Below are 72,089 nucleotides of genomic sequence, written 5' to 3'. Positions count from 1 at the left end.
TGCTCTTTTCTTAATTTCACAACTCCTTCCATCTGACCTTCCAGGTGAGTAAAATCTGTTTGCCAGCCCTGCAGGCAGATACAAATGGGCAGACTAGGTAAACTTAATGGTCCTTTTCTGCCATCAGATGCATGTTTTTGCAAGGGGACCATAAATTTGTCCCTTACTTGTGAATGGTGTGTCTTCACGGACTCATGGCATGTCAGAAAGGAAGTGGTATGGTTTTTCCACTCATTGAAAACCATCTTAAGGTTTAGGAGAGTCAGTATAGTAAAGGAGCCCAGTAGGTTCCTTGCTCTCTTCTTTCTGGCTGTCTTCTAGGAAGGAATCCAGGAATGAACCATTTGGGAAACAGAGGGAGAGAGTGGAGCTTGGAGCAGCTGTAAAGAGCTCTGAACAGGAATCTGCTAAGGATTGCTAGTGACAGGGATAAGTCCCAGGGCTGGTGCTGGGATATTTGGTGTCCTAGGTGAACCTTATAGCCTTGCACAATGCCCTCCCCCCCTCCACCCCATTCCACACACACATTTAAGAGTTATGCATTTATATTTTACGTGAAAAATATCAAAGTACAGTATTCTGAGGTAAATATTTACATGCACTGCTGTGAAGCCAACCACAAATCCCTGCAAAAAAGAACAATGACAACATTACACTTATTGTGAAGAATTGAAATCAAGAGTAGCTGCACACAATCTGGAATTGTCACACAGCTGTGGCGAGTTCCTCTGATGTTTTAGTTGTGTTTAAATAAAGCAAACTGCAACTGTGAGAGAAGCGGGAGTTCAGACTGCAAATGTGCTAAGAAACAATGTCTGTCCCAGGAGTTTGTGGATAAAGGATACAGAAGGAGCAGCCAGCTTGCTGAGAGCCTGTTTCAATTAAAAATGTCTCCAAGCAATACATTGTCCCAGGCTGCTTTTGGCGAAAGGGGCCAATTAAAAGAGGAGAACACTCTGGGAAAAGGCAGAACAGGCAATGTCCAATCAGGATGTTCAAAACAATCAAACAGCAGAAAATCTAAGCAAAATAATATTACATAAGGATATCAAATACAGTATGAAGGCAGAACTGCATGCACTGCTTCCTCACGTTAGCCAGATCTTCAGCAGTACAGCACAGCAACACAGCCCTCCTGCACCAGCAACACAATACACACAGCCTTTGCCACACCCGCAGCTCACCTTGCAGAATAGCACAATGTACTTGCTCAGTCTTTGAATATGTCCAAAACTGAATTTTTGGTCATTAACTGATCTTATTCTCTTAAGACTTATCCTTCTGTTTCTTTGGGAAATTAGTTTTTTTGAACCATCTCACTCAATTAAAAGTTTAGGTCTCTTAATTGATTCTCACCTTTCTTTCAAGCCCCAAATCAAAGCTGTAATTCGATGAGCTTTGAGTTATTGCAGGTTTAAAAAAGTTATTAACTCCTGATGATTTTCGAATGGTTATGCAAGCTATCATTTTCCCCGTGACTGACTACCGTAATAGCCTATATCTAGGATTACCTGCTTGTACACTGCAACCTTTGCAGCTACTTCTCAGTTCTGCAGCTCGTCTCCTTAGCGATATTAAATGTATTCGGCACATCACTCCAGTTTTAATGGATCTTGATTGGTTGCCCATTAAACAACGCATAGCCTACAAGGTCAATATGCTTACTGCCAAACTGTTGAACTCAAATACCTGCTCATGGGCGAATGCTCTGTTAAAAGTGTATAAACCATCCAGAGTGCTTCATTCGTCTCCGCAGGGCTTGTTAGACATCCCCTCAGTTAAACTTTCTCATCTTTCTTCCACTAGAGACTATAGCAGCACCAACCCTATGGAACTTCCCTACCAACTGAATTCAGACCGAACCATTGCAATAAGATATTTAAGACTATGCGCAAGAGTTTTTTTTTCTGCAACAGGACTTTTAGAAGATTTTTGACAGCTCTCCCAAAGGCATTTGATATAGATGATTTAACCAATATTAAGTCCCCATTGTAATAGGCCTTTTAAATTATTTGACCATTTTATATATATATATTTATTGTAGCTGTTTGAACTATTATTATTTATGGGTTGTTTTTTTTATTATTTTTGTGTATGTAAATAATTATTTTATGTATATTTTATTTTGTTCATTGCCTCGGCCTTTTAGTGTGAGGCAATTAATAAATGTATTCCTTCATTAATAAATTCATTCATTCAGTCAGTCATTTCCTCCTTTAATCCCTCCTTCCTCTATTTAGTCTCCCAGCTCTCCATTTTCTGTTCCTTCTCACCCTTCATCCCAATATGTCACCTTTTCAATCTTTCGCCTGTCTTTCTCCCCCCTCTCTTCCTCTTCCACCCTTCCATTTATCCCTCTCACCATTTTATCTCCCATTATCCACATTTCACCTTTCTATCTCCCCATCTTTATATCCAGTCACTTCATTTCACAGTCTGTCTTCCTTGATCGCTCAGCCCCTCCATCCTTTCATTTCTCTCTCAACATTGAATTGCTTCCTTTCTCAGCTTTAATTTTCCATCTCTCCAAGTTCCACTTTCTTGCCACTCATCTCTCGCCCCTCTCCATGCCTTTCTCTATCTCCTCCTCCTCCTACCATTCTCTAAACCAGCAGCAGAGGGCAGTATGGTGCTAGTGAGAGAGTATTCACTGGTTCCACCGTCATCCTTCTCATTGTCCTCTCTGAGGGACAGATATATTAAACATTTTCCCCAGAGGTGATTTTTCTGCCGGGGTGTAGATCTGGAACCTTTTTAAATTGGCTTCCTTTCCCCCATTTTAGTTGGTGTGGAAACCAGAGGCTGCCGCTTAGCGCTGACCTGGCACCTTTGAGAAAATTACCACTGATGATTTTTTTTCCATAGGCATGAGTATGGGAAAAGCTCTTTAGTACCTATGGCCCTAAGTGGCCTTCCAGTTTAGAAATGAAGAAGAGACAGGAGTAACAGCTGGGGCCAGCTGCTATATCCCTTGCCTGTCAGAGCTGTGGAGGGAGAAATGGGGTCCAACAGTTGCACCAGCTGCATCAGCTACTGCCACGATTCTACCCTGCTCTCTTTTAAATGGAGACTGTCATTTCTGCAAAATCATGTCAGATGGCATATTGTTTGGAATGCAGATAAATGCCCACTAAATTTACATTTCTTCTCCAGAGCAATACAAAAAAATATATGTGCATACTCTGGAAACATGGGAGCAGTCAAAGAAAGGGATTGGAGTAGCACAAGTTTCAAACTTGTGAGTAGCACCAATCGGCAAGGCTTCAACCCTGGTTACTATACATCTGTGGATTTTTCTTTCATATACATTGATAATTCAGTCATCTTAAAAAAAACAAAATTAAACTATCTAGACTATCTCTCACATTTACTTACCTTAAGCTTGGATCAGAAATGACCAGTCGTTCAGGTTGCAAGATGTTTTCTTTGTAAATTTGAATATCAGGTTTGTGGGCGCATGCAATTGTCAGGGGAGGGGAGGGGAGTGGAGTGGGAGCGAAGCAATTTTTTAAAAATAAAGTGGCTGGGATGCAGTCCCGGGGACGGAAAATAAAATCACAACATACATGGTCACTGAGCCTGTCATAGTCTTCAGCCTCCTACTATGTTTAATTCTATTCAGGCTCTCTCCCTTTTCCTCCTCTCCCTGGACATCACCTTCACCTACAGCCTACTAACATTTAAAACTTCCCAAGGGAGAGTTTACAAGCTGAATGCTGGTCCAAGCATGAGGTAAGTAAGTGTGAGATACACACTCCACTTTAGATAGATTTTTAATTTAAGGTAAATGAATGATACACGAATGATAGTAGCCAGCAGTTAGTGTAACTGGGTTTAAAAAAGGTTTGGATAAGTTCCTAGAAGATAAATCCATAAACTGCTATGATGGTAATTAATAAGCAATAGTAGCTTGAGATCTATCCAATGTTTGGGTACTTGCCAGGTAATTGTGACTTGGATTGGCCACTGTTGGAAGCAGGATACTGGGCTGACCCAGTATGGCATAATCTTATGTTCTTATGTTATGTTGTTCAGGGTTGAAGCCTAGGCGATTGGCACTGTAGCTCACAAGTTTCAAAACTTGTGATCATTCAACTATTTTTTGGGCTGAATTTTCAAAGCCATGTACCTGTAGAAAACTGGATTTTTTGTGTCTAGGTCCTGCATAAAAGTACACATCACCAGTTAGGCTGGCACGAGCTTGGTATACTGACTGGAGAGAGGTGTTCCACTGTACTTTTAAGAAGTACATACAAAAATTAACCTGCATGAGTTACGCCCTTCTGCAGAGATGTAATTTCCTATCAGTAACAATTTGTGCGTTTTCGAAGCAAACCTCTGTGCTTCAGTTTGCTTTGTTAATTTGGGATCAAGTCCACACATAAAAAAGTAATCGTAGACTTTACTTGAAATGTGCACAGATATAAAATTACCCTCCCTGTGTCTTTCTCTAGAGGAGAATGGCTAATGCATTATTTGGGGGGGGAGGGGGGGTGGAATTTTCAAAAGGATTTCTGCACATAAACCCTGGTTTATTCACAACTCACCTTTGGAAAATCAACCAGGAGGACGTGCATCCTGCACAGCTCCAGTACTTCAATTCAGAAAATGGATTTCTTTTAGAAGATTTTTTTTTTTTTTTTTTAGCTTTTATCTAGTCTGTCTAGCCTTTGAAAAGGAAAATATATTTTATGTCAAAGCTGACAAGTACTATGGAAGTGTTACATAAAAGCCATAGAGAATTTTAATCATATTGCAAGTGACAGATTGAGGTCCCCCGGTTGCAGAAAGTTATATTTATGAAATGGAGGAGGCGTTCCTGTGCTGCAGTAAAATTAATGATCCCTGTAACCCCTTACTGAAGTCATGCAAGATATTTTCTATTATGGAAAATGGCTGCATTGTAACACCTCGGTGATTTCATTCCTGAGAACTGGCATTCTATCCATGTGCCTAGTCAATCACACAGACCCACAAAACACTAATTATTACGGTATCAATTCTGTGAGATTTTAGACATTTGCATGAGTGGGAGAGTATCAGGAGATGTTCAGGACTTAAAGTTTTTTAACTTACAGTTTTTTCCCTCATAAAATGTCAAGTGTTGCACAAATATATTTTGGCCTTCAGACACATTTCATATATGCTGTCTGCTCTACCCTCAGATTGGGAAATTCAGGCCTTTTTTTTTTTTTTTGCCAAATTCTTGGCAGGCACTTGAGCGCCATGCAGCTTCTTTTCAGCCATACATAGCAAAATATAAAGGTCCCTGTTTAAAAGATTTGTTTAGCTAACTTTCCAGGTCATTTATCAAAATGCATTAAGGAGTCATCGCGTGTGTTAGGGCCCTAAGCCCGCGATAATGCTGTAACGCATGCGATAAATACCGCATCGCGAAATGCATATGCAAATTTGAAAATTTTATTTAAGTGGGAGGAGTTTGGGCAGAGTAAATGGAAATCAGGATCGGTTGGTGTGTCATGCGATAGAATAATGCACAGCATGCAGATTTTAATGCCAGAAATAACTACATCTTTTTTCTGTGCATTGTGCCTGCGTTTGGTGTGTGTTATCGGAAGAACATATTTTTATCGCAATTTTTGGTTCGAGAAGGGAGAGGGGTGGAGTAGAGGAGAGAGAGAGAGCCTCTGTGGAGGCCCACTAATATTTGAACATTTTATACCGTTGTTAAGTGGGGGCAATAGGAACTCGGGGTGAGGTTTCTTGGTGAGTTGGATTTTGGGGGGCAGTTTAACATGCACAGTCATACATACGAACGCACAGTTACCATCAGTGAAAAATTAATGTGATTTCAAGTGATGAAAGGTGAAAGAAGAGTGGATTTGTACCATGTTCTCTCTACCTAGCTTGATTGCAGCTAGATAGAGAGTGCATCAAGCTAGGTAGAGAGAACTTGGTACAAATCTATTCTTCTTTCACCTTTCATCACTCCAAAAAGTTCCCCTGCAAACTACTGTATAATGGAATAGTTCCATTTTTACTCCATTGTGCATGGAAGCCCTGAGCAGAAAAAAGAACTGTCCCCGTCTCACTCACTGGGGACAGTTGGACGTCCTGGAGTATAACTCAACAAAATCAGACTTGGCTAGTGTAGATTCAAGATCCAGCATGAGGACGAGGCTGAAGTTCCCACCATTGGCCCTTTAAAGGGAGAACAGATGGCACGCGTGCCTAGGGAGGCCCAGAGTTGGAACGCTGGTCAGCAGTGTCCCAGCCACCACGTGGAGCACAGGGAGCCAGGAGGAATGCGGCAGCAGTGGCTGTCCACAGCCACGAGTGTACCGGGAGTGGAGAACCAAGCATGACATGATGTGAGTTGAGCCAGCTGCGGGCGGCCGCGGCCAGCGGTCCATGCCACCCATCCTTTGAAACCAAAATCTCCCGGGGATTTTGGTTTCAAAGGATGGGTGGCATGGAATTGCTTGATAAGATTCTTATTTTGAATATTGGTGGCTGGTTCCCAACTATTCTCCTCCGATCCGAAACCTTCCCATGAAAGGAGGTACTCCCATTTCTTCCCACGTTTCCATACATCAAGAACATTTTGTACTTGGTATACCACATCTGCTTCTGATGACAGTGTTTGAGGCTCCAGCAGCTTCTTGGAGAAACCGGATAATACCAAGGGTTTATCCAGACATGGAAGGCGTTGTGGATCTTAAGTGAAGGTGGAAGCCGGAGCTTGTAGGTAACTGAATCCAAATGGCAGAGTACCTGAAAGGGACAAATGTATCTGGGTGCGAAGCGTGAAGATGGTAGTTTGAGACGGATAAATCGGGTGCTGAGCCACACCTTGTTGCCCGGTTTGAACTGAGGACCTACACAGTGATGAGCGTCGAAGAACTTCTTAGCCCTTTGGGCTGCTTTATGTAGTAACTGCTTCGAATTGTTCCAGAGCTGATGCAACTCCTGGGCGGTTGATTGAGCCACTGGTGAAGGAACAGACAAGGGAAGCAGTAGCGGAGGAAGAGGCTGACGTCCGTAGACTACTGGTGAAGGAACAGACAAGGGAAGCAGTAGCGGAGGAAGAGGCTGACGTTCGTAGACTACCTGAAAAGGTGAGGAGCTGGTGGATGAAGATGGGTGTGAGTTTAATGCGAACTCCGTCCAAGGAAGGAGATATGCCCAGTCATTTTGCTGGAGGTTAACATAGGCCTGAAGGAATTGCTTGAGTGTCCTGTTGGTTCTCTCTGCTTGCCCATTGGCTTGGGGGTGATTTGCGCAGGTGAAATCCAGGAAACATTGAACTTCTTACAGAGGGACCTCCAGAATCGGGCTGTGAACTGAACTATGCAATCAGAAAGAATGTGCTTAGGGAGTCCATGAAGCCGGAACACATGACGGATAAACAGCTGAGCGAGTTGTGGAGCTGATGGAAGACCAGGCAGAGCAACAAAGTGGACCATTTTTGAAAAGCGGTCCACAATGACCCAGATGGTGTTGTTGCCACCAGAGGGTGGAAGGTCCATAATAAAATAGGTCACAATGTAGGTCCACGGCTCACATGCAGAGGTTGTAAAAGACCCCACGGGTGTCCCACCAGAGGCTTGTGGCTAGCGTAAGTAGGGCAAGACTCCACATAGGTTTGAGCATCCTTCCTCATGCAATAAAACCGGAGGAGAGCAGTTAAGGTTTTGGACTCCCCGGGGTGCCCTGCGATGAGGGAATCGTGGGCCCAGCAGAGAACCCTCCGGCGCAGATGGTGCGGAACCACCATTTTCCCAGGTGGGACCGGGTATGTGGCAGCCAATATGACCTTAGCAAAGTTGATAATATGCCTTGGAGGGTCCGGAGCATCCTCCGGGACAAATTACCTTGAGAGGGCATCTGCCCGACAGTTCTTGTTGGCTGGTATGTAGCACAGCAGGAAATTAAATCGGGTGAAAAAGAGGGCCCAGCGGCCTGACAGTGATTCAAGCATTGGGCCTGGTGCAGGTACTCGAGGTTCTTGTGGTCGGTGTACACTGTGATCTGATGCTGAGCTCCCTTGAGCCAGGGGCGCCACTCCTCAAAGGCTAATTTAATAGCCAGGAGCTCCTTATCTCCTACAGCATAGTTTCGCTCAGCTGGAAAAAAGCGCTTGGAAAAAAAGGAGCATGGATGTAATGTGTGATTAGTAGAGTACTGACTTAAAACCGTCCCCACTCCCTCGGCGGAGGCATCGTCCTTGACAATAAATGGGCATCTGGGATCAGGATGACAGAGACAAGGCTCATGGAGAAAGGTGGTTTTGAGGTCCTGGAAGGCAGTCATGGCCTCGAGACCAGTGGGATGGATTAGCCTACTTGCGGGTCATGCCGTAAGGGGCACGGTCAGAGTAGAGTAGTGATGGATGAAGGACCGATAATAATTGGCAAAGACAAGAAATCTTTGTAGAGACCGAAGGTCCGTGGGCTGAGGCCAGTCTCATATGCTTTTCAGCTTCTGAGGGTCCATTCTGAAGCCTTGACTCAAGATAATGTATCCGAGAAAAGGCACAATCTCCTACTCAAATGAACATTTTTCTAATTTGGCGTATAGCTGGTTATCTCGTAGGTGCTGGAGGACACAGGAGACATCTTGGCGATGACTTTGCATATCTTTGGAAAAAACTAAAATGTATTTGAGATACACCATGACACATTGGTATAACAGATCCCTGAAGTCCTCGTTCATTAGGATCTGGAAGACAGCATTGCAGAGGCCAAACGCATCACGAGATATTCATAGTGGCCGTCCCTGGTATTAAAAGCTGTCTTCCACTCATCACCCTCACGGATACGAACCAGGTTATAGGCTCCCCTGAGATCCAGTTTGGAAAACGTTTTGGCCCCTTGGAGCCTGTGAAAAAGTTCAGCAATGAGGGGCAGAGGATAACGGTCTTTCTGGGTGATTTCGTTCAAACCCTGGTAGTCAATGCAGGGTTGGCACAAACCATCTTTTTTCCCCACAAAAAAAAAAACCTGATTCAGCGGGAGATGGAGGGTTGGATGAACCCTTTATCCAAGTTCTCACAGATGTACTCTGACATGGCCTGAGTTTCGGTGAGCGACAGTGGGTAAATTCTGCCCCGAGGGGGCTCGGTGTTGGGCAGCAGATTGCCGGGCCAGAGTGTCCGCGGCCTTTTTGGAGAACACATCTGGAAGGTAGAATATTGAGGAGGAAGGCCAGGAGGAAGGAGCGAGTTACTAAGACAAGGCTGGGGCGAGACAGGCTCCAAACAGTTGGAATGGCAGGAGGGACCCCAGCGGGAGAGTCGAACTGGAGGGTATGCTGTTGTAGCCACAGCAAGCCCAAGATCACAGGGTGTATGGCCTTGTCCAGAACATGAAAAGAGATGGACTCCACATGCAGGGACCCGGTACGGAGAAGAGGTGGAGCCATGGTATGGGTGACCCGTCCAGGCAAGGATTCACTATGGATAGAAGAAAGGAGCAGAGGTACCGGGGTGCGGATGGTGGGAATCTGAAGATATTCTGTCAGTTGTTTCAAAATAAAGTTACCACCAGCACCTGAGTCCACCAGGGCCAGAGTATGGAACTCTTGATTGTCCACCTTGATCGAAACTGGAAGTGTTAATGGAGGAGATGGAGAAGTCAGGCCTAGGAGTAGTCATCCTGCTGAACCTAGGCCTGGGAGTTTCCCAGACGCATGGGGCAGACGGCCAAAGCGTGCCCATATTTACCACAATATAGGCAGAGACCAGATTGCTGGTGTCGGCGTTGTTCTTCGGGCGAAAGCTTACCCCAACCCATTTGCATGGGCTCCTCTCCAGTCTTGTTTTGAGGAGCTGAGTCCACCCTAGGGGAAGGAGAGCGTCGGATGCGGCACAAGCTCACCGTGGATTTCTTTGAAGCTTGGAATTCCTGCGAAGGCTCCTGGAGACGCCGATCAATCTGCCCAGCGAGATCAATTAGATAGTCCAGGGATGCAGGCAATTCGCAGGCTGCCAACTCATCTTTGATTCAAGAACATAAGAAATTGCCATGCTGGGTCAGACCAAGGGTCCATCAAGCCCAGCATCCTGTTTCCAACAGAGGCCAAAACCAGGCCACAAGAACCTGTCAATTACCCAAACACTAAGAAGATCCCATGCTACTGATGCAATTAATAGCAGTGGCTATTCTCTAAGTAAAATTGATTAATAGCCATTAATGGACTTCTCCAAGAACTTATCCAAACCTTTTTTGAACCCAGCTACACTAACTGCACTAACCACATCCTCTGGCAACAAATTCCAGAGCTTTATTGTGCGTTGAGTGAAAAAGAATTTTCTCCAATTAGTCTTAAATGTGCTACTTGCTAACTTTATGGAATGCCCCCTAGTCTTTCTATTATTCGAAAGTGAAAATAACCGAGCCACATCTACTCGTTCAAGACCTCTCATGATCTTAAAGACCTCTATCATATCCCCCCTCAGCCGTCTCTTCTCCAAGCTGAACAGCCCTAACCTCTTCAGCTCAATCCCTCAAAACCTCTTCAGCTCAATCCCTCGAGAAAGATGGATCGAAGACAAGCAAGGTCCCAGTGTAATTCCGAAGCCAGGATCCGGAACTCTAAGACGTAATTGGCCAGGGACCGGGTGCCCTGCCGGAGTGAAGGAGCGTGGATCCGGACGTGGATTGTCTGCCTGGGTCATCAAAGACAGAGCGGAACAGGGCAAGAAACCCAGGCAGGCCTTGGAGGACCGGGTCAGCATGCTCCCAGAGGGGTGAGGCCCAGGCCAAGGCCTAGCCATCCAGGAGAGAAAGGATATAGGTCGTTTTGTTAATTACGTCTGGGAAATAAGCTGGTTGCAGGCAGAAGTACATGTTACATTGGTTCAGAAAACCTCTGCACAACAGGGGGGTTCCCAGAGTAACATGGAGGTGCTGGCAATGGAACGGTCGGTCGTGAGACCGGCATGGAGGCCGAGGTGTTGGATCTGGGAGATGACGTGGTTACCGCTACGGCGGCGTCCAATTGGGTGCTCAAATTCTTTACTGCAGCTGCTAAAGTTTCCAGGATCTTTTGTTGCTTGATGATCTTCTGTGCCAAGCCAGGAATGGCCTGTATGGCTGAGGCCTCCGCCGGGTCCATGGACTTGGCAATCTGTTAGGATTTGTGGACCCTTGTTATGGTTTTGAGGTGATGGAGTGGATTCTTGGGTACTACGGTGATGGCTACTCCCACGGGAAGGAGCCCCGTGAGGAACCACAGTACTAGGCTAGACCCGAGACACGCAAACACAGAAGATTTGTCTTTTATTATACAGCTGGATGATACCACCAGAGGTGGCAGTAGTGAGGTGATCCAGTAGGAGCAGTCCAGGGGTCCTCGGCAGAAGAGACCCGTCTCACAATGGTAGATGTTAGCAGCACATGGTAGTATAGGGAGTTCCAGATGAGGGTTCCCAGTGCTGAGCTGTAGATGAGACAGACTGACAAAGGTTAGATTACTCATTAAGTTGGTAGCTGTAATGTTGAAGATCCCAGCAGGTAGAAGTAGTTGGATTGCAGGCAACAAGGCAGGGAAAGCAAGTCCTCGAGGAGCGAGTACCTGGTATCCCAGATAGGCACCTGAAATAAAGCAAAGGGCCCCCCAAGGAGCAGGTACCCAGGTTAGATGAAATACCCCGAAGGGCAGAGAGAGCTTCCAGCAGCAGCACAGAAGCGGCAGAGTAGCTTAGACCAGAGGCGTATCCAATCCTTGCTAACTCGATTTGTTAACAAACGAAGGGCAGGCTAAATACCCGGATGGCATGACCTCACTCGAGGGGGATGCCCCCAGGTTCCCACCATGACGTGGATAAAGACATGGGTGGCATGTGGGCGCGCACCCTAGGAGGCCCCAGGAGAAACATGGCGGATAGCCTTGCCATTGCCGTTCCGGGGACGCCGGAGAAAGCGGCATGAAGATGTGGCGGCAGCCATCTTCCCAAGGCTAGCAGAGAGAGCAGGAAGAAAGGTGAGGCACAGAGGTCGAAGCCGTCTGAGACCGACGGACGCAACAACCCTTGGCCCGAGATGAGTTAGCGCTGAGCCAGGCCCCGAGGAGCGGGCAGCGCAGAGACAGGATACTGTTGTGAAGCACAGGGATCCATAGAACAGGAACAGCAGGTCCAAGTACTGGAGCAATCACCAGAAAGGAACCAGGGAAGTCATTGCCAAGTCGGTTAGTAGTGGCTGGAGGTGGTCCTTAAATATCCTGGGCCTGTGATGTTATCAGCCGGAGACGAGTCTGAAGTTCCCGCCATTGCCCTTTAAAGGGAGGACAGATGGCACGTGTGCCCCTAGGGAGGCCCAGGGTTGGAACGCTGGTCAGCAGCATCCCAGCCGCCACGTGGAGCACAGGGAGCCAGGAGGAATGCGGCGGCAGTGGCTGGCCACAGCCGCGAGTATACCGGGAGTGGAGAGCCAAGCATGACATGACGTGAGTTGAGCCAGCTGCGGGCGGCCGCGGCCAGCGGTCATAACAGCTAGAATAACTCCTGATGCAATAATGGGATTAGCATGTCCAAACAGTACATAGCTAATAGTGCTCATCACATATAAATGGCATGTAAATGAGGCTATTAGCTATTACCTCCCAATGCAAAAAATTACTGTGCGGCTGACGTGCACATTTTAACATGCAAAAATGAATATCAGCTCTGGAGCTGGTGTTGATGCACCCCATTTCTCAACAAAAAAAGCAAAAAATACTGCTTTTCTGTGGGTCCTCCTACTTAATATCATGGCGATACTAAATAGGAGGAACCAGAGAAATCAGCATCATGAAAAAAATATGTCTTGACGGCAGTCAGGTTAGGAAAATGGATTCTCAATTTATGAGCGTCTGTTTTTCTAACCAGTGCACAACCATGTCTCTTTGGCGCCCGATGCCATGGACACTCTAGGGGTGCACAGTTTATCCCTAGCGTGTGTCTTTTAATACAACAGCTCCTGAAAATATGCCATCGTGCGACCAGGATACGTGGTTGTGCGTGTGTTAAAAAAAAAAAATGGGCGCTCAACACGAGCGCCCGTTCTACCACGTGGCTTATTGTATCAACCCCAAAGTCTGGAAGACTGAAATCCCCTAGCAATAGCACTTCCCCTTTCACAATAATTTTGTGAATATCCTCCATTAAATCTCTATTTTCTCTGTCTGCAGTGGAAGTCTGTATATTACACCATTATAAATAGATGTTCCATTCCCTCTCTCCAGATTAACTCACAGTGCCTCCTCCCTACGTCATTAGCCTTGCAATTCCATTGCTTTAATATTTTTATATATAGTGCCAGGCCTGATCTCTTCCTTTCTCCCCGGTCCTTCCTGAATATATTGAAGCCCAGAATAACTACACCTCAACCATGGTTCTCCATGTACCACATCTCTGTGACAGCCGCTGTATCCAGCACAGCTTCTTCCATGACTGCCTCTAGATCTGGGGGTTTTCCCATACTATGAACAGCAGTGTACAGAGCTTTCCAGATATTGCCCTTTTTTCTCATTTCTATACAAGCATTTGTTTTGCTTACCTTAGTTTTTTGTTCAGCTGTCTCCGATGATTCTAGCTTAAAGCCCTCCTCAGCAGGTTTGCCAGTTTGTGCTGGAAGACGCTGCGCCCCCTTCTTCAACAGGTGAAACCCATTTCTGCTCAGCAGTCCTTCAGACATCATCCTGGATCCTCAATAATGAAAGAGCAGGAGTGATGATGCCCACTCGCTCCCACCTGGGTCCCAGTCTTTTAAAAATGGTGCTGTTCGCCTGCAGGATGGCGCCACATTGACTTCACTCTGGCATCTCCCTCCAGTGCAGCTGGCACCATTGTGATGTGTGACCATATATCAAAATGGCACCAACTGCATGAGAGGATGGCGCCAAAGTTATGTCACTTTGGCGCCATCCTCCAGGCGGATGGCACCATTTCTTAAAGACCGGGACCCAGGTGGGAGCGAGTGGCCATCACTCCTGTCCTTTTACATTGAGGATCTAGGAAGGGGGGAGGTGGGAGGTCCCTGGCCCAAGCAGGTTTAAACAGAGTGTGGGGGAGGGACCCGGGCTGGCCCGTGTTAGTTTTATGGGTCAGGAGTGGGGGGGTCAGAGGGGCCTGGGGAGGATCAGCCAGGCATGCCCAGGCTCCTGATTTTTGTTTTCCTGAGTGGCAGTGGGTTTCCAGAGCCACCGGAGGCCTTTTTTTTTTTTTTTTTAAATGCCACAAAATTTGGGGGTATTTTCGGAGCAAGCTACTTTCAATTTGTTACATTTGGAACAAACCGAAAATGTCCTCGTTTTTTTGCATTCATTTGAACAGAATGCACATCCCTAACACTCAGCCCTTCTTAGTTTTTGTTTTGCTGGCACAATACAAAATGTCACTACCTACAAAGATTCTCATTTTCTGCAGCACCAATAGGGCTACTCGATGTCTGCACTACATAGATGATCGGAATCATTTTTTTTTTTTACATTTTTTTTTCTTTAAACTGTCATCCCTGCTTTCTTTCATTTGCTAGGGTATGGCAGGCTGGTCAGGATGCTGGTGACCCTGCAGGGGAGATATTAGCAGGTGACATGTTCAAGATGTGAGGCATACTTTACCATGAAGCCGTAGAACAAGCTGCTGATCAGAATAGAGCATCAGCCGCTCTAAGCAGGCTGGCAAGCCTTCCAGTCCAGGCCTTTACTTCAGGGCCGCGCTTCTGGCTTAGGGCCAAGGTTCATCACGGAAAGCCCTGTTCTGTCTTTTGGTTCCACTCTCAGGCCGTATTCCCTGGCCCGCAGCAAAGCAGTAGAAGCCAATCGGCCTTTCCTTCCTCGTGGCTCAGTTGTTGCAGGCTGCTGCAGTTGGCATTCAGCAATATTATAAAACAATTATTAACGTGCCGCGGTATATAAAAAACAAACAAATAAATAAATAAATAAATAAATAAAATAGTCAACTATATACACTTGTGCTGCAGAGAAAGCCAGCAGCATGTTTCCAGGCCACTCTGCTACTCCTTTCTGGTTGCTGGCTAATATATTTGGGAGATCTCACCCACTCTTCTCCCTCAGTGCTATGAAATGGAGACAGCTGAATCTCCCTGTAGCAAGCACTTTATTGCAGCCCGGGCATGCCCATTCCTCCCTGTTCTCTTTCCCTAAACCGTATTCCACTATTAAGCCTTCACCCTCCACCAGCCCCATTCTGCCCTTTCATTAATTGGATACTACTAAGTATTAAGTGAACAAACACGGGCTATAGCTTTATTTACATTTTTCATAAACAAAATTGCATAACTGTAAAAGATTAGATATACCAAACTCCATGCAGCTATCACACTTGAAAATAGAACTCAGAAGAATTTTGGCATAAGGGAACAAGGCTTGTTTACTGTTGGGTTTCTTTGATGGACAGGATTGGGCCTTAGATCAGCATGCTGGGCCCTGTCATAAACAAAAATTGCCATACTGGGCCTGGTTGCCTTTAACTAATGTTCCTCTTGCTCTCATGCCACTGCTACTCAGAGACTCACTGAGCCCACAGTGTCATTCTGAGCCAAATATAGACACATATAGAAATGACCACAGAAGAAGACCAAATGGCCCATCCAGTCTGCCCAGCAAGCTTTCGCACTTTTTTTTCTCTTAGTAACCTTTTTTATTCTATTTCCCTTCCACCCCCACCATTAATGTAGAGAGCAGTGTTGAAACTGCATCTAAGTGAAATAGCTTAATTAGCTAGGAGTATTAACCACCGCAATAAGCAAGCTACACCCATGCTTATCTGTTTATCCAGACTATGTAGTTCAGTCCTTGTTGATTGTTGCCTGAATATAGATCCACTTTTCTTCATTCCCCCCGCCGTTGAAGCAGAGAGCCATGCTGGCTATGCATTGAAAGCAGTGGCGTAGCCAGAATTGATTTTTTGGGTGGGCACAAGGTTAACATGGGTGGGCTGTAGGCATGCAGGTCTACTAGTTGTTTTTTTACTGATAAATAATGCCAAATTATGCAGCATAGCATTCACATCTACGCCTAAGTATGAGGTTTACTTAATGATACAAACATAATTCACGGTGATTTGTGGTACTTTAGCCTTCTTATTATTACGATTTTATACACGGCTCCTACCTGTCCATAAATTTTGAGAGAGCGGTTGTGTTGCTTATATTTAAATTGCTAACATCTCAAAATATAGATATATATTTTTACCTTTGTTGTCTGATCTTTGTATTTTTCTAATCAGTTGGTCCTGGTCTCTTTTTCCCATTTTTTCCCTTATAGCTCATTTCCTAATTCCTTTTCAGTGTCTTTCTTCTATTACTGTCTTCTTCCCTTCCATACACACACACACATACACGCTTTCTCTCACAGACTCCCTCTCACACACTCAAGCTGTCACTCTCACTTGCTCCCCCCCCCCCCCCCACAAGCTCACATTCTCTGCAGACACACATACAAGTTCTCACTTTCTCACCCCTCCCCAGGCTTATATTCTTATGCACACACAGACGCACATCCAGGCACCCATTCTCACCCACACACATAAACCCAGACTCCCATTCTCACCCACAAACCCATGCTCCCAGTCTCACCCACACATATTCAAGCTCCCATTCTCATTCATACATATACACATTTAAGGTCCTATTCTCACCCACACATACACACATTCAAGCACCCATTCTTATCCACATATTCAAGCTTCCATTCTCACCCACCCACACAAACCCAGGCTCTCATTCTCACCCATATATACACACATTCAAGCTCCCATTCTCACCCACCCACAAACCCAGGCTCCCATTCTCAACCACACATACACACATTCGAGCTCCCATTCACCCACATATTCAAGCTTCCATTCTCACCCACATACACACCCAGGCTCCAGTTTTCACCCACACACACACTCCCATTCTCATCCACACATACACATTCAAGCACGTGCACAGCTTCCGCTTTCTCCCCCAGAGCAGGAAGATCAGCTGCCTCTCCTGCTGTCACCGGACTCCTGCTATCTTCGGGCGTCGGGCCGACTGCTCACCGAACTTCCTGTCGGGGGGGGGGTTCTCTTGTTCGCTGTTGCGGGGATGGGATCCCGCGACAGCCTTGCAGTTCCGGTGCCAGTTGGGTGGGCCTGGGTCTAAGTTGGGTGGGCACCTGCCCACCCAGGCCCACCCGTGGCTACGCCACTGATTGAAAGTGAAGTATCAGTCTTGCTCCCCTGCCGTTGAAGCAGAGAGCTATGCTGGATATGCGTGAAGTGTCAAACTTTCTCCCCTGCCGTTGAAGCAGAGAGCTATGCTGGCTTTGCATTGAAAGTGAAGTATCAGTCTTGCTCCCCTGCTGTTGAAGCAGAGGGCTATGCTGGATATGCGTGAAGTGTCAGACTTTCTCCCCTTCCATTGAAGCAGAGAGCTATGCTGGATATGCATTGAAAGTGAAGTATCAGGCTTATTTGGTTTGAGGTAGTAACCGCCATAACAAGCAAGCTACTCCCCACTTTTTTGTGAATGCAAATCCTTTTTTCCACATTTCCTCATTGCTGCTGAAGCATAGAGCAATGTTGGAGTCACATTAACCATGTGTATGTTTATTGAATAAGGGTATTATCACCAGGTAGTAGCCATCGTTCCCGTGAGCCACCCACTCTTCATTCATTTCCTCTAGACTTTATGGATCCACAGAGTTTATCCCACACCCCTTTGAAGTCCTTTACAGTTTTGGTCTTCACGACTTCCTCCGGAAGGACATTCCAGGCATCCACCACCCTCTCTGTGAAGAAATACTTCCTGACATTGGTTCTAAGTCTTCCTCCCTGGAGTTTTCAATCGTGACATCTGGTTCTGCTGATTTTTTTCCAATGGAAAAGGTTTGTCATTATCTTTGGATCATTAAAACCTTTCAAGTATCTGAAAGTCTATATCATATCACCTCTGCTCCTCCTTTCCTCCAGGGTGTACATATTTAGATTCTTCAATCTCTCCTCATAAGTCATTCGATGAAGACCATGCACCTTTTTGGTCACCTTTCTCTGGACCGCCGCCATCCTGTCTCTGTCTCTTCTGAGATACAGTCTCCAGAACTGAGCGCGGTACTCCAGGTGAGGCCTCACCAAGGACCTGTACAAGGGGATCATCACTTCCCTTTTCTTACTCGATATTCCTCTCTCTATGCAGCCCAGCATTCTTCTGGCTTTAGCTATTGCCTTGTCACATTGTTTTGCCGACTTCAGATCTTTAGATGCTATCACCCCAAGGTCTCTTTCCTGCTCCGTTCACATCAGCCCTTCACCCCACATCGAATACAGTTCTTCCGGATTTCCACACCCCATATGCATGACTCTTCACTTCTTGGCATTGAATCTCAGCTGCCATATCTTCAACCACTCTTCCAGCTTCTTTAAATCCTGTCTCATTCTCTCCACTCCTTCCGGCGTTTCCACTCTGTTGCAGATCTTAGTGTCATCCGCAAACAGACAAACATTACCTTCTATCCTGTCCACCATGTCGCTCATATAGATATTGAACAGGACCGGTCCCAACACCGATCCTTGCGGCTCTCCGCTTAACACTGCTCTCTCTTCAGAGTAAGTTCCATTTATCATCACACATTGTCTTCTGTCTGTCAACCAGTTTGCAATCCAGGCCACCACCTCGGTACTCACTCCTAAGCTTCTCATTTTATGCACCAGCCTCCTGTGCAGGAACGTATCAAAAGCCTTGCTGAAATCCAAGTAGATGATGTTGAGTGCTCTTCTTTGATCCAACTCCCTAGTCACCCAGTCGAAAAAGTCAATCAGATTGATCTGACAGGATCTTCCCCTGGTGAATCCATGCTGCCTCTGGTCCAGCAATTCTCCCAACTGTAGATAGTTCACTATTCTCTCTTTCAGCAGCGTCTCCATCACATTTCCCAACACCGAGGTGAGGCTAACCGGCCTATAGTTTCCAGCCTCCTTTCTGTTCCCAGTCTTGTGAAGCGGGACCACCACTGCTTTTCTACAATAACTCTTCTCCAATCACTAATGTGTAAGGTATTCCTCTTGACATTCATCTGTGATTGTATGTACATGTGACAAGAGGTCTAAGCACAGGGGCGGTTCTATAATGAGGCAGGGTGAGGTGGCAGCTTCAGGCGGCAAACTTTGGAAGCGGCAAAAACTGCCCCCCCCCCCCAAACTTCTCACCCTGCTGCCAAAACAACAAAGGACCCACACAGAATTCTCCTTTCCCACAGAGCCTTCATCTTTGCCATTTTCTGTGCAGAATTCTATGCAGAAAATGGCAAAGATGGATGAGATCCCAACTTGCCGCAAGCAGAGCACGTCCCGCTCGCGGCGAAGATGAAGACCACTTGCATGCCGAGAGCAGAGCTCTTCCCATTCATCCCATTCACAGTGAAGATGAAGGCCCCAGTGAGAGTTAGTGTATGTAGAGGGGGATGTAAGTGTGCATGTCTGTGCTTGAGAGATTGCAAGCCTGGGGGGGGGGGGGGTGTGAGAGAGCATGTGTGAGGGTGCTTAGGGGTGAGAGATAGCATGTACAAGGGTATTTAGGAGGGGAGAGAGAGCATGAGTGAATATGCTTGAGTGTGGGTGCCAGAGAGGGAGCCTATAGGGGGTGCAGAGGGGGCTGCCATCTCATCCCTCACCTCAGGCAGCAGATTGCCTAGAGCTGTCCCTGTCTAAGCATTTTGACTTGCAAAATTCTACCCCAGCGATTCTCAACCGGTGTGTTGCCAAGCACTGGCAGTTGTGTCGCAGCTCCCAGTGTCCCACTGCCCTACTTGTGCTTCCCTTCTCATCAGGGGCGGGGCCGAAGAGCGGAGAGACCCTGTGCGCCGCTGCCACCAGAGGCCAGGCCAGCGGTGACTGATAAGCGGAGGCCAAGCTTATTGGGCCAAACAACGAGAAGAGGCTCCATGTGAGCTTGTGTGTGTATGAGTGGCAGCTTTGTGAGCCTGTGGTAGAATGGATGCATGAGTAGCAGCTTTGTGTGTGCCTGTGGTAGAATGGGTGCCTGGGTGCATGAGTGGCAGCTTTGAATGCGTGTGTGGTAGAATTGGTGCCTGGGTGCATGAGTGGCAGCTTTGAGTGTGTGTATGGTAGAATGGGTGCCTGGGTGCATGAGTGGCAGCTTTGTGTGTGTGTGTGGTAGAGTGGGTGCCTGGGTGCATGAGTGGTAGCTTTGAGAGTTGTGCTAGAATGGGAGCAAGAGCATTTGTGTGTGATTAAGAGCTTGTATGTAAGTGAGAGAACATGTGTGTGATTGAGAGAGAGACTGGTCAGAGGTGATGTGTTTCTGTGAGAGAGAGAGACAGACTGGTCAGGAAGATGACTGGTGTGGGTGAGAGAGACAGAGACTTGTCAGGGAGGTGACTGGTGTGTGTGTGTGTGTGTGTGTGTGTGAGTGTATGAGAGACAGAGGCTGGTCAGGGAGATGACTGGTATGTGTGTGTGTAAGAGACACAGACTGGTCAGGGAGGTGACTGGTGTGTGTGTGTGTGTGAGTGTGAGAGAGACAGAGACTGGTCAGGGAGGTGACTGGTGTGTGTGTGTGTGTGTGTGAGTGTATGAGAGACAGAGGCTGGTCAGGGAGGTGGCTGGTATGTGTGTGGGAGAGACAGAGACTGGTCAGAGAGGTGATTGGTGTGTATGTGCGAGAAAGAGACAGAGACAGAGACTGGTTAGGGAGGTTACTGGTCTGTGTGTGACAAAGACTGTGTGTGAGTGACTGGTTGTGGGCCCTAAGGAAAAGGACTGTGAGGACAGAGCTTCAACAGCCACTGCTGCTTCTGGTGAGTTCTATTGGGCTGCAAGGGGAAAGGAGTAGGAGAGTTGCTAGAGAGGGTAAGTAAAGGTGGCATTTTAAGTTTATTTTTCTTGATTGACTGCCATTTTAATTATTGGATATTATGTGATGTGACTGCTGTTTTGAAATATTTTATTGATATTTGGACAATTTTTAATACTTTTTATGAGTTTTTAATTGTATGTTGTTCTATTCAGCAGCTGTTTTGTAACATTTATTAGTATAGTTTTACAATTATTTCTGTGTGGGGATCTATAGCAGCTTGGCTTGTTCTGTTTTCCTAATAGGAGGTGTATTAGTGTTTAGGGCCTGGTTAAATATTTGTAGTGTTGCCATTTCATAGATAGGGTTGTTACTGTTTGAGTGTGTTCCATAATACAGGTTTAACTTTGTGCGGGTTAGTTTGTGTGCATTATTATGTTAGGTGCTATATTTCTCTTTCCATTTCTCTAGGTTTGCACTGCATGCAGAGTGGCTGTTTTGGTTTTCCATTCAAGTTTGTCTCCATATTTATAATTTGTGGTCTTTCTGTACTTGGTGAAGGTCAGTTCTGGGTGTGTGACCGAGATGAGGTATTTTACTAGCATGTAGGCATTTGTATCAATCTTATTTGTTGTGTTTTCTCAATAGGACATGCATTAGTGGTTAATTACTGTCTTTTCATAAGGAGGGGTATTGTGCCTGCCAGTAAAGAGAGTTTGTTTTGCTTTTACTGAGATGTCATCAGAACCAGAATATCTTTTTTTGTATGGTGACTTGTACAGGTAATGCCCTAGTTCTGCTCTGCACCCCTTGTTGGGGGTCAAGGGGGTTCTTGAGGATGCAGAATGTATATTTACATTTAGCCCCGTGATGGTCACATGTTCAGTGTGTCACGAATGTGAGAACCATCTGTCAGGTGTGTCCCGGCCAAAAAAAGGTTGAAAACCACTGTTCTACTCTATTAGCTTTGCCCTTAATTCAAAATGTGGGGATAGGGGAGGGAATGTAATGGAATTATTTAGCTTGAGACTGACTACTCTGAATAAGGATGTATTTAGAAGGTAAGCTTTTTTTGGTCTCAGTGTTCTCACACTGACCCCCCACGTCACTCACGTACCATGACTAGCTCGTCGCTGTGCCCCTTTCCCCAGGGTGGAGATCCTTTTGGCTGGAGGAAAGGTTTTCTTTCAGGGCCCAGGGCAGGGGTGACTAACTTCCCCTGGAGAGGAGCAGTTTCTCTTTACAAATGTGTGCTGTGGACCCAAATAAACACGCTGGAGCCACTGGGTTAGTGTCCAGAATGAAAGTCTTTACTGTAAACACTGATTAAGTAATGGCACAATAAACATGAACAAAAATAAACAAAATGGAAGGGCTCCCTGATATACAATCAAAAGGTCCAGCTTTGAGATCTGGCGCCAAAGCTGTAGTTGGTGCATGACACGTCGAGGAGTAAAATGATTTATATTACTGTTTCAATGAAGTGAGATGACGCCCCGATGCCTAAACTTTGCTTCGAAACATGGACCGTGTCGGGGTAGGGAATGTCAAGACTACACTTGGAAACTTCAAACTAAGATAAATTTTACTCGCAATTGAAACATTTTTTAAAAAAGTACTGGGTCTAATGAGTCTGCCATATGAATAATTATAAGGCAAAGAACATTTAAAACTGACCAGTAGTGCCTATTTTAATGGCAATATAATTCCTTTTGATTGTATATGAGGGAGCATGTCCATTTTGTTGATTGATAGTTCCTTTTCGTTCACGCCAGTGACTATTTTACAATAAATATGAACCCAGCATGCTTTGTTACAATGCTTTTCCTCTATTTGTTTAAAAAAAATGTGTGTATCATTTATCAACATTTCTAAGCGATTTACAATAAAACATTCACAATTCTATCTGTGCAGGAGTCTTTTAAGCAGGCAAAGGCTCCCGCCACCCTCCTGGATGAGGAAAGGTGGTGGTCCCTGTGGACCAATGATGGAAAAATTCCTTTCTCTGCACAGAGAGCAAATCTCTCTCTCTCTCCAGGGAGCGAAGACTCCGGATGGGTGTCCTCCAAACCGTATGTAGGTTCTTACTCACGGTATTTCTTTTAAGTCGATAGGGATTCCTGTTGGGAGGGATCCTAAATGGAACTGCAACTTCACAGGTCCGTGGAAGAGCAGGAAGCGGGGCAGAAAAACACTTCCTCCTAGATCTTCAAAACTATTTCTTCTGGTCCCCAAAAAGGAAGTAACACCAGAGTTACTCCTTGCAGTGGATCACCACCTCAAGGGCAGGGCTACCCCTATCCCTGGGTGTCCCAAACACAGGGCTCTTCATTCCCTGAATCCAGGAAAGGCCCAGGTGTCTCCTGCCACATCAGAGTCCAAAATACTCCCTCAGGAACCACGCTACACCTTGGAAGAAGAGTACAGAAATGGAGTCCTTGACTTGTCCTGAAGGATCCCAAGCAGTGTGGAGCCCAGGTATCCAGGTAGGTCAAAAATATAACTAATGCAAAAATCTCCAACCTTCCTCCTGAGCTGCAAACGTAGACTGCTCCCAGAGCCCTTGGCAGAGCGCTGCTATAAAACCGCTGAAGTGGGACGTCCATTCCAGCACCCTCAAGGGGAGGGGCTGCACATGAATGGATCCTTCCCTAATTATCCCTCTCTCTCTCTAACTGCACTAGTACTCTTTCCCAGGGCTTATTCTTAGCCTGACAGGAGGGTCAGGTTATAAAGGAATAAAACTGCTTCGCCCTGAAGATGATGAAGGCAAGAATGGGAACAGAATTTAAAAAAAAAGCTTGGAGCAAGCAAAGAGGAGTCTTGGTAATGGTGAAGTGAGGATAAAGCTATAGATTAAATAGTGGCCATCGTATTGCAGAAGAGAAAGGAAAAAAGAGAGCCAAGATCAGCTTCGCAGTCTTTTATCTACCATCATATTCTGCATGCCGGCATTTCTATGGTGAGGGATGGTGTTTTCTGCAGATACATCACTTGAATAAAGCAGGGTGTTTTGGTTTTCAGGTCATTGCGGAGCAGCGCCAACAGTTTGGGTACTAATTCTCCAAACTATTTTGTTCAGAGAGAGAGGAGAGGACAATTAGCGACTGCAGGCTTTATCTCTGCAGCTGCTGCAGTAAATGGGCCCTTAAGAGAGCTAGGACCTAAAGAAGACTTCCCACGCTGCTTTGGCCACGGTTTCTAAGGTTTAAAGAGATTCAGCCAAAGAAGGGACCAAAATCCGTCAAAACAGCCATCCTGAGCAGCATGATTTATAAAAGCAGCCCACCTCTTTGCTTAATAAAAATGCTGAGGGTATTATGAATCTTTACCATTTTGCACATTAAAAGTTCTCTCTTTCTGCAAAGAGCGGCCATTGTGCAGAAAACGCACGCATGCTGATGAGAATCATCCTCGAAGCTGCAAAAATAAAAATCCCTCCTCTATTTATAGCTCTCTATTTCTTCATAAAATGCTTTCTGTGAAAGGAGAAAGAAATCAGACTGGCTGTGGATTGTACCAAAAGTGCCCCAGGATTACAATGCAAATTCCAGGCTTGCCTATTAAACCACCCTTGAAAGTGCTGTATTACAGCAGGGTAGGTGGAGATTGTTCTTTGCGTTGAACTAAAATATTGGGAAACAGTCAGAGATGACAACTGAACAGACATCTCAGCATTTATTTTCACAAAATTAAGTACCTGAAGATCAACAAAATTCAGAATCGATTTATATTAGGGACCATCAAACTACCCCCACGGACACTGAGGCCAAATTTTTATAGGCTTTCAGTTTTCTCACCACTCGGGGTGCACTTTAATCATAGGTCCAAAAATATAACATTTAAAGTTTTTTAGATTTTTTTTTTTATAAAAAGAAATACTTCCCCCATTTGGCATTACCTGACGTGATATCACGTTTCGCATACGCTGCCTCAGGGGCTGCTGATATTTCTTCAATCTGTGGGAAGAAAACTGCATCTCAAAAAGATTATTGCTCTGAAATAGCAAATGTTGCTTACCTGATGTAACAGGTGTTCTCACAGGACAGCAGGATGTTAGTCCTCACAAATGGGTGACATCGAGGATGGAGCCCACCACGGAAAACTTCTGTCAAAGTTTAAACAGAACTTTGACTGGCCCCTACTGGGCATGCCCAGCAAGGCACTGACCCTGCAGCCAGCAGGGGTCTCCCTTCAGTCTGATTTTCAAAGCTACAGGCAGTGCCTAGAAAGTAAAAATAAAACGAACCCAACACCGCGGGGAGGCGGGCGGGTTTCGTGAGGACTAACATCCTGCTGTCCTGTGAGAACACCTGTTACATCAGGTAAGCAACATTTGCTTTCTCACAGGACAAGCAGGATGGTTGTCCTCACAAATGGGTGAGTACCGAGCTGAGGATGTCCCGACCTGCACCAAATGTACCCAACGGTGTGCAGCAGGCACAACAACTGAGGAGAAATTTGGGAAAGGGCATCCGCACCCTACCGGGTAGGTGGAAGGGTGTTGGTACATCAGGTTGGAAAAAGGTTACGCAAGACAGACTGGCCGAAGATGGAGTCCTGTCTTCCAGCCTTGTCCAAACAATAATGGGCTGCAAAAGTATGGAGAGAACTCCAGGTTGCAGCTTTGCAGATGTCAGGAAGCGGCACCGATCGAAGGTGTGCCACTGACATCGCCATGGCCCTCACAGAGTGTGCTTTAACACGGTCTTGAAAAGGAATGCCAGCTTGCTCATAGCAAAAAGAAATGCAGTCCGCCAACCAGGAAGAAAGAGCCTGCTTACCCACAGGTTGTCCCAACTTATTAGGATGGAAAGAGACGAATAATTGAGTGCTCTTCCTGTGGGAAACTGTACGGTCTAGGTAAAAAGCTAGAGCCCGTTTACAGTCTAGGGTATGCAGGGTCTGCTCTCCAGAGTTTGAGTGGGGCCTGGGAAAAAAGATAGGTAGTACGATAGATTGATTGATATGAAACTCCGAAACTACCTTAGGTAAAAATTTAGGGTGAGTGCGGAGTACCGCCCGGTCCTGCAGGAGCTTAGTGTAAGGCGGATAGGTAACTAGGGCCTGTAATTCACTAACCCTGCGAGCTGAAGTAACAGCCAAAAGGAATAACACTTTCCAAGTGAGATGTTTCAAGTCACAGGAGTGCAGAGGTTCGAAAGGAGGTTTCATTAGACGACCAAGAACCAGGTTAAGGTCCCAGGATGGGGCCGGAGGACGCAAGGGTGGCTTTAGATGGAGTAAGCCCTTAAGAAAGCGTGTTACTAGGGGTTGCACTGAAATAGGATTACCCCCAATACCCTTATGGAAGGCGGCTACCGCACTGACATGCATTCTGATAGAAGAGGTTTTAAGACCTGATTCAGAGAGATGCCATAAATAGTCCAAGAATTTGGAGATTGGACAGGAAAGGGGATCAAGGGACTGAGAAGTGCACCATGATGTGTACCTTTTCCATTTGTATGAGTAAGACTTTCTTGTGGAAGGCTTTCGTGAAGCTATCAGGACTCGAGAAACGGAATCTGAAAGGTTAAATAGTTGAAGGACTAACCTTTCAACATCCATGCCGTCAGGGACAAGGCTTGGAGGTTGGGATGGAGGAGGCATCCGTCGTTTTGAGTGAGCAGATGCGGGTCCTTTCCCAGAGGAATGTGCCTGCGGATGGAGAGATCCTGGAGTATTGGAAACCATACTTGGCGTGGCCAGTAAGGTGCTATCAGGATCATGGTTCCTCCGTCCTGGCGTAGCTTCACGAGAGTCTTTGACACAAGAGGGAGTGGAGGGAATGCATAGAGCAGACCGGTTGTCCACTTGAGGGAGAATGCATCCCTCGGCCGAGAGTGCTGGCTCCGAATGAGAGAGCAGTAAGCGTCCACTTTGTGGTTCTGAGGGGACGCAAAGAGGTCTATGCGGGGAGAACCCCACTTGTGAAACAGAGAGGTCGCTACCAGAGGATCGAGTGACCACTCGTGTGGGTGGAAGACACGGCTCAGCTGGTCTGCCAATACATTGTCTACTCCCGGCAGGTAAGTGGCCCTGAGGTACATGGAGTGGGAGAGGGCTTCCGCCCAGATCTGCGCAGCTTCCTGACAGAGAAGGAAGGAGCCTGTGCCTCCCTGCTTGTTTATGTACCACATGGCCACTTGGTTGTCCGTCTGGATTAAGATTATCTGATGAAAGAGATGATCTTTGAAAGTGCGGAGCGCATAGCGGATTGCTCGAAGTTCCAGGAAATTGATCTGGTGTTCGGCTTCCTCTTTGGACCATAACCCTTGGGTTTGAAAGTCGTCCACATGGGCTCCCCAACCGATGTGAGAAGCGTCGGTGGTTAGGATTACTTGCGGATCCGGTGGAAGAAAAGGTAAGCCCTGAAGGAGGTTGACCTGAGTCGTCCACCAGGTTAAGGATAGGCACAGCGCTTGTGTGACTGTGACTATGGAGGACAGAGGCTGAAAAGCTTGAATCCATTGGTGTCGTAGAGTCCATTGTGTTACTCTCATGGCTAGTCGGGTCATGGGAGTGACTTGAACCGAGGATGCCATGTGTCCTAGGAGAATGAGGAACTGGCGAGCCGTGGCAGTGTTCTGAGACTGGAGCTGGTGAGCCAGGGACATTAGGGTGTGGACCCTCTGAAGAGGAAGGTAAGCCTTTGCCTGTAAGGTGTCCAAGTCTGCTCCAATGAAGAATAAGGTTTGAGACGGGACTAAGCAAGATTTCTCGTAATTGACAAGAAACCCTAAGGAAAGGAGTGTTTGAATTGTCAATTTTAGGGAGGATTGAGCTATCTGTTGGGTGGAGGCCCTGATTAGCCAATCGTCCAGGTAGGGGTAGACGTGGACACCTTCCTTTCTTAAGAATGCTGCTACCACTACGAGACATTTGGTAAAGACTCGTGGGGCAGAAGCCAGACCGAAAGGTAGGACACGGTATTGATAATGGTCGTGGCCTACGAGAAACCGCAGATATTTGCGATGGGATTGTGTGATCGCAATGTGGGTATAAGCGTCCTTGAGGTCGAGAGAGCACAGCCAATCCCCTCTTTGTAGCAGAGGGAGCAGCGCGCCTAGGGTTACCATTTTGAACTTCTCTTTTTGAAGGTATTTGTTGAGGGCTCGAAGGTCCAAAATGGGACGTAGTCCCCCTGATTTCTTTGGTATTAGGAAGTATCTGGAATAGAATCCCTTGCCTCGTTGAGAGGGAGGAACGGGTTCTATAGCATTTGATTGCAGAAGAAGAGACACTTCCTGTTGTAATTGAGCCAAATGGGTGGATAGACTCCACGCTTGAAGAGGCGGGGAGTCTGCCGGAAGAGTTATGAAGTTGAGGTGGTAACCCTGTGCGATAATTGTTAGCACCCACTGATCTGAGGTGATCTGCAACCAAGGTTGTAGAAAATGGTACAGTCGACCTCCTACAGGAATGTCTGGAAGAGGGGTTTGGCATGTGTTCTCTACAGGGGAGTCAAAGGCCAACCGCAGGCCCAGGAGGAGGGGCTACAGTAGGCCTTTGTTTCCTAGGCTGACGCGGCTGAGGCCTAGTAGAGGATCGAGCTGGACGAGGCCTGGCCGATGGAGGATAGTAACGGCGTGGCCGAAAGAACGACTTCTTAGAGTCCTTCTTAAGTGGTTGTTTGGAGGAAACCTCAGACGGAACAGAAGAAAGTTGTTTCAACGTCTCGTGGTGATCTTTCAATTCAGCTACTATTTGCTGAATTTGTTCTCCAAACAAATTGTCCCCTAAGCAGGGTAAATCCGCTAAACGATCCTGGACCTCTGGGCGAAGGTTGGATGACTTTAACCAAGCCCAACGTCTGGCCGAGATGGCAGTAGCTGAAACCTTTGTGGAGGCATCGAAGATGTCATAAGCCGTTCTGATCTCGTGCTTCCCCGCTTCAAACCCTTTGTTAAGAAGGGCCTGAAGCTGTGGCTGGTATTGGTCAGGTAATGTGTCAGCAAAATCTTGCATCTGTTTAAGGATGGCTCTGTTATATTGCGTCATGTAGAGTTGATATGAGGCTATGCGAGAAATCAGCATAGCTCCATGGTACACTTTCCGTCCCACACTGTCTAGGAATTTATTGTCCTTGACCGGCGGAGTGGAGGAGTGTGGCTTGAGACGCTTGGCTTTTCTTTGTGCGGACTCCACCACAACAGAGCGATGATCCAGTTGAGGCTTTTGAAAGCCTGGTGCTGACTGGACGAGGTATGTGGAGTCAGCCTTCTTGTTAACTGGTGATACAGATGAAGGAGATTCCCAGTTTTTCTTTAAGAGATCGAGAAACACCTGGTGAATGGGGATGGAAGCGATGATTTTTGGAGCGTCCAAAAATTGAAGCAGTTCCATCATCTGGTGTCTGTCATCGGTCTCAGATTGCAGCTGAAAAGGTACAATTTCGGACATCTCCTTAACAAAATTAATAAAGGAGAGATCCTCTGGAGGAGATCTTTTTCTACTCTCTGTAGGAGAAGGCGGTGATGGTAAATCTGTGTCAGAAGATGTATCATCACCCCAGGTATCATAGGGTTCACTTGGGGGTTGAAGCCCCGATGGACCTGGTTGAGGATCCGAAGGCATCGAAGGAAACCTTGGAGGAACCGGTGGTACAATCGGTACTGGGAACGGCATCGAGGGTTTCGGTGCTGCCGATGGAGTCGGTGCTGGTCTTGGAACCGATGGAGCCAAAGGATAAATCGGTGGAGATATACGAGAAGGCACCGATGGGACCACCCCGGAAGGGGGAATCAGGAACGGTGTTTCTCCCGCTGATGAAAATCCAGTCGGAGACGATGGCGCTGTCGGTGCTACTGGAATTATCGATGGGAGGGCATGTACAAGTGCCTCCATACGTTGTAGTAGCGGTGCCAGCGCTTCCACCAAAGGTTCGGTGGTCGGTTCCTTCCTCGGTGGCGGAGTCGGTGCCGGGGTCGATGCCGGTGGCGGTGCCGGAATCGGTGCCAGAGACGGTGCCAATGGAGGTTGGAATCTTTGCATCGCTTTCTCGATGGCCTCCTGGACCAGCCGGTCCAGTTCTGCCCGGAGACCAGGGGTAACAATACCCGACTCGACGGGAGAGGGAGGCTGAGGCAGAGCCGGAGGGACCACCGTAACCGGTGGGATCACGGCTCCCACACCCCGAGAGGGTGAGTGTTTCCTCGATGCCTGCGAACGAGACGTGGACGGTGCCAAGTCTGAACGAGGCCTCTTAGTCGGTGGCTCGGCTTGTTCAGAGGTCGATGACTGTGGATCCTCGACAGGCCGAGACTTGTGCCGTCGATGGCGATGCTTGTCCTTCCGGTCTCCTCGCCCATCCGGGGAGGGGACAGGAGTCGACGGCCGAGAAGTCATCGATGGTGGACGGTCACCGGAGGGTTGACGATGGTGGTGCAACTTCGACGGTGCCGGTTCCGATGACGTCGATGCTATCGATGGCGTTGGGGTGGGTGCATGGAAGAGGAGCCCCATCTTCTCCATCCTGGCTTTGCGACCCTTAGGTGTCATTAGGGCACATTTGGTGCAAGTCAGGACATCATGCTCACTACCCAAACACAAAACACAAACCCTATGGGGGTCTGTGATTGACATAGTCCGGGTACAATCCGGGCATCGACGGAACCCCGTCGCCATGGCTTAAGGCCAAATTTAGTCGCGGGCTCGGTAATTGCCAACAGGCCTCGAGGGCCAAATTCGACGGTAGTCGAAGAAAAAAGGCAAAAAACTTACCGGTTTCCGCGGAGGTGACAAAAATTTGTCGAAGGGAGACCCCTGAGGGGCAAATTTTCTTCGGAAAGAAAAATACCGAATTCCTGTCAGGAACGTGGTAAGAGAGCTCCTTTCACCGCGTGGCAACTGCTGCGCGGAAAAAAGAAGACTGAAGGGAGACCCCTGCTGGCTGCAGGGTCAGTGGCTTGCTGGGCATGCCCAGTAGGGGCCAGTCAAAGTTCTGTTTAAACTTTGACAGAAGTTTTCCGTGGTGGGCTCCATCCTCGATGTCACCCATTTGTGAGGACAACCATCCTGCTTGTCCTGTGAGAAAAGAACAATTTTAATAGAAAAACAATAGACACTATCAGAATACATACATTTATATGCACTTCACAAAGTATATGCAGCACAGTAAGTACTCACTACATGGAGCGTCTTAGGTACATTTTGACACGCTGAAACAACTGAGGAAACGCTTGTCAGGCAACCATTCAGCGAAACACTGAACATGTGCAGTAATTTAAAAGGCAAGCTCACATTGCGTCATTGCGTATGCGAAACATGATATCATGTCAGGTAATGCCAAATGGAGGAAGTATCTCTTTTTATAAAAAAAAAATCTAAAAAACTTTAAATGATATATTTTTGGACCTATGATTAAAGTGCACCCCGAGTGGTGAGAAAACTGAAAGCCTATAAAAATTTGGCCTCAGTATCCATGGGGTAGCATGATGGTCAATAATATAAGTCGATTCTGAATTTTGTTGCTCTTCAAGTACTTCATTTTGTGAAAATAAGTGCTGAGACGTCTGTTCAGTTGTCATTCAGTGGCATTTCGTCTGCATATGTTTATGACTTGTTTTGTGTGAAACAAGTCAGAGATGACATTCTTTTATTAATTTAATGTTGATGCACTGGGTGCTGTAATATACTGCTGATGTAATTGTATGTTGTGTTATTAACTCTTTGTAACTTGTCCCGAATGCACCCAGGGAAGGATGGGGAAAAAATTAAATAAATCAGCTGAAATTGTGAGATGAAAGTTAGGTTATCACAGGTTCTCGCTCCCATTAGGCTCAAGTCACCCCTGTTAAGAAGGCAGTGAAAATCTCTTCTAGAGCAGTGGCTCCCAACCTTTTTTGTTTTGTGGCATACCTGGCACAGGGGTCACTTCACTGTGGCCACCACCCACTTCCCCATCATTACGTTCTCTTCTCTTCCTTCTCTCCCCATCCCATTGGCATCATCATCACCACCACCTTGCCTCTCCCCTTAACCCTTGGTACCATCACATTTCTCTTCCCTTCTTTCTTCCTCCAGCCCCCGGCATCATCACCGTCTCCCTTCCCTCTTCTTCCAGCATCATAATCATGCCTCTCCCTTGGCACATTATCTTTTTCCCTTCCCCCACACTCTGCCATCATCATCATCATTTCCCTAGCCCTCCATCTCTCCCCTTCCATCCCTGGTATTGTCATCTTCACCTTCCCTCTCCAACCATCTTTTTTCCCCTCCCTTGCATTATCATCACCTTCCCTCTCCCTCACTCCATAGCATCAACATCACCTTCTCTCTCTCTCCACCTCCTCACCCCTGGCATCATCATCACTACCTTCCCTTTCCATCTACTCTTCTCCCCTATCATCATCACCTTGCCTCTCCCTCCATCATCATCACCACCACCACCACCTTCCCTATCCCACCACCTCTTCCCTTACCCCTTGCATCATCATCACTTTCCTTCTTCTTCTTCTTCCATCACTCTCCTGCACCCCTTGGCATCATCACCTGCTCTCTCCACCTCCTCACCCCTGGCATCATTATCATCATCATCATCTTCTTCTCTTTCCCTCCTCCTTGCCACTGGCCTCATCATTATCACCTTCCCTCTCCATTCTTCTTACCTAACCCCTGGCATCATCATTCCCTTCCCCAGGCATCATCACCATCTCTTCCTCGCATCATCATCACCTTCCATCTCCCTTCACCCCTCATCATCACACCTTTCCTCTTGCCCTGGCATCATCTCCTTCCCTCTGCCTCTACTCCCTCACTCCCTGGCATCAACACCTTCCCTCTTCTTCTACCCCACTCCCTCAACTCCTGACATCATCAATTTCCCTCTTTTTCCATCCCCTGACATCATCACTTTCTTCTCCCTCCACTCTCCATGCCAAACACCTTCTCTTTCCTTTCCCTTCAAACCCTAGCATCACTTGCCCTCTTCCTAACATCCTGGCATCATAATCTTCCCTATCCTTCACACCCCCCCCCCCCTCCAGCATCATCAGCTTCCTTCTCTATCCACTCATCTCTGCCACTGACATCATCATCATCAATCTTCCATCTCCCCCACCTCCTGGCATCACCTTTTCTTCCCATTCCCTTCAGTCCCTGGCATCATCATCATCATCTTCCCGCTCCCCCCACCTTTCCTCCCCACCCATATGAAGCATCATCATGTTCCCTCTCCCCCAACCCCCCTGGCATTACCATTTCCCTATCCCCCATCTCCTAGCATCATCACCTTCCCTTCTCTCTCCCCCAAGCCATGTGGCACATTCAGCTATCCCTTTCCCCACCCCAACCCAATCCTTGAAGAGCAGAAGTCTGGGAGCAGGTTTACTGAGTGCTGCTTCTTCCTCCTTTGCCACCTTCCCTTTGCAATCCAATCTGCACAAGCCAGCAGGTCTGGAGCCCCGTGCAGTTTTTTGTTGCAGGGAGATCCAGCTGAGGGGAAGCGGGAGCAGCTGTCAGTAAGTGCTGCTCTCTGACACCCCCTGCTGGTGGGAGGACATCCTGCAGGCCAGAGGGAAAGAGAAAAGGCGACTGCAGCCATGGCTAGGCTCTGTGTGTTTTCCAAAGCTGACAAATGTTAAACAGAGTTTGCTGAGAGCGAATAGAGTTTGGGGAAGCAGGGATGATCTTAAACTGTTTGGAGCCTAGAACAAATCAGTCAGTGGGGCCCTGGCATGCTGATGGATGTGGCTCTATCTCCACGACCCCCCCCCCAAGCTAACAGGAATTTACAGGGCAGAGCCCCCCCCCCATCACAAGGGAGTCCAAGATGGTCGCGCCTATTTGCCCTACCCCCCAGGACAGCCCTGAGTGAAGTTAAGCAGGATTTATTGAAAGACTGTAATGTGCGAAAGAGGATATCTGTAATGTCAATACTGTAATGGCAGAAAGAGTATATCATCTGATTGAAGTCAAATTTGGTTTATTCAAACAGTGTGAGATCCAACAGAAGTCATAATCCATGAAAAGGAAAGCAGCTATATGAACCACAGAAATGTCACAGATTTTATCGCTTAGGAGATTAGCAGATTCCTTGTTACCAGATGTGCATCCTGAAATACACCAACCAGCCTTCCACTGTTTCTATTCTGGGTTATTTTTGCAAATATAAAAATTAATTTGTTCTACATATGTTTACTTTCTGCTCACATGCCTTTTAGAGACAAACATGAAAGGAACATAACACAGCCTGTCACTTTGTTAGGTAGTTACAAACACTGAGGGTGAAATGTACTAAAGACTCACTAAGGCAGTAGTCTTCTTCACTAATGTTAAGTGGGGAACAAATTTGGATCCAAAGGGACTGGAGAAAGGCCAACACATTTTTCCTTGTAGGGCCACAGGCCAACAACACTACCAACCAGTGCATGCCAATGACATTATGTCCCCATCACACTCTTGTTTTCTCCCTCCAACCTCTACCTTGTGCAACCACACTCTCTTTCTCTCTCTCACCTCCATCTCCAGTTTCTCTTAAACTCTTCAGCTTATTCCCAGCAGTATCCCTTTCTCTCAATTCCTCCAGAAGTCTTCCTCCCTCTCCCCACCCCTCCATACACAAAGTCACAGCCTCTCCCTCAACCTCTCCACAGTAATAGCTGACCCTCTTTCCATACAGCAGCAGCCTTTGAAACCCCCTGCCCATACAGCAATAGCAGTGATTGGAAAACCGCACCCCTCCCCCCGCCGCATAACAGCAGCATCTCTCTCAACCCCCCCCCACCCTTTCCCATCCCGCAGCAGCCTCTACCACAGGGAGAGCGCAGGAAGCCAGCCATGGCATAGGATCACTGGTGCCTTCTCCTGTCCTGGCATTGTCACTGCTGCTGCCTCTTCCCTCATTGCTTTCTCCTCTTCTGTGCCTCCCTGTTTGCTGTTCTTCAGTTGGCATGGGCTCCTTGAGATGCCTCCTTTGTGTCACTGGCCTGCTCTTTTATTCTCCTATTTGCCCCACAATGATAAGGGACAAAATGCAAACCATGAGTTGCACCCTCACCAGGGACTGCATTAGGGGTCTGCGGCAGCTGCCATTGGCTTGTGGGCCTTACCTTGCGGAGCACTGCACTAAGGCTTTTTCCCATGCTGCGTCTTATGGGAAAGAATGATGACTCATGTCCTTTATGTTTTGGGGTAGGAAAAGAGGCTTTGTATATCTGGCTAGTTGCACAATATCAAGACATAATGTAATGCAATTACAAGGGTGGTTAATGACTCATTTTATTATTCTTATTGTAACTTCCTCACTTCAGGTCCAGTACTTTAAACAGTATGGATACAAATTTCTTCCACAGATAAATCTTTCTGATGTAATGAAAGCCATTGTGTAGACGTGGAACACACTATTCATTGGATTCTGGAAAAAAAATGAGAAGGAACACATGGGGTATTAAACATCAATATCAGGGCAACTGCATGATAAATGTACATTTGTTTAAACATTGAAAGGGCTGCACTTTGTAGAAAGCATTTCAACTTGATGCAACATTAACCTACCCAGGTCTTCAAAACTGGATCGGAATTTTCTAACAAGATTGAATGTTGAAAAATACCACTTTGAGGCAAGCTCAGTGTCTGTAATAGTACTCAGTACCTCAAGGAGCTAATTTTGCCAGATTGTACACTGCCTGCGCTAAATTGGCTTGCAGAAGTTGAGTAGGCTGGTTTGTCAAATGGGTGCCCAAAGCCAGGTTAGTGTTGGCTACCGCCCTAGGGAATTCAATTTATCATTCCATTGGATACTTTTTTTTTGCACTTCTGAAATTCTTCCTTGAGGTAGCACATAAATATCATTTTGAGATTATATGTTCTTTCAGTCTAAGTCACATGGTGGATGGATATTTCTAAGAACAGGGGGAAATATGTCCAAGAAACCTTATAGGGGGTCAATAAAAAACCCCAAAAAACACAGTGCTTCACTAGTGTACAGAAACAATACTGCTCTCGCTACATGATACAGTATTGAGAGGTTTTGGTACCGGGCAGAAATACTTACTGTTGCTATTAGATCTCTCAGCAGCTTTCGACACTGTAAATCATAATATTCTCATCCGCAGACTTATGGAAATAGGGTTAAGTGACATGACAATACAATGGTTCACTTCTTTTCTAAGAAATAGATCTTACCAAGTACATATCAATGTTTCATCATCTGATATTATTAAGCTAGAAACAGGAGTCCCACAAGGTTCAGCCTGCAATACTCTTCAATATATATATATGATCCCCTTTGCCATCTTTTATCAGGTTTAGGTCTAACGTATTATCTTTACGCCGATGACATTCAGATCATCATTCTGGTTACAGCACATTGGACCAAACATTCCAAATTACAGCCATGTATCTTAATGTAATAAAATAATTACTATAAAACAAAACCAGACCATTACAACTTGAGGTACTGCAAAATAGCAGATGTGTCTTACAATTATTTTTAATTATTTATAAATAAAAAGACTTACCCGAGAGAGTGGTATCAGAAAGATGTCAGTGTGTTCGCAGTCTCATGAGCTCTTGCCCTTACAGGGCTACAGCCCCTCTCTTGACTTCACCACTTATTAATTACGTCATTTACCTACTCTCTTCAGGTTTGTCAATTGATATTATGTTTTTATAAAGTGCAAATGTGAAGTCAAGAGAGGGGCTGTAGCCCTGTAAGGGCAAGAGCTCATGAGACTGCGAACACACTGACATCTTTCTGATACCACTCTCTCGGGTAAGTCTTTTTATTTATAAATAATTAAAAATAATTGTAAGACACATCTGCTATTTTGCAGTACCTCAAGTTGTAATGGTCTGGTTTTGTTTTATAGTAATATAATTGAGGTCTTTGAGCCAGCATATATCTTTAATTTATAAAATAATTACTAACACAAATGAAATTAAGCCTAAATATTGAAAAAACAGAAATCATTTTGCTTGAAACAAAATCATCATCGACTGACAATCAATATCACTTCCAATATGAGAATCATCAAATTAAACTTGGAACTAAAATAAGAGACCTAGGCTTTTATTTAGACTCTGAACTTAATTTTAAAAACCACATTGCCTTCTGCGTGGCATGGAGCCGCTGCCCACTTCATCCCTAGTAGGCCTGGAGGCCTGTCCTCCGCGGCTGGGCGCCACCTTGCTCCTCCCTTCTGAGCGGCAGGACACCACCGCTTCAGCATCGGGGCCTGCATGGCTCAGCTCCGGCTCCTCCTTCCTCAGCAGGGCCGCTGTCCAGGGTCCTGCTGCTACTCCTGCTTCCTCTCCTTAGGAGCCGGGCCATGCCTTTTTCCTGGATTTCAAGGGCCAGTGAGTGAGTGGCCCTCCTGGCTCCACCTGCTGATGTCATCTGGAAGTCATCCCTTCTGCCCTACAATAGGGCTTCACCATCATTCCAGCTTTGCCTTTGCAAGGAGTAAGCCCTCCTTAGGACTCCACGTCTTCCAGCTCTTCCTAGGCACTCTGTTCCATGTGGGATCCCGAGCTTTCATCATCGTTCCAGATGTTCTTCATTCATCTTCATTCCAGATGTTCCTGTCTCCAAGTTGTTCCAGATGTTCTCCTGATGTTCCATTCCAGTCTAGAGGTTCCTGAGGTTCCGTCTTCCCATCCCTCATGGTCCGCGACCAGCCCGGATGGGCTGATAGGGCGCGTAGTGGCCCAGTGGTCCATGACTACCCTGGCTGGGGAGTGTAGGGTGCTGGTGGGATTCCTCCATCTCATGAACTGAAGATCCTCATCATCGTCCAGTGTGGATCTCCTTCTCTGCGGCAGTTCAAGCAGCTGAGGACCCCGGCTCTTTCTCTCTGCACTGGGATTTGTCTCAGTGTTCCTACACTGGGTTTCATCTCGGTGTTCCTGGCTCCGTGTTTCGCCTCCGAATTTCATCCTGGCTCCGAGTTCGGTCTCTGAGCTTCATCTTTCTTCTCATATCCTGCCTGGGTCTTTGGAGTACTTGTACCTGCTTCTACCTCAACCCATCTGATTTTCGTCTCAGATCTTCATCCTCAACCCATCTGAGTTTCGTCTCGGATCTTCTACCTCAACCCATCTGAGTTTCATCTCGGATATTCATCCTCAACCCAACTGAGTTTCGTCTCGGATCTTCATCCTCAACCCATCTGAATTTCGTCTCGGATCTTCATCCTCAATCCATCTGAGTTTCATCTCGGATCTTCACCCTCACATCTTGAACTCTAATGTAACTGAGTCGATGCCAGCCTTGCTGCTTCACCTCCAACATGGTCTATGACCATCCTGGCTGGGGTGTGTAGGGCACGTGGCATCGCAGCACTCCTTCCAAGTCTTCCTTCAAGCCTAAGTCTTTGTCTTCCTCAAAGCCTAAGTCTTCATCTTCCATCAAGTTTGAGTCTTCCTCTACCTCAGCGTCTGAGTCTTCGTCTTCCTATGTCTGAGTCTTGTCCTGTGTCATGTCTCTGACACCTTGTCCTCGGTCCGACCTGCTACTTCCCGCCGCTCCCCAGCAGCAGTCCAAAAGGGCTTGAAACAGTTGGAGGACCATTCAGAGACCACCATTGGGTTGGTGGTCTCAAGGAAGTGTGCAGGTTTGGTTGAGGGTCAGGGACATCTCACTGCAGGGGCACACATCTCTTGTCCCGTGCTGGGCAGCATCCCCTGGCGCTCCCTTCCATTCGCAGTGCAACATAAGCTCTAATTTTTACTGCGACTGATTACTGTAATGCCTTACTTCTTGGTTTACCTCAATCCACAATACAACCACTACAAATCTTACAAAACTCTGCAGCGAGGATTCTAACCGGTGCACATAAGCAATCCATATTACTCTAATCTTAATGGATCTACATTGGTTACCCATTGAAAAACAATACAAGACTTTATGTATCTTACATAAAGCGATCCATAGAGACCATGTTGAATGGCTAAATGCAGCTATATGACTTCATACACCACAATGAAACTTAAGATCAGCAAATAAAGGGTTATTAGCCATTCCATCACTATCTTCAGCCAGATTAAATTCCATAAGAGCACCAATCATTCTGACCCCTGCTGTGCTTCTCACTCAAAAGACTGGACAAATCCAGACCAGCACCACCTGGCGACTTCTACACCAAGGATCTCTACAAAAGACAATGGAATCAGACACAAAGTCTGACCAACACCTTCTGGAGCTGCTGGAAGGGCAAGCACCTCATAGCTCTGCAGAGGCATTACAAATGGCAATCCATAAAACCAAACACCTAGAAAGGTGATCTTATTCTACTCAAAGATGGGCAAGCTCAATGAAATCAATGGCCAGTGGGACTTGTGAAAACCTTTCCCAGCAGCAAGATCAAGACAGAAAAACAAGGAACAATAAAGGCATTCATCAAACCTGTCATAGGACAGTGCTCCCTCATGTCTCATGAAAATCCTTGAACATTATGGACCATTGCATGTCTTAGATATTTCTTTGATTTTGTATCATGTTTGATAATAGTGGTATCTATGATACCAAGCGGGGAGTGTTCTGTCTCCACAGTGACTTATGTGTTTATTATACTGCCACTCTGTGTCATCTTGTAACATTGCTTAGCTTAGATTTTCTGTAGGATATAAGTCCTTTACCCTGATTGTTAACTGCAGTTTGAATGTTTTAAACTTCCTAATTGGATCTGTTCCTGCTCTGCTTTATCTCATCCTTTGAATTCTTTTTCCCTTTCTCTTAGCCCAAAGCAGCATGGGACAATTTTGCCTGGAGGGATTTTCAGTTTGAAAAAGGCTTTTGGCAAGCTAACAGCTCATTCTGAATCCTTTAACCACAAGCCATTCAGAAAGGCATCATTTTTTACCACATTCATCCACAGCTTCTATCACAGCTGCAGTTTGCTTCTGGGGCTTCCAGAAAAAAACTCATCTGTCTGTTACCCTTGATTCCTTCTCATTCACAGTTGAATGTTGTATTGCACATCATTCCAAAAAAAATGTTTTGGTAATCAAGAACTGAGTTGATCTGGTATCTGAAGCTGGGAAAAAAGAGTTAAATAGCTGTCTAGAAGCACAAGCAAGAGATTGTGTTTTGGAGGATAGCACAGGTATCTGCTCATTTAGGAAGGGAAAAAACATCCATAGCGCAGGCAGAAATATGCAAAGAAAACACTTATGCACAAAGCACTGTAAAACTTTTGCCCAAAGGGCTAACATTTTTAATTTAAAGTTCAAAGGTTTCAAGTGCTTTCTACACCTGTGTTGACTGGGCATTTTTGCAGTGTTTTCCTCTCTGGCAGTTTTTAATTTGCAGAAACTTCTCTGACATCCTGTGCATTCACTGAGTCTCATATGAATAAGATTAGGAGGCGTATGTTCACAATGTGCAAGATTACTTACCAAATCTAGGTTGTTTAATCCAAAAATGGAGTTTTGTCTTGCATGAAACATCAAATAGATGGCTAAAACCAGATTTGTTTTTTGGGATACCCACAATGTACTAATTAAATACATTCTTATTTAAAACCTCACATTTGATGAATATTCATTGTTGAAGTCCTAGAAAAAATTAACTTGCTAAAGCCCTCACGGAACAGACTTGTCCATTCTTGTTTAAAGATTGCATAAAGAAAGAATGGAGCATTTTACAGTGATATTTCCTAGCACTGTTAAAACCTGCAATGAAAAAACTTTGTCAAAATAAACTTACTTTTTCATGTGCATTATTGGTCATCATCTTCGACTTTTCGTCCATTCCTAGGCTGAAAAGTTTGATATACTTAAATAATTATGCAAATTAATGTGCTAATACTCTTTATCATTTTCGGTGACTAAATGATAAAGGGGATGGAATAGCTCTCCTCTGAAGAAAGGCTGAAGAGATTAGGGCTGTTCAGCTTGGAGAAGAGACGGCTCAGGGGGATATGATAGAGGTCTTTAAGATCATGAGAGGACTAGAACGGGTAAATGTGAATCAGTTGTTTACTCTTTCAGATAATAGAAGAATTAGGGGGCACTTCTTGAAGTTAGCAAGTAGCACATTTAAAACAAACCAGAGAAAATTATTTTTCACTCAACGTACAATTAAGCTCTGGAATTCTTTGCCAGAGGATGTGGTTTAGGCAGGTAGCTTAGTTGGGTTTAAAGAAGGTTTGAACAAGGTCCTGAAGAAGTCCATAAACTGCTATTAGCCAATTTGACTTAGAAAATAGTCATTGCTTATTACCGGCATTAGTAGCATGGGATCTATTTAACGTTTGAGAATTTGCCAGGTACTTGTAGCCTGGATCGGCCACTGTTGGAAACAGGATGCTGGGCTTAATGGACCCTCAGTCTGACCCAGTAGGGCAACTTCTTATGTTCCACGTAGCATGTAAGTTAAGATGACATGTATCAGGCATGTAATATAAGGCACATGATGCTGAGCCTCACAGAGGACAAGTACTCTTTGACCAAGCTGAAGAGCAGCCTGAGTGAGGTCTCAGAACATTTGCAAAAGAGAGCTACCTGTTTGCTGATAAACGATAAGAGTGTACACATTTCTCCTTTTAAGTATTTCGTAAGTTTTTAAAAATTATTTTTAAACTGCTGCAGCAAAACATTTTCTCCTCTAGTGGAACAATCCAGATGCAATAGCGTGGGGGGGTACTAAGCTATGGTTTTGGAGGTATACCAGGCAACAGGCGATGTGATAGACTGAATACCCTCCGATTCTTTACAAAAGCAACTCATAAACACTCCAGGACAGGGCTGGTGCATGCATATTCGGCACCCTAGGCGAACCATCAGTCATTCACTCCTCCTAATCTAACTATTGGTGGCAGCTCCTGTACAGCAGTCCCTCCTACCGGTGGCAGTGGATCCAGCACAGTGGTACAGCACAGCACAGTGGTACAGAACCCCTCTGGACCTGACACCGGCAAACGTTTGCCACTCTCGCCCCTCCCCCAATCTTGGCACTCTAGGCGATCGCCGAATGACCCTGCTCTAGGGTGGTCAGAGTGCTGCACATTCACTGCAACACTTTATAAACAGGATTGCAAAAAAAAAGGTCCTGATGAATATGCAGCCATCTAATCAGTTCCAAATGTCTGCTTTATTTGCTCCCACTCTATTTTCAAAGTAGTGTCCAACAATAGTTTGTCTCCCAAATGGGCCTAAATAGGAAGAGGTACCTGCCGACTGCTATTTGGGTTCCTCACTTTCTTACCCAGATTTCTTCAAATAAGTCAGTGGACCCAAAAGCTTAAAACACTTGAATTCTCATATAGCATCCCAATTCTATCTGTACAACCAACCTGCTGAGCAAACATGTTAAAGGGCCATATTCAAAGTTGTTTGTCCAGCTAAGTTGGGACTTCGCCAGACAATTTGCAGGATTTGAAATTCCCACCACCACATTCGCTGCCACATAACTTTGCTGGCTTGTCTGGAGCTGAATATCAAGCTCTTAGTGATTTAGGGAAGTCATTTTTTAAGAACTAAAAGCAGCATGGCAAATGAATTATCAATACTAGCTGAATCCTGATCAAATTCCCCAGAGGTCCCCCATCACCCCCAGCTCGAGCCCAGAACTCTCGTCCTCTTCTCCCAGCCCACCCTATGAAACTCTGCCTGATCCCAGCACTTTCCAGTCCCAGAACTTTCCTCTTCCCCTTCCCCATCATGCCTCAGCACACTTCAACACAAGAACCCTCTTCCCCCTGCCCAGCCTGAACCCAGTACATATGAACCCCCTTGCCCAAACCCACCACTAATTCTTGCCCCCTGGCCCCAGTACATTCCAACTTGTCCTCCTTAGTTCCGGCACTCTCTTCACCACCTCATCCGCCCGCCCTATCACAGTTCCAACCCCTACCTAGCCTGAAAACTCTCTCCCAGCTTGCCCCAGCATACTCCGACCCCAGAATTCTCTTCCACTCTCTGCCAGCTAGATCCCAGCACACTCTAGTGCCCCCCAGCCCGACCCCCAAAACTCTCTTCCCCTCTTCTCCAACCCAACCCCAGCACTCTCCGACACCCTCCCCAGTCCAATCCCAGAACTCTCTTCTCCCCTCTTTAGCCCAACCCGTTACCAGCCTGACCCTAGCACTCTCCAGCTCATCCCCAGCCTGATTCCGGCATACTCAGAACCCTCTCCCCCCAACCCAAAACCCTCTTCCCCCTCACCATCCTTAACCCTGCACACTCCGATGCTCTCCCCAGCCTGAGCCCAGAATTCTCTTCTCCTCAATCTGATTCCCTGTTCCTGCATGAATCCAGAACTCTCTTACCTCCGCAGCCCACCCCAGCACACGCAGACATCCTTTCCTAGTCCAACCCCAGCACACTCTGACCCCAGGACTCCCTCCTCCACCCTGCTCTGGCACACTCCAACCCCAGCACACTGTCCCCCCTGCCCAGTCCAAGCCCAGAACTCTCTTCCACTCAGCCTAACCCCTGCACACTCTGACCCTCCTCCCCAAACCTGACCTCAGCACTCTCTATCAAGCCCAGTCCAAGCCCAGAACCCTATTCACCCCTTTCCCAGCACACTGTCTCCCTTCCCATCACCTCCATCCTGGATATTTTCCACCACCGCCCCCCACAAATCCCAGTTTGAACCCAGAACTCTCATCTTCCCCTTTACCTGCTCTCACCGGACCCAATCTGAGCATTTTCCACTTTCTACCCATCTATCTGTTTCTCTCTGATTCTGTGGTCCTCTTTTCCAGGCTGCCCATCATTATGGCTCCATCCAGTCCCATGGCTTTCTGATTTCCTTGGGCCTATCAATGGCCTCCATGTCTTCCACATGCATAGGCACTTCAGTGGCAGGTGGTATGCCCAACTCAAAAGTCCCCCTGTCTACTGGTCTTGCAGTGGAGCATACTTGGAAGGATTGCAAGTAACTTGGAATTTATGTGTGTACACACACACGTGTATTTCAGAATTTATGTGTGTACACTTTAAGTTATGTGCCTAGCTCAGTGACTATGTATGTAAGTTCTGAGCTATGCACATATACTCCTCAGCAGCTGGCAGGATGCGTACCCTGCCAGTCCTCAACAGACAGGCACCACTTTCAACTAAGCCTATTATATATTGAAGATACCAATATAAATAACAGATTCAACAATAGCAGAGATGGATGCAATTCCAACAATTTTAAAAAATAAAATATATATATATATACATACCCTGAACAGAAAAAATGGCCGTCCCAAGGTAGCTGCATTATCCTGTAAAATAAAATAAACAAAAGTATTAAAGTAATACTTTCAGAAGAAGTCCTACAGCAGTGTCATCATGTATTTTACATTGCTTTAACCCATTATGTCCCAAATCTTTTACAAAGCTGTCCTTTAACTAGGACACTGGGAGATAATGGGTTAATCAATGCATTGATAATTCATGAGATTTTGCAATGGTACACATGTGTCGGGGAACTGATGGCCCCCAGCATGCATTTTGCTAAACTACTGATTAAATATTAAGGCCCACAGCATACTGTTCAGAACCACAAGCAGCACTGCCTGCGGTAAACATGATGCACACTCTAATTAAATATATCTGTTCTTAGTGCATGCGTTAACCCTTTACTACATGCGCTCGACAAAGTGAGAGGCAGAGGGATTCCTTTTCCCAAAAAAAAACAGCGTGGGTCTTAGTTTAAAGAACTGCACTTTCGGTCACCATTGCAATTCTGTATTCTATCCCCAAACCTTATTCATAAACTCTGCAGTAGCAAGTCCTGTTACTTTCAATGCCCCCAGAAGCTTTTGTTTCTTTACGTTTTCTATTTTACCAAATAATGCTATTGTACAGGCTGAGCTGACTATTCCAATCCATTTTATTGGAAAAGGAAATTGAAATAATAATAATAATAATTATTTTTTTTTTAGAGATATTCCATGGAGCAATGGTTTCAAAGATTTGCTGTGCTGAGTGTCTAATTTCTTTTGAAACTTTTGACTGTACGTTTTAAGGAGGGTTTTTGAATGTAAGGTGCATGCTTCTGTCACGTTTATGCCTTAACTGAACAGACATGCTCGCCGAGGACTACGACACAAAAAGAAAAAAAAAAGAAAAGACGAAAATAACTTTTAGCGCTGTAAAATACTGTGGAAGAAACGGGCGCGTACTGGATCAAGGAATCTTTTCATTCTTCTGTCTGAGAGCTTTGAAGCAAGACGCATTAAAGGATGCACGGGGGCAGACTACAACAAAGAGACAGGGTGAACACTAGTGTACACTGTGAGGTTCATCAGACACAAATCATTCAGACACAAGCATCGCGAAGCAAAAGGACTTTGAGACTCTGCCAAATGCTACTTCAAATCCAGTGTCAGTGGCAGGTTCAAGATGTAAAAGGTGAACTTCAAATCAGAGTTTGGAGACGATATTAGGTAATTCAGCTCAATCAAAATCAGATGTAATGCTTCTTTTACATAATCTTATTTTTGGGTTATGTTACTGCGTGTTTTACTCGGACTTTTGTTTCACCACCCAGGAAGCACACTAAAGCCCCTTCTAAGGCTTTATTTTCTGTCAAACTTATCAGCCTCGTTCAGAGAAGACTCTTTAAGAGGTGGGTGCTCTGCTATAGGGCTACTGGATGACTCCATCTCACCTAGGACAGGCTGATTCAGTCATAGTTTTGCCCCATTGCATGTATGGAGATGTAGTTCAGGTTTTCCAAAAGGAAAACAGGATTCCATCTCCATGCAGGCTGAGGAATTAAACCAGGACTGGGAGAGCCTGACCTAAGATGTAAAGCCACCTGGTAACCCTATTTACATGGTCCAATATTCCCAACCTGCCATGCTCATGAGCTTATTTTGAGGGAGTTAAGATATTTTAAGCACCCTCTGTGCCTACATCATCCCCTTAGGGTAATAAATGTATAATTCTCAGATATTACATTCTCACATGTTATGTTAGGAAACAAGTGATGATTATATTAAAATACTGACCCCAGTGTTAAGCGGATATGTTGGATCTTGTGCTCTGGAGTAGTGAAATAAAAACTGCGTGGAAAAAGCAATTTTAGTATTTAGCTTTATGTGAATTTTAGTAAAAGCTCCTACTACTAAATGCAATTATTTATATATATATATAAAAATGTATATGTATATATATCTCTATATATACACTAAAATAGCAAAATACTTACTCTTTTGACTACTTCCTGATTATTTTCCTAGTAAAAGCAATGATGATATTAGAACTTATTGTGAATCTGAGAGAGAGAATCCACGAAGACATAAAAGAAAGAGGTAAGACCTTACCTTGTTTCCTTGCATGCTATTAAAGATGGCGCTACAAAGATCCATGGCAAAACTGGAGATCTGAAAGACATGTATACATTCTCACACATATCTGTTTACAGGACGCATCTTATAGGTCGGCTGTTTATATAGCAGTCATTTCCTGGAGGTTTGCAACTAATAATTTTGGGTTTTTAAATTTTCAAAGTTAAAATATACTTTTGGGACACAATAATACATGATATCTAATTGGTAAACAAACTACTGATCATAAGCACCTCCTTTGTGTTATTTCACGGCACAAGCATGCATTTTAGGGTTAGGAATAGAAATGAGTCAATTGGTATAAGTTTCATGTAATCTAATGAATTTATATATAGCAAGATATTTTGCACCCTTGCAAAAATTGTACCTGAGGTACATATGTAAACTTGTGCTATTTCTACCTGCAGTTTCCCTGTAGAAGCCTGGCTTTTGAATATTTTAAGAAGCCAGAATTTTACTTTCTGTGGGATGGCTAAATATCCCCATATAGAAGCCGCATGAGGTACTTAGCAAGCAAATGGCAAGTTGGTAACCAACATGGACCTTATGTCTCTCGGTAGCCTCTCTCCTGTCTCTCCCAATAGCCCCAACTACCTTCAAAATGTCTTCATTGTTGTGATGGTGATAATTAAACCTGAGGTTATAGCTGACATGATTCAAATGAGTAGGCCCCATAAACTCCGCCAGAGGAAGTTCAAATAGATCTGCACCTGAGTTTGGATCAGAGGAAGCATTCTCAGTCCTGTGCCAGAAGTGCAGTCACAGGCCACGTCAACTACAGTTCTGCATCTGAGTTAGGGTCAAGGGACACACTGCAGTCCTTTTCCAGAGCCGGGATTACCAGATACACCTCAGCCATGCCAGGGGCAGCAGGCAGGCTGATGTGCCATGTGTGCATTTCTAGCCCCTCTCTTCCCAGGCACCCATGTGTCTATGATCCTGGCTGTTCTTAATACCCTCTCTGTTTTGTAATTCTTACCTGCCTGCAACTAGGGCAGAAGCAGCTTTTAGTAAGGAGTAGGTCGGGTGGGCTAAGCCTGGAGTGGAGTGAGGGATCGGTGCACCCTTATATGAGGTTGACAAGTTCATCTTTTTAAAATGGTTTTTATTTAGTTGCTCTCTGTTCTTCACTATATTTTTTTTCACTGTTGTTAAAGTGCCCTGGGCTAGGCTACCACATAAGTACAGTTTTAAAGAAATGGCAGCATGTGCCAGCTTCCCTGAGGCGTTAATGCTCTTAGAATGTACTGTGCCATCATGTACCAGTGAAACCAGTGTGCCATTTTGTACCTTTTCACATTTCACACACACACACACACACACATTCTCTCTCTCTCTAGTAACTCTGTGATGTATTGCAAGCTATTATTACTGAAAAACTCAATAAATGTTACCTGGGGTTGATTAGACAGCGCTGTCCACTGACTGAAACACAATGCCAGTCTCTTTTGATACAAAAAAAAAAAAAAAGGTAAGAATACATAGTCAGTTCAACTTGTACCTTTCTCACAAAAGTGATATTTTCTTGGTGCACTTTTAAGAGCGAGGTATTAATAAGAGGCAGAGCCCCTAACCACAAATGTACTCATGCACTTTTAAGACCACATGGACTCAGATGTTCTTCACGCACAAGGTACCATGTACAATGTGTATGAATAGCAGATTCTTGATGCAGCTAAAAGTGGCATCACACGTGTATGTTAGTAGCAATGCCTGCAGTGTGCGGACTATTAGGGGAACTCAATGTACTTGCTTAGCTTTCAATCCCACCTCTGGAACACCTCTTTACTATGTGGCCAAAAATATACGTGCTATCGAAGTTCATGTGATCAAGTTTCAGGTGACGAAAACTCATCTTAGCCAGATATGGCTCGCTTAGGACCCGATTCACTAAGCATTTTTCTCAAAGTCACAAAATGGGAGAAAAGCCTTCACGAATCTGGCCCTTTGTCAGCTTAATTCTGTCTTTACTTGTTAAAGGTGCCTGCTCCTTTGCAAATTTACCCCTGTATCATAGACCATTCTAGAAACTTATATTCTTGTTCACAGATGTTCCATGGAACTTTTCTACCCTTATGAAGGATCGATAAAATTGTCACAGATTTTTATGTATGTAACTACTTAACGTGAGAAAAATATTTTCTCCTGTCTACTGAACCTTTAATGATCCAAAGACATCAACAAACCTTTTCCATCAGAAAAAAATCAGCAGAACCAGAGGTCACGAGCTGAGGCTCCAGGGAGGAAGACTAAGAACCAATATCAGGAAGTATTTCTTCACGGAAAGGGTGGTGGATGCCTGGAATGCTCTTCCGGAGGAAGTGGTGGTCTAAAACTGTGAACGACTTCAAAGGGGCGTGGGATAAACACTGTGGATCCATCAAGTCTAGAGGGCGTGAATAAAGTGGAGACATTCAACACTGCACGGAGCGGCAGTAGCCACAGAGGCGTTCACGGAGCGGGATGCCAATGGCCAGTAGTTGGTGTTCCACCTTCACGGAGCGGAAGGATGGAGGGCTGCTATTTCCAAAAAAAACAAAACAAAAAAATAAAAACAGGGGTGGGTAAGAGTATGGGGCAAGGGGGTGGCCTGCTTGTTGCAGCGGTTGCTACCCCCAATTGAGCTGGATGTCACTTGGATGCAGATTCAAAGCTGCTCTCTAAATTGGGTGGAGGGGAATTAGGGCTGGAGGGTACTGGAAGCCAATAGTAACAGGTGGGAGAGAGAAAAAGGGAAAAAAAATGGATAAAGTGCGTAGCTTGCTGGGCAGACTCGATGGGCCATTTGGTCTTCTTCTGCCGTCATTTCTATGTTCTATGTTTCTATGAACCCTTTAGTATTCTCTCTTAAAAACAGGTCCAGTGCGATTGGCCACGCAGGCCACTAACGAGGGAAGCAGATTGCATAAGGTGGCAAAATCTGTCTGCCCTCGGCATGCTTCCACATCTTCTTCTGCCCCCTCTCTAATTGCTTCGCTCATTTGCGTGTCCCTGCAGAGCTTGCCTACCACTAACCGAGGGAGAAGGTATCCCATTTTTCTTAGAGAAATCAATCCTACTGCATTGCATGCAATGGGCCAAATCCAGGACAGGGTCCGCCTCTCTGGGTTGATGTGGATGATGAGGCAACCCTACCTGAAATTAGTAAAACCATAGCACCCGCAGGCCATCGCAAGCACGGACTGTGTGGTGTTATCATTAGGCCAGACTATAAGGCAATAATCACCTTATTCATTTCTAGCAAGTCATCGATATTTTATCGAAATGACATGCCTTTGGAAATGTTAGGCGTTCATTTTGTCGCGCTAGCAGAAACCCATTGAAAATTCAATGTAGGACCCAGCCTGATCCCAGCATTCTCCCACACCCCACTCTGACCCTCCTCCTACATTTCAGTCTTCAGGCATCCTGCTCTTTCCAGCTCGCCTGTCCCACTGCCTCCCCCCCTTCCACACCTGTGCCCTCCGCGCTCACACACACACACGCTGCACAGGGACATGCGGTACGATGCGGAGGATGCTCTCTCTCGTCGCCCCTGGTGAAACAGTGGGCAGCAGACACAACCAGTCCACCAAGCCTATTTTGTATATAATTAATGGCACGTAAAAACTCGGTGGCTACAGTGCATGCCTGAATTACACCAGTTTTGAAAGCAGACATCTGTTTGAAAATGATCCCTACCTAATCTCCCTGCACATGTCACACCCACTGAATCTTCCACACAAATTTTCCATGAAAATGTACGTGCTCGCCTTTTTTTAAAAACCAAAAAATATGCGCACATCCAACCCCCCTTCCTGAACTCCATCCCAGAGATGCCTCCGCTTAGTCCGGGTAAACTTTACGTCCAAACTTGACTTACGCGCATAAGTTTATTTGCATATCGGAAGAGCAAGTTTATAAAAGGCCATTTCTGTGCATAGAACAATGTTTTACCCTTAGGAGTCCCTTGTGAAAATGACCCTCTTAATTTTTTTCTTTTCGCATTTTAATGCGTTGCTGCCAGATTTCAGGCAAGGTCATTTTAAAAGGCACTTCTGCAGGTAAAGTGGAGATGCCCTTTTATAATATTGCCTGCCTGATATACAGGTTAAAGGGCACACAGAGAATCTGTATGCACATGCTTTTATCTGTTTTTGGGAGGGGGGGGAGGGGGGCGGGTGGGTGTGCAGATCCGGGCAGAGTTTTCATTTACATCCACGCTTTTTTAAAAAGTGTACCTGTAAATTTTGATGGCAAAACTGCCCTCAGCAAATAGCAGATTTAATTGTGTGTGGGTAGATTTTGTTGGGGTAATTTTGAAAGTATTTATATCTCTATAGGACGCCTACCTAGTCACTTGAGGTGAGGTTTAGGTATTAGTGTAGGGGTTAGGGGCCACTTTGACATTCAAAGTGAGACGTACGAACAGAACAGTGCTCTCTTGTGAAGATTTGATGACCTTTGGAGTGAGGAAACTCACCCAAAGATGAGATTTGTGCAATGTTCTCTCAATCCAGCTTGATGTTACCCAGGTAGAGAGTCCATCAAGCTGAGAGAATAGAGATGTGAATCGTGTCCTCGATCGTCTTAACGATCGATTTCGGCTGGGAGGGGGAGGGAATCGTATTGTTGCCGTTTGGGGGGGTAAAATATCGTGAAAAATCGAAAAATCGTACAACCGGCACATTAAAACCCCCTAAAACCCACCCCCGACCCTTTAAATTAAATCCCCCACCCCCAATGACTTAAATAACCTGGGGGTCCAGCGGCGGTCCGGAACGGCAGCGGTCCGGAACGGGCTCCTGCTACTGAATCTTGTTGTCTTCAGCCGGCGCCATTTTCCAAAATGGCGCTGAAAAATGGCGGCGGCCATAGACGAACACGATTGGACGGCAGGAGGTCCTTCCGGACCCCCGCTGGACTTTTGGCAAGTCTTGTGGGGGTCAGGAGGCCCCCCCCAAGCTGGCCAAAAGTTCCTGGAGGTCCAGCGGGGGTCAGGGAGCGATTTCCCGCCGCGAATCGTTTTCCGTACGGAAAATGGCGCCGGCAGGAGATCGACTGCAGGAGGTCGTTCAGCGAGGCACCGGAACCCTCGCTGAACGACCTCCTGCAGTCGATCTCCTGCCGGCGCCATTTTCCGTACGGAAAACGATTCGCGGCGGGAAATCGCTCCCTGACCCCCGCTGGACCTCCAGGAACTTTTGGCCAGCTTGGGGGGGGCCTCCTGACCCCCACAAGACTTGCCAAAAGTCCAGCGGGGGTCCGGAAGGACCTCCTGCCGTCCAATCGTGTTCGTCTATGGCCGCCGCCATTTTTCGGCGCCATTTTGGAAAATGGCGCCGGCTGAAGACAACAAGATTCAGTAGCAGGAGCCCGTTCCGGACCGCTGCCGTTCCGGACCGCCGCTGGACCCCCAGGTTATTTAAGTCATTTGGGGGGGGGTTCGGGAGGGTGGGGGATTTAATTTAAAGGGTCGGGGGTGGGTTTTAGGGGGTTTTAGTGTGCCGGCTCACGATTCTAACGATTTATAACGATAAATCGTTAGAATCTCTATTGTATTGTGTTCCATAACGGTTTAAGATGATATTAAAATTATCGGACGATAACTTTAATCGTCCTAAAACGATTCACATCCCTATGAGAGAACATTGCACAAATCTCATCTTTGGGTGAGTTTTCTCACTCCAAAGGTCATCAAATCTTCACAAGAGAGCACTGTTCTGTTCATACGTCTCACTTTGAATGTCAAAGTGGCCCCTAACCCCTACACTAATACCTAAACCTCACCTCGAGTGACTAGGTGGCTTCCCATAGAGATATAAATACCTATAGTGTGAAGGCATTACAGCTAGTCAGTCTCTCTCTCTCTCTCTCAAAACTGTGAGCTTGGTCAAAATATCCTTCTCATTTGCATCACACCAAATGTTATGGTGATTTTGCATGCAAAAACGCCATATAGCACTTTGATAAATGACTCCCTCAGTTAGAGCGGGGCTGAATGGATTTTTGGTCTGACTCAACATAGCACTTTTTATGTTTTGATATTCTTATACCGTGCCAGGAAATTTGGTGGCCAATGAAAAAGTGATTTAAGTACTATCAAGAGATTTTAAAGAAATTCATGCATTAATTTCAGAAACAGGTAGCATACCTCACTGTTGGGAAGGTTTGAATGATCCACGTAGCGCGGCAAAGGCTGAGGAAGTCCTATTGAAATGAATCAGAAAAATGACAGAAATGAATGACATATATCCTTTGATATTTAAAAATACTAAAGCAGGGATATAAAATTCCCCAGAAATGTAAAATTAGACCTATAATAATTGTTAAAGTGCTGATAATATGAGATACTTATGCAATCAGGTGAACCATAGAATCAATATAAAGCCACTATTAATGCTCTTTGTAACAGGTTTTCATGTCATGGAAACATGTTGCCTGGAAGATGGTAGAACACAAAAGAGATGTGGCAAGAACTTACGGCCAAATTAAAAAAGAAAAACCAACCCGCACGTAAAATCCAGGGGTTATGGGAGTGTCTGGGCCTTGCACGTGCTGCACGCATTTTAGAAGGGGCCCAGCCACATGTGTAACCCCCGTTATGTGCACAAGAGCCAGGTCTTACAAAAGGGGCGGTTCGGGGAGCGGCCGGTACAACGGCCATTTGCCACTGTGCCGGGGATCACATACTGGCAGCCTGCCAGCTGGCATAAGTTCTGAAATAAAGAAAAAAAAAGGTAGGCTGTGTTATGGGCTCGGGAGGAGGGGAAGAGGGAGGGAGGGTAGGTAGGGAGCATGTGATAAAATTGTGCGTCCATGTATGCGCACCAGATAGCACATGCACATGGAGGCACTTGCATATGTTTTTAAAATCTACCCCTTAATGTCCAAAGCATTCAAAGCTCTTCATCCAGAGACATTTAATGATTTCATCAAGATATCAATGAAATATTTTCAACTGTGTTCACGGTTCCCTGACATGGTCTGTGTTTCATAAATTGTGTCTGGAGGGACCAAATCTTGACTGGCATTTAACATGTGTTAATGTCACTATCAGGATTTGGTCCCTCCCGACGCATTTTTAATAATACTATTAAGATTTGGTCCCGCCTGATGCAGTTTATGAAACATGGTCTGTGTTGGAAGACCGTGAACACATTTGAAAACATTTCACCGATATCTTGATGAAATCATTAAATGTCTTTGAATGTAGAGCTTTGAATGCTTTGGACATTTAAGTTCTTGCCAAATTTATTTTGTATTCTCCCATTATGTTGGTGATTTGGCATTCTACCTCAACTCCTATGTCTGGAAGATGGTGTCATCTGAAGAAAGGTCCTTGGTGCTCTCAAAGGTTCATGGATATTACCTTCTGGTTAATTGTCTTTGTAGGCCAATAAAATGCTATCATAACCTATAAAGAACACACTGTTCTCCAGAACTAATATTGCTACTAGATCTCTATAATAAGACAGGCTTATACATATTTTAATGGATATTTTCAGCCTCACTAATGTGGTAGGCTTCAAAGAGGATGAACCACTGCAGGGCATTTTCCTTGGAATACTGGGAGCACTGAGACAATCCAGTGGGAGCACTGAGAGGAGAGGATCACCTTGCTGGTGGCTGAAAGGAATCAGTAAGTTTTTGCTTGGGACATTGTCTTTTTTAAAAGTATTGGGGCAAAGTTAACTATTTGGTAATATTATTTAGTGTGTTTGTGCTTTTAATAGTAAGGCAGCAAATAAACAGAAGTTAGACTGTTGGTATTTTTAATAGGCAGTCAGTAAGGCAGCTAGTAAGCAGTAGTTAGAGTGTTTATATACAAAAAAAAAAAAAAAAAAAAAGTAGCCAGAAACTAGAAATAAGCTAGGAGCAATGTATACCTAAGTAAAAAGGTTGAACAGTTCAGTTACTCACCTTGGAAAAGTGTTGAGGTAGTGTGATTTGGTTTGATTAGGTACCAGCATTTGTTAATCAAGAGAGCAGTGAGTCACTCTGGCTAACTGAAGTTAGACTGTATTTCCCAATGCTCCCACCCTCACCCACCCACCCTAGCTCATCCTTTAATTTATAGGCGGGTGCCACTTTAAAAAAAAAACACCTTATTGCGAGTTTGATCATTACAGTGTAGGCCACTACCAGACATATAGTGAATTCACTAATACAGAAACATAGAAATGACGGCAGAAGAAGACCAAACGGCCCATCCAGTCTGCCCAGCAAGCCTTCGCACTCTTTTTTTTTTTTTTTCTCCTCTCTCATACTTATCTGTTACTCTTGGCCCTTAGTAACCTTTTGGTTCTGTATCCCTTCCACCCCCGCCATAATGCAGCGAGCAGTGTTGGAACTGCATCTGTGGATATCTAGCTTAATTAGTTAGGGATAGTAACCGCCGCAATAAGCAAGCTACACCCGTGCTTGTTTATCCAGTCTATGTAATTCAGTCCTTGTTAGTTGTTGTCTGTATATAGATCCACTTTTCTTCATCCCCCCTGCCATTGAAGCAGAGAGCTATGCTGGATATGCATGAAGTATCAGTCTTCCTCCCTTGCCATTGAAGCAGAGAGCTACCTTGCATTGAAAGTGAAGTATCAGACTTTCTCCCCTGCCGTTGAAGCAGAGAGCTGTGCTGGATAGGCATTGAAAGTGAAGTATCAGTCTTATTTGGTTAGGAGTAGTAACCGCCGTAACCAGCAAGCTACTCCCCGCATTTTTTGTGAATGGAAATCCTTTTTTTTTCCCCCCCCACATTTCCTCTTGCCGTTGAAGCTTAGAGCAATGTTGGAGTCACATTGACTGTGTGTATGTTTATTGAATAAGTGTATTATCTCCAGGTAATAGCCGTCATTGGTATTATCTCCAGGTAGTAGCCATAATTGGTATTATCTCCAGGTAGTAGCCATCATACATTTAAAGGACATTAATTAGGCACATTCCTGCTGCCATAGCAACCTAAAACTTAAATAGGAACTGAACAAATTTGAGATGAAGGCAGCAGTCCATCAGCAAGAGGGGGGCTTCCCAGTCTTTTGCATCGAGTGTCACATGTATGATTTTTTACCCACTGGTGAGAAATTGTACATGTGTATGCGATGCAAAGAGCTCCTGGCTCTCAGAGAACGAGTCTGATATCTGGAGGCTAGAGTGGCAGACCTGGAAGAGCTGAGGCAGACAGAGAGGTATATAGATGAGACCTTCAGGGACATAGTAGCCAACTCCCAACTTCAGACTGGCAGCCCTGCTGCTGCCTTGGAGGAAGAAGGTTTCATGTTTGGAGAGCATCAACCTGATGCAGCAGGAAAGGATCCTGTAGCAAGGACCTGCTCTCCAGGTGATGCATTGTCCTTTCACACCGAGGATATCTCCCCAAGGCCTACTGCCCAGGATGGAAGGGTTAAGTCAGCCGTCATAGTTGGTGATTCGATTATTAGGAATGTAGACAGCTAGGTGGCTGGTGGGCGTGAGGATCGCCTGGTAACATGTCTACCTGGTGTGAAGTTGGCGGACCTCACGCGTCACCTAGATAGGATTTTAGACAGCGCTGGGGAGGAGCCAGCTGTCGTGGTACACGTGGGCACCAACGACATAGGAAAATGTGGGAGGGAGGTTCTGGAAGCTAAATTTAGGCTCTTAGGTAGAAAGCTTAAATCCAGAACCTCCAGGGTAGCATTCTCTGAAATGCTCCCTGTTCCATGCGCAGGTCACCAGAGGCAGGCAGAGCTCCGGAGTCTCAATGCGTGGATGAGACGATGGTGCAAGGAAGAGGGATTCAGTTTTGTTAGGAACTGGGGAACCTTTTGGGGAAGGGGGAGTCTCTTCCGAAGGGATGGGCTCCATCTTAACCAGGGTGGAACCAGACTGCTGGCGCTAACCTTTAAAAAGGAGACAGAGCAGCTTTTAAACTAGAACAAAGGGGAAAGCCGACAGTCGCTCAGCAGCGCATGGTTCGGAGAGAGGTATCTTTAAAGGATACTAATGATGCATTAGAATTAGGGCATCCCGACAGTGAGGTTCCAATAATTAGAAAAGTAGTCCAAGTGCCTGTAACTAAAAACTCACCTGAGCTAAAAAATTCTAACTTATCCCTATCAATTAAAAAGCAGAATGAAAATACAAACAAAAAACAAACTTTGAAATGTTTGTATGCTAATGCCAGAAGTCTAAGAAGTAAGATGGGAGAATTAGAATGTATAGCAGTGAATGATGACATAGACTTAATTGGCATCTCAGAGACATGGTAGAAGGAGGACAACCAATGGGACAGTGCTATACCGGGGTACAAATTATATCGCAATTACAGAGAGGAGCACCCGGGAGGCGGTGTGGCGCTTTATGACCGGGATGGCAGAGATTCCAACAGGATAAACATCCTGCATGAGACTAAATGCACAATTGAATCTTTATGGGTAGAAATCCCTTGTGTGTCAGGGAAGACTATAGTGATAGGAGTATACTACCGTCCACCTGGTCAAGATGGTGAGACTGATAGTGAAATGCTAAGAGAAATTAGGGAAGTTAACCAAATTGGTAGTGCGGTAATAATGGGAGACTTCAGTTACCCCAGTATTGACTGGGTAAATATATCATCGGTACATGCTAGAGATATAAAGTTCCTGGATGGAATAAATGACATTTTTATGGAGCAATTGGTACAGGAACTAACAAGAGAGGGAGCAATTTTAGATCTAATTCTCAGTGGAGGACAGGATTTGGTGAGAGAGGTAATGGTGGTGGGGCCGCTTGGCAATAGTGATCATAATATGATCAAATTTGAATTAATGACTGGAAGGGGGACAGTAAGCAAATCCATGGCTCTTGTGCTAAACTTTCAAAAGGGAAACTTTGATAAATGAGAAAAATTGTAAGTAAAAAACTGAAAGGAGTAGCTACAAAGGTAAAAAGTGTGCAAGAGGCATGGTTATTGTTAAAAAATACCATCCTAGAAGCCCAGTTCAGATGTATTTCACACATTAAAAAAGGTGGAAAGAAGGCAAAATGATTACCAGCATGGTTAAAAGGGGAGGTGAAAGAAGCTATTATAGCCAAAAGATCTTCATTCAAAATTGGAAGGATCCAACAGAAGAAAATAGGATAATGGATAAGCGTTGGCAAGTTAAATGTAAGACATTGATAAGACAGGCTAAGAGAGAATTTGAAAAGAAGTTGGCCATAGAGGCAAAAACTCACAGTAAAAATATTTTAAAATATATCTGACGCAGAAAGTCTGTAAGGGAATCAGTTGGACCATTAGATGATCATAGGGTTAAAGGGGCACTTAGAGAGGATAAGGCCATTGTGGAAAAATTAAATGATTTCTTTGCTTTGGTGTTTACTAAAGAGTATGTTGGGTAGATACCCGTTCCGGAGAAAGTTTTCATGGTTAATGAGTCAGATGGACCGAGCCAAATCACGGTGAACCTAGAACATGTGGTAGGCCTGATTGATAAACTGAAGAGTAGTAAATCACCTGGACCGGATGGTATACACCCTAGGATTCTGAAGGAACTCAAAAATGAAATTTCAGACCTATTAGTAAAAATGTGTAACCTATCATTAAAATCATCCATTGTACCTGAAGACTGGAGGATAGCTAATGAAACCCCAATATTTAAAAAGGGCTCCGGGGTGATCCGGAAAACTACAGACCGGTTAGCCTGACTTCAGTGCCAGGAAAAATAGTGGAAAGTGTTCTAAAATCAAAATCACAGAACATATAGAAAGACATGGTTTAATGGAACAAAATCAGCATGGCTTTACCCAAGGCAAGTCTTGCCTCACAAATCTGCTTCACTTTTTAATAAACATGTGGATAAAGGTTTACTTGGATTTCCAGAAGGCGTTTGATAAAGTTCCTCATGAGAGGCTTCTAGGAAAAGTAAAAAGTTATGGTATAGGTGGCGATGTCCTTTCATAGATTACAAACTGGCTAAAAGATAGGAAACAGAGAGTAGGATTAAATGGACAATTTTCTCAGTGGAAGGGAGTGGGCAGTGGAGTGCCTCAGGGATCTGCACTGGGACTTTACTTTTCAATATATTTATAAATGATCTGGAAAGAAATACGACGAGTGAGGTAAACACATTTTTAGATGATAAAAAATTGTTCAGATTAGTTAAATCACAAGCAGATTGTGATAAATTGCAGAAAGGCCTTGTGAGACTGGAAAATTGGGCATCGAAATGGCAGATGAAATTTAATGTGGATAAGTGCAAGGAGATGCATATAGGGAAAAATAATCCATGCTAGAGTTACACAATGTTAGGTTCCATATTAGGTGCTACCACCCAAGAAAGAGATCTAGGCATCATAGTGGATAACACATTGAAATCGTCGGTTCAGTGTGCTGCGGCAGTCAAAAAAGCAAACAAACAGAATGTTGGGAATTATTAGGAAGGGAAAGGAAGGGAATGGTGAATAAAATGGAAAATGTCATAATGTCTCTATATCGCTCCATCATGAGACCCCACCTTGAATACTGTGTACAATTCTGGTCTCCACATCTCAAAAAAGATATAATTGCGATGGAGGAGATACAGAGAAGGGCAACCAAAATGATAAGGGGAATGGAACAGCTCCCCTATGAGGAAAGACTAAAGAGGTTAGGACTTTTCAGCTTGGAGAAGAGACGGTTGAGGGGGGATATGATAGAGGTGTTTAAAATCATGAGAGGTCTAGAATGGGTAACTGTGAATCGGTTATTTACTCTTTCGGATAATAGAAGGACGAGGGGGCACTCCATGAAGTTAGCATGTGGCACATTTAAAACTAATCAGAGAAAGTTCTTCTTCACTCAATGCACAATTAAACTCTGGAATTTGTTGCCAGAGGACGTGGTTAGTTCAGTTAGTATAGTTGTGTTTAAATAAGAATTGGATAAGTTCTTGGAGGAGAAGTCCATTACCTGCTATTAATTAAGTTGACTTAGAAAACAGCCACTGGTATTACTAGCAACAGTAACATGGGATAGACTTAGTTTTGGGGAACTTGCCAGGTTCTTATGGCCTGGATTGGCTACTGTTGGAAACAGGATGCTGGGCTTGATGGACCCTTGGTCTGACCCAGTATGGCACATTCTTATGTTCTTAAAAACTGCTCGCCTGACCAGAAATAAAAAGGTTTTCTAACTTGGCAATTTCAACTATTGCTTATGATTTATATATATACATAGCATGTCACTTTGTGTATCCTCTTAGATGTTCATTCATGCATAGATGAACTACGTATGTATTTCCTGGAAAATATATCCATAGATCTGTACACAAATTTGTATCAGCATTTTTTATAGAAGCAGAGAACATCCCATGCTTATAAAAATGAACCACTGTCCTCTCTACATTTTTCAGGCAATAGTTACTATAGTGCTATTTAAAAAATTATTCATTGGGCACCTCTTATTATGACAAGAATGTTCCTGTGGTTAAGGCAGTGGGCAGCTGACTCACCCTCCAAGATTCTCTTAAGCAAACTACCCTTTAAAGGCCACTTATTTGGGTAAGACCTAGAAAAACTGGTAAAAAACCAAGGAGATTCAAAACCTCAGATTACCAAAAGACTGAGGCCGAGAGGTAGCATGATAAAGGTCATCCCAAAGAATAAAGAAAATATAGGCCAGCTACAGGGTCATGCCCACAAGGGGGCGGGAACAATTTAGGACAAAGTTTTGGGATAGCCAGAGGGGAAGTAGAGAGAGAGCCTCCCAAAGTTCGGGAATTATCGTAGGTTCCAAATGAATATTTGTGAGTCCACTCCTCCCTTCCCCAGTAGGTGACCATTTAGTGATATTATATGAGGTGTGAATCTATATTACAAAGGACAGATGGGTTCTAGAGATTATTTAGCAGGGTTTGCCTATAAGAAGACTATTCCCTACAGGACTGAATTTTGGGTACGGCAAGCTGGGTGATTACCCAGGGTGCTGTGAGCTAGGGGATGCCCTAGGAAACACCAAAATCACCCATTCCATCATGGCCGAAGAGAGTCCTGGCATGGCATTGGTGAGATAAGGGAGTCCCGGCGTGGCCATGACATATACCCTTCCACACCGCAGACTCTCCTCTTACTTGAAATAAGACTCTTTGGTAGTCTAGTTGTGGCCTGGAGTGCTCCCTACCTCTGGGATGGTCATTATTTTCTAAAATGAGATTGACTGGCCTTTGCGCCATCATGATGGGGGTAAGGGCTGGTTGATGCCATTTTGGAAAGTGGCATTGACCGGTCCAGAGCTAGGGAGTGCTTCAGGCCATCACTAGATTACAAGGGAATCTTCTTGTAGGTAAGGGGAGGTCCGTGAGGTGGGAGGAGGGCCACTAGACTACCAGGGAATACTTTATATGGGCATGTGAGAGGCGCATCATCAAGTGCCCCCCCAAGTGGGGGGGGGGGGGCACAATCTGAGAGGGAGTGTGCTCCACCTAGAAATGGTAATCCCGGTCCCCAAGTCCAAGATTGGAAGGGGTTGTAATTCACTTTACTTTGCAGTTCCAAAGAAGGGAGGGATATTTTGCCTGGTACTAGAGCTAAAAAAAAAAAAGTGTACAAATACCTCAGAATATGCAAACACTAAGTTTGGACATGGGGGGCAGTAAGGAGAAGGGAGTTCCTTATCTCTCTAGACCTGGCAGAAGCATATTTGTATATTCCCATCAGAAAAGCACACCAGAGGTATCTAAGTTTCACAGTCCTAGGGATCCATTATCAATTCAAGGTTGGGCCTTTTGGTCTGGACACAGTGTCATGCACCTTTACCAAGATTATGGTAGTGGTGACAGCAGTGTTAATGAAAGAAGGGATTCTAGTCCACTCATATTTGGATGACTGGTTGGTAAGAGTCAAGTGAACAGAGAGTGAACAGTCCAGCTTGACAGTGAGACCATTCTTGGAGGCATTGGGATGGGTAGTGAACAAATCCAAGAGTCATTTACAGCCTTCACAGTTCCTGGTGCATCTAGTGGTGTGCTTCATTAGAAAGTTAGGGAAGCTCTTCATGACCCAGAAGAGGGTCTCAAAGTTGCAGGCACAAGTGAAGAAGTTGGTATTAAGCTGGAAACCCAAGGCAAGGGCCTATCTGCAGGCCTGGGATCCATGGCCACTGCCATAGATCTGGTTCCCTTGGTAAGGGCACATATGCACCCTTTACAAAAGGCACTACTAACATGGTGGTCCCTGCAGCGTCATAACTATGAGAAGAGACGTCCTACAAACCAGGATGAGGCTCCGGTGGTGGTTAAACAATGCCAGTTTGTTAGTGGCAATCATTTTGGATCCACTGAAGTAGGTGACATTGGTGACCAATACCGGCTTGGTGGGCTGGGGTGGGGGGCCATCATGAAGGGCAAGTAGCACAGGGGAAGTGGTTGATAATGGAAGCCTTCTGGATGATAAACCGTATAGAGCTATCAGGCTGATGCTCAACAACTTTCTCTCCAGTTTGAAGGGGCAAGCTGTAAAAGTACTATCAGAGACTGCTACGGCAGCAGCATATGTGAACAGGCAAAGAGGTACTTGAAGCCTGCAGCTAGAGAAGGAAATGAGAAAGCTGATGAACTGCGCATAAGTCCAACTAAAAGGATTGATGGTGAGTCATATAACAGAAACGGAAATCAAGCTGGTGGATTATCTCAGTTGGCACATGCTGGATCCAAGAGAATGGGAGCTGTCAAAAAGAGGCATTTGTGAGCATAGTAGCAGCCTGTGGTGGCCTAACTTGGACCTGAGAATGATCCACCGGAACACCAAGGCCAGGAAATATTTCAATCAAACCCCAGAAACATGTTCAGAAGGGATAGATGCACTGATTCCGCCGTGCCAATAGATGAACTACTTTACATGTTACCATGTTGGTCAATGATTTCAGGGGCACTTAGCAGGATAGGGGGCCATGAGAACTGGAACATTCTGGTAGCACCGGACTAGCCCAGGTGCTTGCGATATGCAAATCTGGTAAGACTGAGCAAAGAAAGGCTGCTCAGACTAGCAGACACCAGGGACCTTCTCTGTCAGGATCTGATGGTGATGAAAGTTCCAAATCCTTTTTATCTTATAGTCTGGCTAATGAAAGAAGAAAGCTCAGAAATAGGGGCTACTTGGATACAGTGGTCTTGACCCTTTTGAGAGCGGAGAAGTGGTCTGCGTCCTTGACATACAGCAGGGTCTGTAAGCAGTTTGAGACTTGCTGTAGAAAGAAAGCTGTTGCTCATTCAAGTCACAGGTATGAACAATTCTAGACTTTTTGCAGGAAGACCTAGACAAGTTTGGAATTAAATTTATTGAAAGTAGTATTAATGGTTTTTAGAGGCTAAGAGGTAGATTTTTAAAGTGTTGCTCACGCAAAAATGGCCACATACGAACTTATGTGGGCTACGTGCGAGCAACATGAATTTTAAGAATCCGTGAAGTACGTGCATACATACCCATGCACGCGTCAAGAATAAGGGGTGGAAAAGGGGTGGGGCTGGGTGTTCTGGGGCAGGGCTTATGCACGGAACTCCGAATTTAAAAAAAACTGACCATGGCGCACATCCATGTGTTATCCGTGTAAATTTGCTGCAGGTCCTGATAAGGAACAAGTCAAGATCTCAAGTTTTAGTGCTTTCAGCACAGCATGAAGGGTCATGGTGAAGTGGGGAGCTTACAGGATAAAGAACCAGAAGGGTCTTGAAGACCTCACTCAACAAACTGGTGGACTAATTGGAGAAACTGTTTTTTCCCTTGTGTGAACATGTTTTAAAATCTGCCTGTATACATGCGTAAAAGCCGCTAAAGCCCTAGCAGACCTTTACTCAAGCCACCTCTTAAGATCATTTGCACACATACGCATGGCAGGGGGGATTTTAAATGATACGCACATACTTGTGTGCACGATATTAAATCATAGAATATCTCCGTGTGCCAAAACATGCGATTATGAGCATAGAAACATAGAAACATAGAAATGACGGCAGAAGAAGACCAAACGGCCCATCCAGTCTGCCCAGCAAGCTTCACACATTTTTTTTCTCATACTTATCTGTTACTCTTGGCTCTTAGTAATCTTTTGGTTCTATTTCCCTTCCACCCCCACCATTAATGTAGAGAGCAGTGTTGGAGCTGCATCTAAGTGAAATATCTAGCTTAATTAGTTAGGGGTAGTAACCGCCGCAATAAGCAAGCTACACCCATGCTTATTTGTTTACCCAGACTATGTAATTCAGTCCTTGTTGGTTGTTGTCTGTATATAGATTCAGTCCTTGTTGGTTGTTGTCTGTTTATAGATCCACTTTTCTTCATTCCCCCTGCCGTTGAAGCAGAGAGTTATGCTGGATATGTATTGAAAGTGAAGTATCAGACTTTCTCCCTGCCGTTGAAGCAGAGAGCTATGCTGGATATGCACGAAGTATCAGACTTTCTCCCCTGCCATTGAAGCAGAGAGCTATGCTGGTTATGCATTGAAAGTGAAGTATCAGGCTTATTTGGTTTAGGGTAGTAACTGCCGTAACAAGCAAGCTACTCCCCGCTTTTTGTGAATGCAAATCCTTTTTTCCACATTTCCTCTTGCCGTTGAAGCTTAGAGCAATGTTGGAGTCACATTAATCGTGTGTATGTTTATTGAATAAGGGTATTATAATGTAAACCGGTATGATTTACATCGGATGTAAGAATGTCGGTATATAAAAATAAAAAATAAATACATAAATAAATAAATTATCTCCAGGTAGTAGCCATCATTCCCGCGAGCCACCCACTCTTCATTCACGTCCTCTAGTGTTGCGATCCCCCCTGTTGCTGCGCTACAGGTGGTCTCTTACCTTCCTCCCGGAGGCCGCTTCGAAGCCAGGGCCTCTCCTGTGCACCATCCGGGACTTGCTCCAGGGCCTGAGAGGCCTAGCTGTTCCTGTGGCCTGCCTGTGGCTTGCATGCCTCTGTGTTTGGACTTCCTGTTTGGCGACGCCCTTCTCCTAGGGGCCGGCCCGCAACTCTCTACACCATTTATAGGGCCAGCAGTGGGCGGTCCTGGCAAGCTCCTCCCAGGGAGTTGCCTACAACCTCCAGTATATAAGGACTTTCTTGTCATTTGCAACTGGCCTTCGGATTGTGCATTACAGTCGCCTGTAACCTTGCCGATCCAGGTCCTCCATGTATTGATGGCGCCTTGTCCTGTCTCGGTCCGGATATCCACTACCTGATGTGTTCCTGATGTCTGCCTTGATGTGTTCCTGATGTCCTGTTCCAGTTCCGGTTGTTCTGCCCTATGTCCTCGTCTGGTTCCTGAGCCTTCTGTCCTGTTGGGCCCTGGAGTGGCCAACAGGAGGGATTCGTCCCCTGGGCTCTTGAGCTTCTGTTCCTGCCAGCTGACGGGGCTTCGGATGTCATTGGTCCCGGCATCGGAGTTCCTTCTCGACTGGACCTTTCCTGGTGCACCCTCCTTTCCTCAGCGTGGTCCGCGACCAGCCTTCCTGGGCTGTGTAGGGCGCGTCTGGGACGGGGTGGTCCGCGACTCAGTCCCACGGGTGGGCTGAGTAGGGCGCCCTGATGGACAGTGCCATGTCTTCCTTCCAGCCCTCATCTTCGATGTCTGCACTAGCCTTGTCTACGATGTCTGCACCTGCCTTGTCTACGATGTCTGCTTCAGCCTTTGCCCTGATGTCTCCAACGTCTTGCTTCAGCCTGTCTAGGATGTCTGCTTCAGCCCCCGTCTGACGTCTTCAGTGTAAAGGACTCTGTCTGCCCTCGCCTCTGTCCGGCCTGCTGCCCATTGCCATTCCCAGCGGCAGGTCCGAAAGGGCCGGGAACAGTCGGAGGACCGTTCATCAGTCAACTTCCCAGTGTTGGCTACCAGGGGTGTGCAGGTCCGGCTGAGGGTCAGACTCTGTGCCTGCTTCTGTACCCACCTGGTTCACCATGCCTGCCCAGCTCACCTCCCACGGTGTGGCTGGGACTCCTCCCTAGCTTTCGCCGTGGCCCAAGGGCTCACCACCAGCTCGAGACGACCGCGCCCGCGCGCGCTCGTAACATCTAGCATACGTGTGTTCCTTTTAAAATTAGCCAGAAAGTTGAAGGTTTATCAGTTAATGCCCATCCAGAGGTGGCCTGCTTCCTTGAGGAAATAAAACATGCATCCCCTGCTCAGGCAGGTAGTGCCAGCATGGGATCTTAACCTAGTATTGAGGGCCTTAACCAAAATCACCTTTTGAGCTCCTAAGAGAAGCATCAATGTTAGACTGAACACTGAAGACAGTATTTTTAGTAGCAATATTCTCAGTCAGAAGGATCTGAGAGCTCCAGGCACTGTTATGAAGGGATCCCTACTTCACTTTTTTTTTAATCCACCCAGACCCGTCCTCCTTACCCCCATATAGAAAAACATAATTTAATGGAACAAAGTCAGCATGGCTTTACCCAAGCCAAGTCTTGCCTCACAAATCTGCTTCACTTTTTTGAAGGAGTTAATAAACATGTGGATAAAGGTGAACTGGTAGACGCAGTGTATTTGGATTTTCAGAAGGCGTTTGACAAAGTTCCTCATGAGAAGCTTCTAGGAAAATTAAAAAGTCATGGGACAGGTGGCAATGTCCTTTTGTAGATTACAAAGTGGCTAAAAGACAGGAAACAGAGTAGGAATAAACAGACAATTCTCTCAGTGGAAGGGAGTGTGCAATGGAATGCCTTAGGGATCTGTATTTGGACCCGTACCTTTCAATATATTTATATATGATCTGGAAAGAAATACGATGAGTGAGGTAATCAAATTTGCAGATGATACAAAATTGTTCAGAGTAGTTAAATCACAAGCAGATTGTGATAAATTGCAGGAAGACCTTGTGAGACTGGAAACCTGGGCATCCAAATGGTAGATGAAATTTAATGTGGATAAGTGCAAGGTGATGCATATAGGGAAAAATAACCCATGCTATAGTTACACAATGTTAGGTTCCATATTAGGAGCTACCACCCAAGAAAGAGATCTAGGCATCATAGTGGATAACACATTTAAATCGTCAGTTCAGTGTGCTGCGACAGTCAAAAAAGCAAACAGAATGTTGGGAATGGTGAATAAAAGGGAATGGTGAATAAAGCGGAAAGGGAATGGTGAATAAAATGGAAAATGTCATAATGCCTCTGTATCACTCCATGGTGAGACCGCACCTTAAATACTGTGTACAATTCTGGTCGCCACATCTCAAAAAAGATATAGTTGTGATGGGATGAAACAGCTCTCCTATGAGGAAAGACTAAAGAGGTTAGGACTTCTCAGCTTGGAGAAGAGATGGCTGAGGGGGGATATGATAGAGGTGTTTAAAATCATGAGAGGTCTAGAACAGGTAAATGTGAATCGGTTATTTACTCTTTTGGATAATAGAAGGACTAGGGGGCACTCCATGAAGTTAGCTTGTGGCACATTTAAAACTAATCAGAGAAAGTTCTTTTTCACTCAATGCACAATTAAACTCTGGAATTTGTTGCCAGAGATGTGGTTAGTGCAGTTAGTGTAGCTGGGTTTAAAAAAGGATTGGATAAGTTCTTGGAGGAGAAGTCCATTACCTGCTATTAATTAAGTTGACTTAGAAAATATCCACTGCTATTACTAGCAACAGTAACATGGGATAGACTTAGTTTTGGGGAACTTGCCAGGTTCTTATGGCCTGGATTGGCCACTGTTGGAAACAGGATGCTGGGCTTGATGGACCCTTGGTTTGACCTAGTATGGCATGTTCTTAGTGTTGGAGTTCCATATGAACTAGGAAATATCTCTTCCAGCATTTAAGAGATCATGCTGTGTTGGAACTAAGAAAAAAACTGCATCTATCTGATGTCAGGAGAGTTCTGCTGTGATATCTTAAAATTACAAATGATTTTAGGAAGTCAGTCAGGATATTTGTCCTGTTCAGAGGCCAAAGAAAAGGCCAAGGCAGCATGCAAAGCATCCATTGAGAGATGGATTAAAGAAACAATTATAGCAGCCTACATTGGGGAAGACAGACAAGTGCCATTCAATGAGGTCCCAGGACTTGTCATGGGCAGAATACAAGTTAGTGGCTCCACAGGATATTTGAGGGCAGCTACAAGGTCCTCTTTACATGCATTTGTAAGGCATTATAGGTTGGATCTGCAAGCAAGAGAAGAGGCAACATTAGGCAGAAAGCTTTTAGGGGCCATTGAGGCCTCATTCCACCTAGGCTAGGCACTGCTTGGGCATGTCCTATTTGTCTGGACTGATTTGTAGGATGAAGAGGAAGGTGAAATTTAAAAACTTGCCTGTTTTATTTCCTTTCCTTGAGTCCCTACAGACCAGTCCAGAACCCTCCCTTTCTTTTTTTGCTGTAGAAAATGGAGAGGAAGAAGGATTTAATTAATGTATAATTTGGAAAGGTCTCCCCTTTTTCATCACTGAGTTTCTCTTGGTGGCAAATTTTAAAAACAAAAAGTATAAGTAAAGTGAAAAAAAATATATATACTGTAAGTCCACCCTTTTTTCACACAGGGAGCAAGGGGGTACCAAAGAAGGAAGAAAAGAAAACCCTGTTTGTGATCTGCATACATATCTGAATTTATTTTCTTTTTTCCTCCTCTTTTCTTATAATTTGGCCACTTTCAACTCTCTTGACAAATATAGTGGATGAAAGAGGAGCAAAGTATAGTAGTAGAGTAAAAGGAAGCTAGAACAATAGACTACTAACTTAATACCCTACTATCCCAGAATATATAGGCTGACATCAGAAAAAAAAAGGATGAAGTTCTCTGCTTCCAACTACTGATGAGCAAGTGTAATCTCACTTGTCTGGAGTGGTGTGTCAGGTCTCAAAGAAAGGAAATTAACAGGTAAGTGTTAGAGCGAGAACCCTGGTGCTGGAGTGAGGTTGACGCTTCCTACTGGGAAGGCCCAGTAGGTTCTCACTGCCAACTGGCAGAAGACAATGAAGAGACTTAGCTGGAGCTTTGCCTATACCAGCCCCTCTCCCTGTCATTTGAGCCTTTGGGTTCTGGGGGGCGGCAGGTCTTAGGTAAGTGTTTCTAGCAAAAACTAACAAAGGTTCTGTAGTTAGGGGCTGTGGTCAAGGCAGGCAGCAGGCAAGGGTGGTCATGTCACAGGCTATGGTCAGTTCAAAGAGTCAATCCAAGGGAGGCAAGGCAAGGCTGGAGACATGGAAGGCTGGACGAGGCTGAAGACTAAGGCAAGGCAAGGCTGAAGACATGAAAGGCTGGACAAGGCTAAATATGAAATCAAGGCAAGGCTGAAGCCACGGAAGGCTGGACAAGGCTGAAGAAATGGAGTCAGGAAACAGCAATTCACACAACTGGAAGGGTAGTTGACCCATTGCTGAGGCAGTGAGGGAGAAGTAGAAGAGGACCTTTATAAAGCTAGATGTGTGATGTCATCCGAGGGCGCTGCCAGCCTTTTCCCTCCACGGACCCTTTAAATCTGCCCAGGTTTGTCGCTTTTGAAGGAAGCAGGAGTGGCAGCATCCGGTTGCACAATGGTGGCATCCTGCTGCACTTTGAGGGGCCCGGCGTGAGGTGAGTGAGCTGGCTCACAGGGCAGCCTGCGAGCTGGCAAATATATCATTAGATTTAAATTTCACTGTTCTTAGTATGGGTAATTGCTCCAACTTAGCTAGGGCTAGGCTCCTCCCAGAGGGCTCTATTTAACCTCATTCTGGGTTCAAAGGTTAACAGAAATCTCCCTCCTTTCTCTGTGGCACAAACTGAAAATGGCACCAACAGAAATTGGTTTCTGGTCTGATGAAAACAATGCTGAGTGGCAACACTATCTAACCCCTCTAAAGATTGTATATATCATTGGAAGGTTAGGTGGGTTTCTTTCCATTGGGGAACTTGTGTAGTCTGCCAATGGCTTGATTTAGATTTCTTCAAGGTCCCTTCCACCCCTTTGTTTCCCCTTTGTTGGTTTTCACTTGCAGATAAGAAGGGACCAATGGATGGAGGGGGTAATGGGAGAGTGCCATGGTGCAGCTCCTAGCTTACTGTTCCAGTAACTCATGCTATAGTCTCAAGCAAAGGCAATTAGCACTGCTTTACCTCTGGAATTCTGAATGCCTTCAAATAGTATAAATACGAGCTTTAAAAAAGAAAATGGTTGTTTTTTGCCTAGAGTTTTTTTGCACTCCAAATTTACTGCTGCCACGAAGCAGATGCAAATTTGGTCACATTGTTTTAAAATAGTTCCGCACTATTTCAAATGGATTTGTTTCAGACTTTGAGGATTCCCTTACAGAACTCTCGATACTGGAACAATTGTATAGTTTTCCTTACTATCTGTTCTTTGTGGGATAAAACTATTTTTCACTGATTACTAACCAGCATGGATCAAGCCAGTGGTGATACTATTTACAGCATCAGCATCAGACTCAGCTCTATGTTAACTAGCATACATATTGCACTGTAGATCGATAATTTTTGGTCCAAGAAAACAAAGAGGTAGGCGATCTATGATAGCCATAAGGATAAACACAAACAATAGATGCCTGATCTTTTTCCAAATGTTTATTAAGCAGAGAAGTGTTCAAAAATCACCCGACTCAGGCCGAGTGTCGCGGTTCAAAAACCGCTGCCTCAGGGGCTTCAACACTCCACAGTTATGAAAAAATCTCAGTAGTGTATTTCTCATCCGATGTACAGTCAATTACTGTCAGCAATGCTTCTGCAAACAGCACTTCACTCCCGGTCTCTGCAGCAGAGACCGGGAGTGAAGTTCCATGTAAACTGGCCTGATATGAATCCCTTCATGAAGACCGGTATAGAAATATGTTAAATAAATAAATAAATAAACAAATAAATGACTCAGTCTTTGCCTCTCCATACCAAAATTCTGAAATGAATACTGTATCCCTATAAATATACTAGATATTTGGGCATGAAAACACTTCTCCCCTATCTATGATTACAGTCATTTCTGCTGTATATCACAACTATTGTTTCTAAAAAAACCCACCCACATTGTTGAAATAATAATCAGAAAAATTTTTAAGGAAAACTTTTCAACCATTATATCAAAAAATAAATTTCCAAAAAATGTTTGAGTGAGAACAGTGGTAGTTTCATATAATGAATATACAGGTACCATCCAGATTACCCATGTTATGGTTATAATCATGAACAAACCAACATCCCCCCTTTTTTATTTGTGAATCAAATATAAATCTAAAGTGTTGAGCACACTAAATTGGAACTGTGAAAAATCCAATTGAAATTGTCCCACAATTTTTCATACAAAATATCTTTGATACTACTTAACTATACGTGCTATTGTTGTTGATAGACGCTTGTAAAATTACTTGGTAGCACTATTTCCTCTTCCCAACTTGGCCAAGTTTTGGATTCAATCCTTCATCAGGGGTGAAAGCTCACCAAATAACACCGTCTCAAGTCTCTCACGATATACTACATTCAACCTCCTCAAACATGGTGAAGAATGGTTCCTAATCATGGCATCCATTTTTAAAGAACAAAAACCATGTGACCACAAAATGGCAGCAATGTCTAAAATGCATACCATGTGACCAATGCGGAAATAACAATTATAATAAAGATGTCCAGTCTAGCTGATCATTCATACCCTCAGGATGTTCCATTTTTAATTTGTAAATCAAATGTTGTTCTCTGTAATTGAGAAAAGTTGTTATATCACCAGTCGGGGAAATGCTCTTAACCTTATTGATAACAGTCCATTTTAATTGATCAAATGTGTGACCCTGCTCAATACAATGGTGACCAAAGGTGCAGAAAGGGTACTGTTGTTGATCCTGTTGAGTACAGCCAGCGAGAATGACCTTCCCCAAAGGAGCAAGGTTAAACACAGTCCCTTCTAGCCTTCAAACGTCTCACACAGCCAAACCTGTCGCAGGTGCTTGCCTAATCCAGGGAGTGAATGGGCTCGCTGGTCTTCAGCCCTGGAGTGGGAATCCCACAGAGGTTCCAGATAAAAAGAGATCTTTACTGTAACTAAACACCTAGAGACCTTCTGCAGGGTGTGCATAGAGGAGACCCCCCTCAAAAAGCAAAAACCCAATGAGGCAAGGAGGGAAAAACACACATATTTTACTGCTTGGTGTCTCCACCGAACTGACTATAGCCACACCTTAATCTGCAAAATTGGTGTTATTTGGTGAGCTTTCACCCCTGATGAAGGATTGAATCTGAAACTTGGCCATGTTGGGAAGAGGAAATAGTGCTACCAAGTAATTTTACAAGCGTCTATCAACAACAATATCCACGTACAGTTAAGTAGTACCAAAGATATTTTGTATGAAAAATTGTGGGACAATGTCAATTGGATTTTTCATTCCTGGCGGAATGATGAATCCCACAAAAAAGGGAGCGGGGGTGAAGGGGGGGGGGGGGCGGGCCTGTGAAAGGCCGCAGCCATTCGCACTGTGGTGGTGCGATTTCTCCGGCTGTGGTGGGGCCGGCTGCAGCCTTTGCAGCGAATAGCGACACTGTAAAAGGTGTAGCTATTCACCATGCTACTGCCAGCGATAATGTTCCTCACATAAACTTATCTGGCTAATATTGAGATATCTAGGTATATTCAGCAGTGCAGATGTGTGCCTCTGAATATCCCAAAAAATAGGCCGATGCAAGTTTGGCGTGTGTAAAACGGGTGCTCATGAATGAGCGCCCGTTCTCCTAACACATGCCGATCCACTTCTCCCGGACGCTCAATTTAATATTAAAATTAGCTGCCACGGTAAAAAGGAGGCACTAGGGGAAGTTGTGTGTCCCTAGCACCTCCTTAGCATCAGGCACCCAGGAAAGGAGATTGTCAGTGCAGGTTAGGATATGGACACTCAGTATGAGCTTCTGTTTTCTCCCGCTACCAGCACAATATACACTCACAATACACCTGGTCTGGACCTTGTCATTATGGCTGTATATTAGGCACCTAGAAATTTTTTTTCTCATGAATTTTTTTTATTTTACATGATTCTGTTTTCTGTGGTCCCTACTACTTAGTATCGTGACGATACTAGTAAAAGGGATCACATAAAGCAGGAATTTTTTTTTTACAATGAGTCCTTGAGTGTGGCAGACTTTTATGCCAGCCCTGGGCTGGCATAAAATTTGCCACATTGTCAGGGCGGATTGTCCAGATGGGAAGTTGTTTGCATCAGGAGAATTAGCTAATAGCCTC

The sequence above is a fragment of the Rhinatrema bivittatum genome, chromosome 5 (genome assembly GCF_901001135.1).
Source record: "Rhinatrema bivittatum chromosome 5, aRhiBiv1.1, whole genome shotgun sequence".
In the NCBI taxonomy this organism is placed as follows: Eukaryota; Metazoa; Chordata; class Amphibia; order Gymnophiona; family Rhinatrematidae; genus Rhinatrema; species Rhinatrema bivittatum.
Note: the sequence above shows the minus strand (reverse complement) of the source record.